The sequence below is a fragment of the Anabrus simplex genome, chromosome 2 (assembly GCF_040414725.1).
Source record: "Anabrus simplex isolate iqAnaSimp1 chromosome 2, ASM4041472v1, whole genome shotgun sequence".
Taxonomy (NCBI): domain Eukaryota; kingdom Metazoa; phylum Arthropoda; class Insecta; order Orthoptera; family Tettigoniidae; genus Anabrus; species Anabrus simplex.
In genome coordinates, this window is record NC_090266.1 from 176,454,236 (window position 1) to 176,526,324 (window position 72,089).

Consider the following 72,089-nt stretch of genomic DNA (forward strand, 5'->3'; position numbering starts at 1 on the left):
TCAGGGCTGCCGACAGTGGGGTTCGAACCCACTATCTGCCGAATACTGGATACTGGCCGCACTTAAGCGACTGCAGCTATCAAGCTCGGTGTTATCACTTGTAAAGTTAAGCTAATAGTAAGCTCAACCTATAGTACTGTAAGCCGTAATATTAAACACTGGATATACTTAAGAACGTTAAACTAGTAGTATTTGTTGCAATACTTTCTTTCCATGGATTTGCTTGTTGTTTTTTTGTTGGTGTATTTTTGTTTTGTAGTTTTGTTGTTGTTGGTTAAATATGTTTTAACTTTACCTTACTATTACACTACTGTAAGGGACCATTGCCACTGGGAAATTTCCCAATTGCGATATATGCGTTAATAATAATAATAGTAATACAAGGCTATGGCTGTCGTATGATGCTCCAAACAGGTTCATACCCATCTTCAGTCCCTGGATATTAATCCAATTGATTATTTTGGAGACAAGGATACGGAAAATGCAAATTACGAGCAAGGCTACCATGGCAACGGCTTTGCAAGATTTGCAACGAGGTAACGAAAAAACACCTCGAAACAATGCCACGGCGACTTCAAGCTGTCATTAAAGCGAAGGGAAACCCAACATGGTATTGAAAACCTGGAGATAGACTGCATTCAGTTCGTTCACGACAAATAGAGCATGTGTACGAATACTTTTACACGATGGCTTTTTATGCTTCTTGATATTATTTCTTTAATACGAGAGATTGTATACACGTTTTGTTCGAATCTTAGACGTATTTGTTTTGTAATAGCATCAGTCCTCTTATTCTAGCCCCAACCACTATCGTATAGCAGCTGACTCAATGCTACACACCGTTCGTCAGCAGAGGTGTACGGATACTTATGGCGGTTTCTGTACGTGACGCTAACCGCGTAGCCACTTGCTGCTGTTCGGTTTTACGTTTCTAGGAACACGAGTACGTATATAAAATATATTCATTTACAGAATTACGAAATATACTGAAACGTAAAAACGAACAGCAGTAGTTACGATATTGCATCCATTGAGTTTGTATTATGTCATAAGCGCCGATCGAACGGCAGAGCAGTCCAAATTTATAATAGTGGACGGTTTGTGCTGTATTCTCTTCCTGCTCTGCTTCCTTGCTCGCCTTGGCATGCGCCTATTTTTCACTCGATACCTATTATTTTTAAAATACAGGCACTCGAAATTGATTCCGGTTGATATGGTTTTCACTTAAGCAATGCACATTTTCTCCGCTGCCCCTCTACCGAGTTTCATTAAGATCAGAATGTTTCTTAAACAAATTTTTATTTTGTTTTACGTCGGACCGACTCAGATAGGTCTTATTATTATTATTATTATTATTATTATTATTATTATTATTATTATTATTATTATTATTATTATTATTATTATTATTATTATTATTATTATTATTATTATTGTACCGGGTGGTACACCTCCACGTCGCTAATTCGAACTTTGCGCCAGTTGAAACTCCTTTACTGGAGGAAGTCTGAACTTTATCTACTGTGTTAATTTTCTAGTTTCTCAGAAGATGTCACTACTTGTAAATTTTGAAGTTTCTGAACTGGGTCGTTTTCGATGTATTTTTGTTTCGCCTGTAGTAAGAAGTGTGGACATTCTCTTCCAGACGGCACTACTGAAGAAATACAATTATGCACCCTAGTGCGAAGTGAATGAACTATGTTTTTGAAGACATTTTGTGTTCATAAGTTTGTTCTTTGTTAAATTTCTTTCAGTTATTGTTTATGTTGGCAATATTAAACCCTTCCTTCCGCCAGGTTTGAATTTAGCCAATCCCGAATTTCTTTAATTTAATTTATGACCAATCAGGTGTATCTTCTTCAACTTGGATATGTTGCTTAACCCTAGCCAATAAAATTCTTGTGGGAGGGTGTTCTCATTCCTGAAACGCCTCGAACTTTCCGCGAGGGTATATAAACTGCTGATTTTCGGGTCTCCGCGCCACTTAAGTAACATCTTTCAGTGTGTAAAGTACGTAGCGGGGGGCGGGAAGCGCCTCTTCGGGCAGCAGTTCATCCACAAGGTAATGGCCGTTTAATAACTTCTTTTCTTGCTAGCTCAGCAGTTTAACTCTCGGGGCAGGTCCGAAGCCTTTTACCATGTAACTTTCCCTTAAAATGTAAAGACAATCGGTATCAATTCTATCTGTTTAAACTATAAATTGGGATAGAGAGTGCTTAACCCTCTCTAGCTCCCACTCATATTGCTTTGAGGTGAACTTATTTTCTCAACCGTTTCTTCCATTCTAGCGTAATGTAAATTGTCTTCTCATATAAGTCACCTCTTTAGTATGGGATTAGCCCTTGCATTAACGGCCTAGTGCCAAGTAGGTTTTAAACAAAATGTATTAGGAGTGCAGCTTCGCCTCCTCTCAAGTTGGTATTTTAGAGGCCAGGTAATTATCCTGTTTCTTTACTTAGTAGGCCTCAGTAGGTTGGGTATTTTACCCCTGTTTTCATGTCCTGGGAGGACAACTTGAAAGTGGAGTTTGGCGTGATCTTTGATAGGCTGGATCTTAAGAGCGGGTTGCTCTTTCTAAAATTGTGTTTTCTGCGCGCCTCGAGGAGGCTTTACTGTGTAATTGGGAGCAAGTGCTCCTGGGCATGATTGGGGTCTTCTGCCCCTTTGTTGAATTCTGTATATCGTAAGGTTGGGCTTATAGCTCAAGAATTAGGTGTCTGGCTCTCGGAGCCCAAATCCTGTAATCATTGTAATTGTACATTTTCGAATTGTGTTTCGGCTACTGAGTACCTGTTCTATTTGTTATTTCTTAATCTTTAAAAGAAAATATAACCTTGTTAAATTTTATCTTAACTTTAATTTTGTATTTTGGGACCTGTTCACCCCCGCACCTTCTTTCACCTCTGCACATCCACGATACTCCATAACAATTATTATTATTATTATTATTATTATTATTATTATTATTATTATTATTATTATTATTATTATTATTATTATTTTCGTTTCAGCCACCTATGGGGTGCGATTACGCAACTTCCATTGCTTTCTCAAATTCTTTCTCCTTCTTCTTTCGCCAGTATTCCTTCATCCGTTCGCTTGCTCGTGCTCGTTCTTCTGCCGAGAATACTCTATTCTTCCTCGTTTTCTCATCAGCCAGGTCCTTCACCTTCGCAACTCTCTGCCTGAAGATTTTTCTGTTTGTTATATCTTCTGCCATGATCCCACATTTTTCTAATTCTCGGTGGACTTCTTTTACCCATGGGACTCGTGTCTTCCTGTTCTCCTGGAAGGTGAGGATCCTGTTGGCGAGTCTCTCTGATCCCATCCTTTTAATATATCCGTAGAACGTCAATATCCTCTTTTTCATCGTGGTGGTGATGTTTTCAAATTGTTGGTATAGTTCTTGGTTTGGTATCATGCGAAACGTAAACTTGTCTGATGATTTTCTGGGTCAGAGAATCTTTCTAAAGAACCTCCTTTCTTTCTTTTCCAAATCTGAGAGTCCCTTCCTGGCTATTGTCTCAGCTGCGTATAAACATTCAGGTTTGATTATCGTGCTGTAGTGCTTGAATTTGGCCTGGTAGCAGAGTGACTTACATTTGTAGGTGTTTTGACATCATCTAAATGCAGATTCCATCTTTCCTGCACGTTCTTATATTGCTGCTTTTTCATTCATATTTGGAGTCAAAATTTCTCCTAGGTACTAGAATTTGGTAGCTCTTTTGATGTCATCGTACTTGGTCCTCATAGTACAGGTTGGGTCAGTGCTATTTATGTTCATGTACTCCGTCTTCTCAAAATATATTTTCAATCCTGTTTTGTCTCCTGTTTCTTTGAGGATTAGTTGTAATTTGCAAATTCTCTGCAAAAAAGGCTATAACATCTGCAAATGCGAGGCATTCAAATTTAAACCCAGTTCTCTTCAGACCTAATCTAATTCCATTTGGAAAGTTGAACTTGCTCATTTCTTTTCGCCATTCACTGATAACTTTCTCTAAAACACAGTTGAACAAAATTGGAGAGAGGCCATCTCCTTGTCTCAAACCTGTTATGATTTCAAAGGGCTCTGGCAGTTCTCCTAAAATTTTTACCTGCGATCGCGTGTTTTTTAGTGTTTGATGAATCAGGGTTGTTGTCTTACTGTCTACCGCAAATTCCTTAAGCACTTCCATTAGTGTGTCCCGGTCTATGAAGACGTATGCTTGTTTGAAATCCACGAATGTCATTATCACTTTCTTATCTGCTGCTAATGTCTTAGTTTTGATTAAGGTCTTGATGGTTAAAAATCTGTTCTGCACATCACCGCCCCTTTCGAAAGCCAGCTTGATATTCTCCTAATTGTTTATCTATATGTTCTTCTATCCTACGCTTGAGTGATATAGAAAGTATTTTGTAGGCTACTGGCAAAAGTGATATCCCTCTTTATAGTTACTGACATTCGTTTTTTCTCCTTTCTTGTGCAGGGGGTGAACGATAGCCTCCCTCCATTCTTCTGGGATCTCTCCTGTGGACCAGATCTGTTGAAAGAGTGCTTCAAGTTGTTCCGGGAAGTTATCCCCTGCATATTTCAGAAGTTCAGCAACAGTTGAGTCCTTGCCAGATGCTTTGTTATTTTTCAAACTCTTGACGACTTTCTTTATTCGTTCTTATCTGGTGGAGTAGATTCATGAAGTGTGCTTTTCTTGGGGTGGATCACAGTTGAGCAGTTCTTTGAAATATTTAGCCAAGTGTTCACAGCTGTGTTTGTTGCTCATAATCAGCTTACCTTGATCATTTTTGAAACAAATGTTGGGTTACGAGTAACCTGGAAGTTTTGTCTTAAATGTCTGGTGTTGTTTTTGTTGAAATTCTCTTCCAGCTCTCTCGGCTGGTCTCTTTCGAACCTTCTTTTGGCATTCTTGAACACCTTTGCTGTCCTTTTCCTTTGGAACTTAAATTCTTCGAAGTTCTGTTTGTTGGAGTTCCACTTGTTCCAAGCTTCTGATCGTCTTCGTAGAGCGTCTTCACACTCATAATTCCACCATGGATGTTTCTTCTTCGTAGCAAGAAAAATTGTTTGTTTCGCTGCTTCCTGCTTCCTGAATCTTTCGAGCCATTTTTGTCCCAGTCATAGGACTACAACGTGTCGAGTTCTTTCTGATACTTCACTACTCTTTCTTCGCTGACTTTGAGTTCTTCAATTCAGTACTTCTGTATTCTGAGGGGTTTCTTTCTCCGGTTACAAGGTGTGGGCTTCAGTTTTATCCTTGTTAGATAGTGGTCGGAATCAAAACTAGCACCTTCCTGCACTCTTACATGTATTATTTCCTTCGGGCTGGTGGTTGCTACATGGTAAATTTGGAATTCTCCTAACATGGAGTTAGGTGATCGCCATCTCATTATCCGCTTGGGAGCTCTCTTGAACTTCAGTATTCTGTACTTTCCAATAGCCGACACTTCATCTGAAATACATTTTGTTTCTTGGACCGCTAGAACTTTGATCAGTTCCTTTTGTTTACCAACTTTCAAAAGGGTGTTCACATTGAGTCTGCCAAAGAAATGCTTCTCCTTCGTTCTGAGTTTGCGGGGTGATGGACCCTCCGGCTGATCCAAACATGATGGTGTAGGGCCCCCAGAGTCCTTTGCCCTACTTGAACCAGAACTCTGGCCCCGGATTAAACCGGCCGGGGTACTAGATTTCGTACGTTTTGCCATCTTTGTAGTCGCGTGGTTTCAGGTTTGGAGGATAGGGTAGAACCCCATCCAAAGGTAAAACCAAGTTGGTGAGACCTGGAATTATAGAACAGCCGTCCCTAACATGGAATCCGACGCTGACCAGGAAGCCGCCCGATTCGGGAACAGTCGCGCCTGGGTTTCAAGTTGCTTTTCTTTTCGGGGTGTGCTCCCTTAGGTTCTTCCGCTCTCTGTGCCGTTGGGAAATAGGTAGATTCCTCTTCCGCCGCCGAGACCGTTGACCAGTTTCGCCTAGTAACCCTAGGTAGAGGCCTATAACAGGGTGCTACCATCCTGAGCCAGATGGGCGGGCCCTGGTTTTTTTACGAGGTTCATATTCCTCGCACTCCTCCTTCCTCATCACTTGCAAAATGAGGCCCCGGGCTTGCGACCGGCAAGTATTATTATTATTATTATTATTATTATTAACAAATACATCGCAAATGGGAAGTATCCCGGTGGCAATGGTCACTTATGGGCCAATGACCTTCGATGTTAGGCCCCTTAAAACAACAAGCATCAATGGTCACTTACAGTAGTGTAATAATAAAGTTAGCATAATTACTCAACAACAAAAACAACAACAACAAACAAATAACAAGAGTACAACAAACAATTCCATGGAGAGGAAATATTACAAGAAATACTACTAGTTTAACATTATAAATCCAGCATCATCATATACAAATTCGCACACAACTTAATTATTTCCAGTGCTTAACACTACGGCTTACATTACTATAGGTTGAACTTACTACTAGCTTAACATTATACTTTGTAAGTGATAATAAAGTGAAGTTAAACCACAACTGCCCTACAACAACAACAACAACAACAACAACAACAACAACAACAACAACAAGGGTACAACAAGCAATTCCTTGGAAAGAAAGTATGACAAGAGATACTACTAGTTTAACTTTCTAAAACCAGCGTCATTAAATACAAATTCACACGCAACTTAAGTATTATTAGTACTTAACACTACGGCTTACAATACTTTTCTTTTTTTTTGCTATTGGCTTTACGTCGCACCGACACAGATAGGTCTTACGGCGACGATGGGACAGGAAATGGCTAGGACTGGGAAGGAAGCGGCCGTGGCCTTAATTAAGGTACAGCCCCAGCATTTGTCTGGTGTGAAAATGGGAAAACACGGAAAACCATCTTCAGGGCTGCCGACAGTGGGGTTCGAACCCAGGCCAGAGTAAAGTGTAGCTTTCACCGAAGTCCCAGTCTCATCCATGGCTGTGACAATATGGAAGCTGCTGGGGTATGGGTGGTGCTGAGTAATGACATTCAGAGCACGACTAGTGCATCTGAGTGTTATGAAAGGTGTTGCTCATAGGGTCAGTCGTGCTGCAATAGCACTTTCTGACCCAGTGAGGAAAGCAATGGCAAACTATCTCACTCCTCGTCTTGCCTAGTACGCCTCATTTTGGTGCTGCCATTGGTTTTTGTTGTTTCCTTATAACCGCATAACCTTTGGTGGTGCTATTTGAGGATCCAACCAGCCTCTGGGCTGATGACCTAACAGACAGACATCTCCCGAATACTGGATACTGGCCGCACTTAAGCGCTTACAATACTATAGGTTGAACTTACTACTAGCTTAACACTACAAGTGATAATAAAGTAAAGTTAAAAACATAACTACCCAACAACTACAACAACACGAGTACAAAAAGCAATTCCATGGAAAAAAATTGCAAGAAATATTACTAGTTTAACATTCTAAATCCAGCATCTTCATATACGGTTTCATACACAACTTAATTATTTCCAGTACACACTATGTCCGACTCGTTGGCTGAATGGTAAGTGTACTGGCCTTCGGTTCAGAGGGTACCGGCTTCGATTCCCGGCCGGGTCGGGGATTTTAACCTTCATTGGTTAATTCCATTGGCTCGGTGTTTGTGCTGTGCCCAACATCCCTGCATCTCACACACCACACATAACACTATCCTCCACCACAATAACACGCAGTTACCTACACATGGCAGATGCCGCCCACCCTCATCGGAGGGTCTGCCTTACAAGGGCTGCACTCGGCTAGAAATAGCCACACGAAATTTAAAAAAGTACACACTATGGCTTTCAAAACTAGCTTACTACTAGCTTGACGTTACAAGTTATAATAAAGTAAGGTTAAAACATAATTACTCAACAACAACAACTACGACTACAACAAGAGTACAACAAGCAATTCCATGGAAAGAAAAAATTACAAGAAATACTACTATTTTAACATTCTAAATCCAGCATTATCATGTGCAGTTTCATACACAACTTATTATTTCCAGTGCTTAAAACTACGGCTTACAAAACTATAGGCTGAGCCTACTACTAGCTTAACATTACAAGTGAAAATAAAGTTAAAAACATTGGTAATTACCCAACAACACCTACAACAACATGAGTACAACAAGCAGTTCCCTGGAAAGAGAATACCACAAGAAAACCTACTAATTTCACAATTTAAACCGAGCAGAAAATCACAAGTTCAGTGTCCGTAATTTACAGCTTTTACTTTTCACTTTACACTAGCATTAATGATCTTCTTAAATGACTTGATACCAGAAGGGAGTGCATCAAAGACTGCTGCAGGTAATTTATTCCAGTCCCTTATGGTCCTGTTTACGAAGGACAACTTGCCCACTTCCGTATGCTGGTTTCTGGCCCGAATTTTATGCTTATGATCATTCACCGATAATTATGAGGGAGGTTCCAACGTTTTTCCTAATACTACTCCAGGCAGCCCTTCCCGTATAGCTCTTACAAATGCCACGAAGGCGAGCTCTAGTTCTTCTAGATTCAAGACTTTCCCAATTAATGGTATTCCTCCTATTCCCGGTTACTAAACGCATCGCTCTTCTTTGCACTTTTTCTACGGATCCCAGCACGCAGATCCGTTATCGAGAATCGGTCTTACCAAACATTTATATGCCTTACTTTTGGCACCAGAATTAGCTTTCTTGAGATTCCGCATAATAAAATGTAACGTTCTCAGGATTTCTTAACTACATTTTCCACTTGCTCTGACCTGACTCCAGGCAAATGCTGGGGCTGTAACTTAATTCAAGCCACGATCGCTTTGTTCCCATTCATAGTCCTGCCCTAGCCCATCATCGAGTTAAGACCTATATTTTTCGTTACGACGTAAAGTCAATTGTAAAAAAATAAGACCAAAATCCAACTTTGTGCAGCCTATGAAGAAAGATTCTTGGAGGAGAAGTAGGTAAGGGCTCCAACTAACTGTAATCTCAGCACTAAGTGTGACAGAGTGTTTAACCCTTTGTCCAGCCGCCTTTGTACCCAGAAATGAATCTACTACTTATGTTTGGTGCAGGCTGAGTGAACCTCAAGGACATGTGCCAGAAGTGCAAATATCTTTTCTAAATTTTTCGACTTGTTGACGAGGAATCGAATACACGTCCTATCGGGTGAACCGAACACACCTTTACCACTTCGGTCAGGCTGCCCATGTTATTAATTACTATTCTGTTATAATTTGAGCCAATAGATTTAGGATTCAGGCACGGTAATACGACCGTGTAGCCTAGAGGTTTAGAGAATAAGATATAATTAGGGATATTTTGAGAATTGGGTAGCGGATATGAGGGACCTAATGATGATGGCATCCCAGTGAGCAGAAGAGAAGGCGATATCTGCATTCCAGTAGCGTCACCCATTGTAATCCCGTTATAAGAGTGCATGTGCTATGTGCCATAAATATTAATGTGGGCAAGCCAAACAAGAAATGTTTACCAAATGACACCAAGGGCGCCAGTCACAACGCCTTGAGCCACATTTAGAATCCTCTGCTTTCACTGTCGACTTCACACACGTACTAGAATCACTGCGTATATTATATTAATTACCTCGTTCTTGCCTATCTCTCTGATTACGTTTAGTTAACTCTTGAACTAGTAGTTGACGATAGCTCATCATGCATGCTCCTATCTTATCGCCGTTATTTATATAACGACAGAACGTCTCTACCAGGATCAAGCGAGTTGGTCGTGCAGTTAGGGGTGCGCAACTGAGAGCTTGCGTTCGGGAGATAGTCGGTTCGAACCTCACTGTCGGCAGCCCTGAAGATGGTTTTCCGTGGTTTCCTATTTTCAAAACAGGTATATTAATTAAGACCACGGCCGCTTCCTTCGCACTCCCAGCCCTTTTCTGTCCCATCGTCGCCATAAGACCTATCTGTGCCGGCACGACGTAAACAAACTATTAAAATAAATAAATAAATAAATAAATAAATAAATAAATAAATAAATAAATAAATAAATAAATAAATACAACCTTAATCAGCAACCAATGCAAGAAAGAATTGCAAATTCTTCTGTTCAATTGCAGCATCATTGAAACACGCTTTGTGTTTGGATTGTTACATGTTATAATGGTAAATACACTCGTTTACATATGCTATCATTGAAAACAGTGAAAATTCGGAGTTGCTATGAATCCGATCGCCGTTTTTGGAGGCAAATGAATGTGTCGATAAACTCCAAATCTGATTTAAATGACAGTTTTTTGGTTGGATTGTTAGGCGTGATGAACTATGCTCAAATGACACAAACCTAAATCCTGAAACCAATGATGTTCTTTTTTAACCAGATATTTTACGTTAAATTAACATACATACATACATACATTATCATTATAGACTGTTATGCCTTTCAGCGTTCAGTCTGCAAGCCTCTGTGAAATTACTAAACGTCGCCACAATCCTCGATTTGCAACTAGTGTTGTGGCTTCATTTATTTCTATACCTCTTATCTTTAAATTGTTAGAAACCGAGTCTAACCATCGTCGTCTTGGTCTCCCTCTACTTCTCTTACCCTCCATAACAGACTCCATTACTCTCCTAGGTAACCTATCCTCCTCCATTCGCCTCACATGACCCCACCACCGAAGCCGGTTTATGCGTACAGCTTCATCCATCGAGTTCATTCCTAAATTAGCCTTTATCTCCTCATTCCGAGTACCCTCTTGCCATGGTTCCCACCAGCTTTTACCAGCAATCATTCTTGCTACTTTCATGTCTGTTACTTCTAACTTATGAATAAGATATCCTGAGTCCACCCAGGTTTCGCTCCCGTAAAGCAAAGTTGGTCTGAAAACTGACCGATGTAAAGATAGTTTCGTCTGGGAGCTGACTTCCTTCTTACAGAATACTGCTGATCGCAACTGCGAGCTCACTGCATTAGCTTTACTACACCTTGATTCAATCTCACTTACTATATTACCATCCTGGGAGAACACACAACCTAAATACTTGAAATTATCGACCTGTTCTAGCTTTGTATCACCAATCTGACATTCAATTCTGTTGAATTTCTTAACTACTGACATCAATTTAGTCTTCGAGAGGCTAATTTTCATACCATGCTCATTGCACCTTAAATTAAAATACAACATAATTTAGAATATTTTATTGGGCGTTTGCTAAGAGGAACTGCACCACCTAGAGACGAGGATACGCATTTACTTTATTAATTATAATGTACTCTCATAAAATCAGCTAATTCTTTATGATATGTCCAAGGCAGTTGCCATTAAATTACGTTGATATGAACCGAACCTTTATTCTGTAGGTTAAAAATCGCAAATCCACTAGTCGTGTAAATTTGCTACCGCTTCGTGGGAAATAAATAAATAAATAGCAGTATTCTCTCAAAATTTAGCCAATGGCCGTAGCCGTGTTGAAACACCGGATCCCGTGAGATCTCCGAAGTTAAGCAACATTGGGCGTGGTCAAGAGTTGGATGGGTTGCAACGCGCTGTTGGTTGGGGGTAAGGGAATGGAGGAGCGGAAAGGAACTGGCCACCCTACCGCACGTAAACTCCGGCTCAGGAACACCTCTGCGGAGGTTCGGACCTGCCTTCGGGCAGAATAACCCTTACCTCTCAAAATTTACATGTTATTTTAAAAATGAATTCTTCTACAAAACTTAGATTTTCAAAAGTTTCAGAAGGGTCAACTAATCATTTTCGTCTGATGACAAGTAACATCAAACTTTAAAGGAGCAGATAATTTTTGGGAAAATAGAAATAATTTATTAAGAAATGTAGTTCATTCTGTCATCATCATCATCATCATCTGTTTACCCTCCAGGTTCGGTTTTCCCTCGGACTCAGCGAGGGATCCCACCTCTACCGCCTCAAGGGCAGTGTCCTGGAGCTTCAGACTCTTGGTCGGGGGATACAACTGGGGAGTATGACCAGTACCTCGCCCAGGCGGCCTCACCTGCTATGCTAAACAGGGGCCTTGTGGAGGGATGGGAAGATTGGAAGGGATAGGCAAGGAAGAGGGAAGGAAGCGGCCGTGGCCTTAAGTTAGGTACCATCCCGGCATTCGCCTGGAGGAGAAGTGGGAAACCACGGAAAACCACTTCCAGGATGGCTGAGGTGGGAATCGAACCCACCTCTACTCAGTTGACCTCCCGAGGCTGAGTGGACCCCGTTCCAGCCCTCGTACCACTTTTCAAATTTCGTGGCAGAGCCGGGAATCGAACCCGGACCTCCGGGGGTGGCAGCTAATCACGCTAACCACTACACCACAGAGGTGGTCATTCTGTACTTATTATACACTACAGTATGTGCAATCCCATGTGTAGGCCTAATACGAATGTCAGTGATATGTCATAGGTACTGTAAATGGGTGACCAGCACGGCTAAATCAACTACCGGCTCCAAAGTTAATAGTATTTTAAGTAAATACAAACATGTACTTGAAGAGAAAATATAGATGAATGTCTTTAAGCCATGGAGGAGGACTGATATCCTCGTATTTATGAAAGCGCACAACCATGTTCAGCAGGAACAACATCGTTAAAAGTAAATTACATTGAAATGCACAGAATAATTCAGAGATTACTCTAGCTTCGCACTGAAGAATTTAAACGAGTTAAGCAAGATGTCGGATGTATTTCTGTGCAAATAATTTTCCTACATCCTGTAATATTGCCCCCCCAAAAGAATTTTTTGAATAAATTATCGACGGCTCACTTCAGTACCTAAGCCAGCCCCGTGGTCTAGGGGTAGCGTGTCTGCATCTTACCCAGAGGCGTCGGGTTCGATTCCTGGCCCGGTCATGCATTTACACCTGGATCTGAGGGCCGGTTCGAGGCCCACTCAGCCTACGTTATTACAATTGAAGAGCTATTGATGGTGAGAACAAAGGGAGGAGAAAATGCTACGTGTATAATTTTACTCCTGCAATAAACATGGTGTCCATAGAAATTAAAGCAAGAGTAGAGGAGGCTCGAACCATATTCTTCAGGATGAAAAATTTTCTGCGGAATAACATCTTAAGTTTAAACTGGAAAAATCAGACTTATCAGGTGTTAATGCTTTCTCCAGCCTCCTTTACCGAGTAGAGAACAGGTTCTTGACAGGCACATATCGAACCCGGGACTCCGGATAAGAGGACACGTTGCCTTTACATCACGGGACTGGCCAATGAAGCTTATATCCTTCATCATTTTATACCTGAGGATAATAATAATAATAATAATAATAATAATAATAATAATAATAATAATAATAATAATAATAATAATAATAACACCGGGCGAGCTGGCCGTGCGTTTAGGGGCGCGCGGCTGTGAGCTTGCATCCGTGAGATAGTGGGTTCGAATTCCACTGTCGGCGGCCCTGAAGATGGTTTTCCGTGGTTTCCCACTTTCACACCACGCAATTGCAGGGACTGTACCTTAATTAAGGCTACGGCTGCTTCCTTCCAACTCCTAGGCCTTTCCTGTCCCATCGTCGCAATAAGACTATCTGTGTCGGTGTGATGTAAAGCCGCTAGCAAAAAAAAATAAGATGATAATAATAATAATAATAATAATAATAATAATAATAATGATAACACTTAACATCTGTTATAACTGCGAACGGTCTCATCAGACGCCAGTGTGTTGGAAGACGTTTTCCGAGATAGCTCCTAAACGTAACAAAAGTTAAGGACATGGAATTGCCGCATTTAATCACCACTAAATACCACCGACCTCCATCGGAAACAAACTCGTTACCCTGTATACAGAGAGCCAAATTATAACCCACTGCTCCTCAAAATTGATGTGAATTCCGCATGATCGATAGTGTACTCCTGATGGTGTCATCGCGGAACAGTCGGAGATAACTCTTCATAAATAGAAACGTCATGTTATACAGTGCTAAGCGATTGGCTTCCTGCGCTGTAAGACTGATGATTTATAAATTAACTGTTGAAAAGCGCATTTTGGTGTACTGTAGATATCTAAGTATTAACAATAAAGGAGTTGTTATGATCGCGTAGCTTTGAACCTGGGAGATGGTGGGTTCGAACTCCAACGTCGGCTGTCCTGAAGATACTTTTCTGTGATTTCCCTTTTTCACACCAATCAAATGCTGGAGCTGTACCTTAATTAGGGGAACTGATGTTATATTCTCAATCATAGCCCTTTCCCATCCTTGCGTCGCTTTAAACCTTCGATGTATTAGTGGGACGTTAAATCACTAGCAAGTAAACAATAACAAGCAAAACAAAGAAACAAAAAGGCAATCTGCTGGAAAATTTCTAATGAAGCTTCCCTGGAAATAACGAGCTATGCATGAATTCAAATCCCATGCAATCCACTGCTAAATAGGAACACAGAGAAACAACCACCCAATTAAAAGATAAAATGCTTCAGGGAAATGTCCGATTAATTTCCGATTTTTAAAAACAATTTAGGAAAATACTAGGTAAGCAACTGATAGAGAATCTGCCTCCTTTGCGACAGCCATAAGTGCAGATCAATGACGACTGAATTCAGCCAATAATTTTTGAGAGACTAAGACGATTTCCCAGAAAACCTGTACTTAAACATCTTCAGCAAATTAATGTTTCTTATAAATCTGTACAGAAGGCAATCAAAAAGAAAAATTAAATCAGAAATTTAAATCTGATAAAGTAACTGAAACATAGGTTTTAAACCCAAGGGATTACCGCGAAATTACGTCCGTGGAATTTGATCCCTTCAGTCGGTGAACAGTGATGGATTAAATCCTCAGTTAGTGACTTTTCACTCAGGTGGTTTCTTTTAAATTGCATGGGTGGGAAAAATTACAAAACAATCTACTTTGGTCATGTACGAATAAAAAATATATTCACGAAATTCCACTTCAGAACCCGAAAATTGGTGCATGGTGCATTATTGTAGCAACACGAATTATACGGCCAGATTTCTTCCAACACGCCGTTAATTTCGACCATTGAATGGAATTAATTCTTAACGAGTTTACGCCATTAATGAATGAAGAGGAAACAACACTCAAATATTTCTAAATATTCGAACTTAGGTTTCATGTTATTCCCCTGCTTCTTCCGATTTTCCCTAATCCTGACATGTGGATTTACGATGGGTGACCTTCCTATGTGAGGAATGTATTCACTGTTGCGTGTTTCTATGGTACTGTATGTAATAGTGGTTTTGTGTGGCTGTTGCTAGCCTACTGCAACCCATATAAAACAGACCCTCCGACGAGTGTGGGTGGTATCTGCCGTGAATGAGGAAACTGCGTGCTTTTGTGATGGAGGATAGTCTTGCGTACGGCACATGAATGTAATCAAGTCCCCGTAACTGAAAAGTAGTTTTTCACTTAGTCCCTGCTGATTTTTGCTCTGAATATGGAGATAATTTTATTTGTAGTGTTTTAAAGTCGCTGAACACATCAAAGGTGTTCCGTGACCCACGGGTAGGAGAGGGCTAGGATTCGGAATTTAGCGGCCGTGGTCTTATTTAGGGTACAGCACCAGTATTTGCCTGGTGTGAAAATGGGCAACCACGGAAAACCATCTTCAGGGCTGCCGACGGTAGGATTCGAACTCACCATCTCCCAAATGAAAGCTCACAGCTACGCAATCCTGAACGCACGGCCAACTCGCTTGGTCCACTTTAGAGCATTCATGCTTATGAGGAAATCTTTCTTAGATAACTATTACTCTAAATGACGACCTATGCCAATTCTAGTGAAAAAAACGACATCTGTTATTAGACAGTGCTAAACAAACACGTGGTAAGTGACAGTGCTGTGAGACTAGCGTTTTAAAGTCGCATCGATTCAGTTAGGCCTTTTGGCGACGATAGGAAAGGGCTTGTGCTAGGAAGGAAAAGTCCGTGGCCTTAATTAAGGTACAACACCAGCATTTGCTTGGTGGGAAAATGGGGAAACCATTTGAATCTACGCGTCTCCCGAATGCAGAGCTTCGCTCCTTTGCCGTAGCTCGTTAACACAAATAATAATAATAATAATAATAATAATAATAATAATAATAATAATAATAATAATAATAATAATAATAATAATAATAATATTCCGCTTTTCCCTCAGCTGTGGGTGTGAACTGTGTCACACATATATGTATGTATGTATGTATGTATGTATGTATGTATGTATGTATGTATGTATGTATGTATTGTACCAGTAAAAGAGCCCGACTCTCAGATTAAATTTGATAGTGGCATGAAATAGAGATCTCAGGGCAAAACTGGATTAATTGTAGCTAGGGCTCGGTACAGGAGGTAGGGTCCTATCTACAGAAAAACTTTGACTCTGATTGTATAAGAGTTTATTCAAATAAGTCATGAGTTTGCACATCACCTCTAAGTAGAAATGGACTGTCTTCCTCGTATTCCAATAGTATGGCTTGGGTTCTCCAGCTCACCAAGCCAAGCTGGTTGAAGCACGTTCCAGAAGACTCCAGGGGTTCCAGGGACTCGAGATACTCCAGACAGAGGCAGCTGGACTGTCTGGATTGACGGCGAGTAGAGATGTCTCGAACTCTGAGGCCCGGGTTGAACCCCGATGATCCAGGCGATGTTGTAGATAGTCACGTACTACCTCAGCCCAATGAGACTGAGAGGATTGATGTTCCCAAGGTCACTAGTAGCACTGAGTCCATGAACACCTTGGATGATCAACTTATAAGCAGAGATCTTGATAATTGTACATCAAGACTTCCAACACTCCTAAAATGATATGAGTGGTAATAATAATTTTAGAGTTCATCACTAGGAAGATCCCCTTCCCTGTATAACTTTTGGCAACGAAAAATACAAGTCCCTTCTTGTGAAATTATAGTTAAACTCAAAGTTCATTACTGGCGTAGGTGCAAGTCTTTGCCTAAACTCGAACGAAAAAAACACAAGTCCATTCACTTGGAATTCTGAATATATTCAAAGTTAATCACTGGTGAAATTCATAAAGTCTTTGAGTGACCGCTGACGAAAACACAAGTCCATTCATATAAATAAATTCACTGACGAAATTTATAAGTCCTTTAAACCAACACTGGCAAATGTACAAGTCTTTGAGTAAATGCAAGTGAAATCATGACTTTGTTTAGAGTCGTCGGAAATTTAAAGTTCATCACTGGCAATGTTAATCAATCACTGTCTATTAGAAGAATGAGTTTCTCAACAGTTGCAAACATTCCACGTAAAAACACAAGTCCATTTTACGAACACTTAGAAAAGTTCCAATCTCGTTTACGCGTAAATAATACAAGTCCTTTCAGTGAACATTTACAAAAATTCCAGCTTCGAAGACACATGAAAATAATACAAGTCCATTCAGTGAACACTTAGAAAATTCCAGCTTCGAAAACGCGTAAATAACACAAGTCCATTTAGTGAACACTTAGGAAAATTCCAACTTCGAAGACGCGTAAATAATGCAAGTCCATTCAATTAACACTTAGAAAAATTCCAACTTCAAAGACACGTAAATAATACAAGTCCCTTCAATGAACACTTGTAAATATTCCAAGTTCAATTACGAAGACTTAGAAAAATTTCTACAACACTCGAAGTCTTATGAGTCCACTTAATAAAGCTTGGAAGAATCGTCTTCCCACACTTGTATAATGACAAAGTTCCACGATGATAGTAGCAGCAAGAGTGTCCTCGCTGACTACTCAGCTGAGACTGTGTGAATAGGCTACAGTAGGTCCCCTTTTTATTCAATCCGGGATGTCTACGTCATAATACGGTTTGATTGAATATCTCCCGAATCCCTCGATGGATTTGCTTGAAACTCGAGCATTGGGACGTTTAGGTGATCCCAAACAAGATGACATATCGCTCGACTCGCTAGCACAATTATTATAGAAATTTCCAAATTTTCTCCATCGAACTCACTAGAACAAGTGACGTGGAATCCAGAAAATACCAGTCAAGGCTGGTAACACGTGTTGAGACGAGCGGGCGGCCTAGCTAGCCCCTGTGGCTACGTCACAGCTCACAGTCGTCATACACTTCGCTAGCTGGTCCTCGCTGCTGGTAAACAAACCAGATGCTCTCGGAACATTACGCGTGGTAAATAAACGTAACTTATGCTCAAAAATACTTATGTACAGGTCGTACCGGTACAGTATGTATGTATGTATGTATGTATGTATGTATGTATGTATGTATGTATGTATGTATGTATGTATGTATGTATGTATGTATGTATGTATAATTGGCCCTGTTTTACGGCCGGTTGCCCTTACTGACGCTTACCCTATATGGAGGGATGCAATCACTATTGCGTGTTTCTGTGGTGGTTGATAGCGTGTGTTGTCTGAATATGAAGAGGGAAGTGTTGGGAAACGCACTTATACCCTGTCCTCGAGACAGTAGGTTTAAAATCCCCGTCCCGGCCGAAATCGAACCCGGGACCCTCTGAACCGAAGAGCTGAACGCAGACCATTCAGCCAAGGAGTCGGTTAATAATAATAATAATAATAATAATAATAATAATAATAATAATAATAATAATAATAATAATAATAATAATAATAATAATAACAACAACAACAATTGTACTTTCCAGCGTGTTATCAAAAACAGTTCTCCACAGTAAGGATTCTACCTTCCAGTAATGAACTGAACAAGTGAAGTTAAAACATTCCTTTCCTAAAAGTTTAATGCAATTATACATTTTTTCAAACATTTAACTGTTGTAGAAATATGTGCAAAAATGCTTAGGATTCCTTTGTATACTCAGTGTATACTTAGGAATATTGTAATAATATTTCGTTCCAGTATACCGTCACTAATATATCAGCTTTCATGTTAATCACTCCAGAAAATTCTGTATGGTACTTCAGTAATCGATAAACATGAAGCATAACATGGAATTGTTAATTATATACGCCTCGTTCAAGCGATACATAGCACATTAACTTCGCATGGTTTATGTTGTTGTTGATAGCCGCCATCATTCCACATATTGCACCAAACATGTTAGGCGTAGACATCTCAGTTGTGCACTCTGCAGTCGGCCTCGCTCTTATTGGCATGATCAGTCTAGCTCAGAATTGCCCAGCGTCGGTTATTCAGTTTATAATGGCAGACGGTGTTACTTGAGCAAATATTTACTCTCGCGTAAAGGATGAGTATGGAAATGAGTGTGTATCGCGCTCTACAATTTTCAGATGGTATTGAGAAATTCATCATGGACGAGTAAGACCGGGCGAAAACCAAGTCAGGTACGGTGGGCGGCTTGGTACAAAAACAACAAAAACGCAACAAAAATCAACCCAAGTTGCAAGTAATGCTGAGTCCGAGACGCCATTGAAGAATGGTTCCGCCGAAGACCACGGCGCACGGGGTATCCGTGGACGCTGGGGCATTTGCTTCAACCAACAAGTCGACTATATTTCGGCAGGTAAGTCACTCATACATCACTCTTAATTTCCTGTACGTTCTCATATTGTAACAGAAACAAAACAATCTCAGTTTCATTTTGGCAACCCTTATACTTAAACAAATGAACAAAGGAAGAGGAACCGAGCTCGATAGCTGCAGTCGCTTAAGTGCGGCGAGTATCCAGTATTCGGGAGATAGTAGGTTCGAACCCCACTGTCGGCAGCCCTGAAAATGGTTTTCCTTGGTTTCCCAATTTCACACCAGGCAAATGCTGGGGCTGTACCTTAATGAAGGCCACGGCCGCTTCCTTTCCACTCCTAGCCCTTCCCTGTCCCATCGTCGCCATAAGACCTATCTGAGTCGGTGCGACGTAAAGCAACTAGCAAAAAAAAAAAAAAAAAAAAAAGGAAAGAAAAGGAAGAGGAAATGTTTGCGACGAAATTTCAAGACTAATAGCGTATCAAAAACTAATGGCCAACTAAAATGTTCCAGTCTCCGTGTAAATTGCAACCCTCCCGCTTGTAATTGATCTTCTATTTCTTTATCCATTCATCTTAACAATTTCTTTTTATTCTTCTCTGGAGTTTTACTTGCATTCTCTCCCATTTTCACTTCATTTTCCAGTTTCTTCAATAATTTACGTCTGGATGACATTTGCTTTCACTTTCTGCAATATCAAACCTTGAGAACCTCGAACGTCTACATTGTTATATGATAATCTCTACTATTGATCACTATCGATCTAGTATTGACATATGACGGCTACTAATGATCTATATTGCCCCCATTTTTCCCGAGCTAAGCCCAGCCATCGAGCGAGGAATCCCAAGGTGGACCGTTCGATCGTTGGCTATCACTTTCTAGAGGCATTTAAGGGTTGTTAAGGATTGATGACCAAGCAGGATAAAAAGAAATATTAAAACAACACTCTGACATTTATTCACATAAGCAGACAAACAAATGAAATATTCTTGCTAGTTTCTTTTTAATATAACAGAGAACTTTCATAATATTGGACTTCTTCCTCGATTTAGAGTGACACGTGTTCATATCTCCAGCCTTACTGTGCTGTAATGAAACCAAAGAAGTAATTAGGCCACTTGCCTTTTCAAACCAAACATTTGATTGAAAGAATTAAATGAATTAACATGTGTTCAAAGCTTTACCCATTTAAAGTAGTCTCAACACGTGGTTTTAAGATGTACACAACTGAATTTGTCATTTACAGCATTTAATGTTAGTCAATGACACCAACATGAACTTCAGTAGAAAATGAAATTTTTTTCAAAATTCTCAAAATTAATTAATTATTATTTTGATTATTATTATTGTTATTATTTTCTTATCATTCAATTAACCTGTTTCATTGTCACACGATCGTGTTCTTATTAATTTTCCACTGCATCATTTACCTAATGATCATCATTAGCACTTCAGAGTAATTATTTTTAATTAATTATTAATGACTTATTTTCACAATGTTTCAAAGCAATCATGCGGCTACGAATTCCTACCTCTGATCTTTGCATTTCATTTCTATTCAAATTAATCTTAAAGTATTTCAGATTTTTAGAAATTAACATTACCAACGTGTGGGCTAGTTAAATAAATTCTATTTACAAATCGAGTGCCTTCATAAAGTAACGAGATGATCTTTCCTTTTAAATCTCGCTAATTAAGAAAATAAATCCCTTCCTAGTCTTCCTTGACTTAACTTAATTAAACTTTCCCTTAAGGGCATGAAATTATTTCTTAAGGCGACACACAACGATGAGTGTGATCTGCGTCACAGCAAGTGCGTGACCAGATCAAAATTAAATGAAATCAACATGACACAAGAGAAATATACACATTTACACACACACATTCACACTAGGGAAACACGTTTTTATGTACACTATTTACATCGAATCCTGATTTGGCAAATTTATTCATGATTTTTATTGGTGGTCGGGACGCGTAATGTCTAGCGGAAATAATCCGTGCACTGAAATTCTCCTTCATTACTGGTGGCTAGTGATCGAAGTCATGGGTATCACTTGATAGAAATACATTTCACATATCAACGCAAGTTCATCTAATTCATGAAATTATAATGGAAGATTCTAGTAAAATCCATAAGCACTACCATCATGTGGGCTATAGGTTGAATTTACCGCAAGCGTGAGCCTTACTCGTATTATTTTTACTTCCTACCTGTAAAATACACTCGCAAACACGTGCTCCAATAATTATAATCCATCTTGCGCTCCAAATACACAAGAATAAATCAAATATCTCTACCAATTCATCAATTGCTCAATTATACAACAAATATCCCTCAGGATTGGCCATATTCCAGACCCTTCATGAACAGAGCACATTCCATCTCACATTTAGGAACTCTACAGTAGTTTTATGGCTCACGAGCATTTACTTCTGTTTTACCCGATCTTTAGTCAATATTAGTATAATTTAAGTGATTATTACATCTACTGATCCTCATGGAATATCGTAAAATTAGATGACTTCATCATAAAAACAACAAGTGATCTTAAAAGACACTAGGTTCGACCCTATTCACTCAAAATGTACACGCAAATTTTCCGTCCGGTAACTTTCAATATTACAAGGAAAGTAGATTTATCGTGTGGTCAGTGATTATTAAACATGAAGCTCCTTAAGCATGGGAAATCATTCAAAGACAACCTACATGTCTACTCTAATAGATTCCAAAATTTCATTCACACGTACCTAGTCTACCACGACACCTTAAGAAGTAGGAAAAATGAAATATTTCTAACTACAGTAAACTAACAGATCTACGACTTAAGAAGAAAGACCTCTAGTTGTACAAAAGGTAAGACAGATAAATTAAATTAAAAGGGTACTCAAGTTTTGTGAAGTTCGATTCCCGTCGACAGTCAGTTATTTCAGCATCCTCCGGCCAGTCTCCTTCCAATTACCAGAGACGCCTTACATTTTTACAGCTCCATGGAGGCTCTGCAATAGGTGTTCCTCGATGAAATTGTGTTGCCGGTGGTTGCGGAATTCTTCATCTTGAGATGTTCAATTCTAAGACGTCTTCCGTAGATTGCTGGTCACAAGCTGTAACTGAGATGACAAAATTAAGTATTTTGCACAAGCACACGCAGAATATAAACAGCTCGTCTACACTGTCACACTTAACTTGGCTCCTAGGCGTTTTTATTCCACAGAATTCACTAATTATCAGACTAAATTCTGGTAGAACGGGCGTCGACTTGACTTGAAAATTTTCTTTCCACGTGGTCCGGTAATATGATGTCTCACACAGCGAAGAATATATTCAGAAAGCTTCAGAATAAGCGCATAAAGAGAACAAGCATTAAGAGAACGATTCACTCGAAGCAAGGCCTTTTATCTAATTAGCCAGGGAGGCGTGTTCTTCAGCGAGAACGGTAATTGGCTGATGGTCTCCTTTAATTTGCGCAGACTATTCCAGAAACAAGCTGGGTTGTGCGCGTGCGAAGGCAGTCACGTGGTTTGATCCGACCTTGGCACAGTCTCGGTGACGTATCTCATCCCTCTGAACGACAAAAAAAACTCGTTCTCAGCTCGCCACTACTTCCCAGATGACATGCTTCTGCTTCAAGCAGACAATAAAATTTTTGCTTTCCACTTGTTAAGATATTCGTAATATCGCCAATTTTCACGGGGACAATATCATATACATAAATCTAATTCGACAATGTCCAGTTGCAACTGACGTCACCAAGTTAGAGCTCCAGTCGCTCTGGCCACTGCAGCAACCAATCAGGATCGAGTTAAGCGCGCAAGGCCTGCCGCCCTGCCACCACTCCGTGATCTCACTGCAGGCTTCCCTGACGGCGCGAGAAAGGACTCGAAGGCAAATCCTGAGCTTTAGGATTCCAGACGACTCCAGAGATTTCTACTCTCGCGAAGTATGTGGAGGGGCCAGCCTCCCTATTTAAGGCAAACCGGACGAGCTTTAGTGATTCAGTTCTGCTTGCGATCGAGATGGTTCAGTTCTGTCAGAGGTTCAGTTGAGTTGGAGCAGCTGTGAATAACTGGTTCATTTGGTAGACAGTGAAGACAGAGTGCTTTTGGTGCTGAGTGTGTGAACTGATGGCAAGTGCGGGACAGTGCAGCTGAGCGACGAGGGACACTGAACGAAGATCGTTGTGAGTGTACGGACTGTGTATCACATAGAGAATTGTAAGACTATGTTGCTCGCGTGCAAGCTGTGAACTGTGTGATCATGATAGTGTTCAGGGTGTGTAATTGTTAAATGCCCTATGGTCTAAGAGACAGTTTAGCAGAGTTGTTCTAGTTATGATTTGTGTCAGAGTGAATAGCTATACCTCTAATAACTAAAATTGACGTCTGAAATTTCTTAGAGGGATGTCCGTTTACTGCCTGCCGTGGCGGGATAAAGGGAGTGGGGGTATGGTTGCCATGGAAACGAGGGTGGGACGAATGCGGTTGCCATGGAGATAAATATTCTGGCCAGCTCGTCTTGCTTGGAGTAGCCAAACCTCTCACTTAACTTCTGAGTTAGATCTTGTCGCAAGCAGTTCAGTGTGAGGCCTACTGGGTATACCACAATATTAGAAAACGCGCCAGGTACTCTGCCGCTGGGTGGTGTGGAAAAGAGTACACATGATTTATGAGCCCCCGTCCTCTCCGGGCACCGTTTTCCCCTTGAACTCACTTTTTCTTATTTGTTTTACGTCCTATATTTATGCCAATGGGGTGTTCAGAGACAAAGTATAGGACAAAGGGCACGTTGAAGGATTTGTCAGGCCCCTGTTAAAGAATAATGATGTTAATGATTTTACCTCCTGTAGCACTTTCAAATACCACCGGACTGAGCCAGGATCGAACCTGCTAACTTGGAATCAGAAGGCCAGCGCTCTACTGTCTGAGCTTATCAGGCCGGTCCCTGTTAAAAATAACGGATCATGAGATCAAGTCAGTCACAGTCTGGCCGGTTGTGTCCCATTTGCGATCATAGCAAAATGTGTCCCATTTGTGATCACTCCCATTACAGTGGAAAACAAGAATGTGAAGAAAGACCAATATTCATGTCCCATTTTCGATCACTGTAAAATTATCAGCAGCCTATCAGGATTTTCCAACGTCAATGCAGCAAGTGAACTGCTAATTAGGGCGTACTCCACACAGCTATGTGATAATGATTCTCCCAACCCGTACCCTCACTCTTGAACGTTTATTGAGGTAATATTAGTCTATACCTTTTATTCCAGCTGTAGACATCCATCGTTGACGTAGCTTTTGTTGTTATGCTATCTGTGTACTTGCTTACGACATGCTGGTCAATGAGATGAAGAAGGGAAAGCTTTATGCTTTATATAATGGATACTCTTACAGAAATTTACGGAAAAGTCAGGGATGTTTGGTGACATGGGTTTGTTTTACCGTTGGATCTACGTCGCAACGACACATATAGGTCTTATGGCGACAATGGGATAGGAAAGGGCTTGGAGTGGGAAGGAAACGGCCGTGGCCTTAATTAAGGTACAGGCCCAGCATTTGCCTGTTGTGAAAATAGGAAACCACGGAAAACCATCTTCAGGGCTACCGACAATGGGATTCGAACCCAATATTTTCCGAATGCAATATAATCTTTTCGCGCTATCATTATAGAATTATCATCTTTTCAACTTATTTTACTCCAAACATTTTCTTAACATTAAGTTCTGGAATCTTGTACATCCAATCGGAGCGTACAGACAAAAATTATAAATTTATTTGTATAGGTGAAAGTAGGCTGAGTGGCCGTGCATTTTAACGCGAAATGGCTATGGAACCAAGCTCTGCATTCGGGAAACGCGTGGGTTTGAATCCCACCGTCGGCTGTTCTCAGAATAGTCTTCTGTGGTTTAATATTTTCACTTCCAGGCAAATGCCGGTACAGTTCCTATCCACAGGCCAGAGCTGAGTCCTCGCACCCCTTACCCAATTTCATTCACCATAACTCATTTCGTCTTCATTATCTCCTCAAATGAGGTTGGTGCCAGGAAGGGCATCCGGCCGCAGAAGCAAGGTGTATAAATTTATCTCATCTCATCCCGACCCGGTAACAAGAAACGTGACTGAGGGGTAGACAATCACACAGACAGAGAAAAGTAGGCTGATTATAGTCAAAGCCGCTGCTTACTTAAGGTCTCAGTATGAATATTTGAACAGTTTGTGCATTATGTAAGCATTAATTTAATATTAATATTGTCCCCTATTGTATAAGAAAGTGTAAGTTAACTGTTAAGTATCAGATTAGCTACAATTGCTTCAAAAAGGGTAGCACTGTCGAAGAAGTTAAGTGTTACAGCAAAATTCTTTGTTTTGAAACCGGAAAGTGTTTTAACCAGAAACGGTTTTAATACGCCCATCTTTTGTCTTACTTCTTAAAACTCATTTAACTGCCTTTACACCCACAACCATCTGGTAACTCTAAATAAAAGGTTTATTTGAGTTCTGTTTATTCTCTGTCAGTCCCGATACAAACGCATCAGTCTCAAACGGTAAATATAAGTAATTTGAGTTTCAACATACGATTCGTAAGAGTCCCAGTTTCGCCAGTTACTTGAGGGATGTCTCCTGTTCCAGACCTTCAGTAAGGAATTTCCTCACAGCAACCTGACTGTTTGTACGTCACTGATAAGAGTGATCGCAAATGGGACGACACCGCCTGGCCAGGTAGTCCACAACAGATCACAGCGGTCAGAATGAAGGAGGGAACAAGTGAGCCGGAAGCGAGGGGTAAGAGAAAGGAATGCTGGAATATGGCAATATCGTAAAATGGCACGTGCAATGCTTCTCCCTCCAACCCTAGCTGTCAGACATCAACTTTAGTTATTACAGGTATAGTGTCACTGAATTATCGAGAGCAGTGGGAGACAGAGAGGGAGAGAGACAGAGAGAGAGGGGGGGGGGGGAACTCGTTTAATTGTGTGCCTGTGCAACTGTGTACAAATTACTAGTTTATACATTAATCTCAGAGGAAACACTAAAAGTTGTGTGTTTATTTACCTACCCGCCCTCACGTTATAGTATAAATACATCCGTAAAAGTACAATGCGACAGAAAGAGAAGGATTGAGAGCCATATAGCTAACAAAAGTATGATTTCGCGGCAATCAAGTAGGACATTCATAAAGTGTATTGCAAAGTAGGATGTTTGGTCAACTTGCCATTCGGTGTTACAGAATACAACTTGAACCTACAGCAGTTAGAAGATACGTGGTTTACTACACTCACACTAACCATTTGGCTACGTTTGTCTGTGCCGAATAATAAATAATAAAGGAAGGAGAAATAACAACCTACCGTCTTCCCTAACATCCACCACACGAAAAGGAACTGCTACCCTGTCAATAAATGCACATTCCACAGGCATACTAAAACAATAGATCATATTTATGCGACGTTATGAACAATCTTTTCAATTTCAACCAACAAAACAAAACTAGAAGTAGAGACGCCAGTTTCTTTGTCTCAAAATATGGTCTGCCTGTCAAGATATAGAGAAAAATACAGTAAGAGATTAGAATGCTACGAAACGGCAAAAAAAAAAAAAAAAAAAAAAAAAAAAAAAAAAGGCATAGCACCCTGTAACCCACGGCTCCAAAACTTTGCAGGTTTTTCGATTGTTCATCCCCTTAGGTGGCGAAGGTTTCAAAAATATTTTTTGGCGTTTATTAATGATCTAACAAGAAACTTTATCCCAAACAATGGGCCATGAGGTGTCGCGATGAGGGAGTAAGTAAGTGCTATATCGCATTTATATAGATATCAAACTACACAGGTGAATTTCAATGCAGATCACGTTAAAACTCGCCTGTTTACAGCAGGATACGTACATAATGATCGATTACGTCACGGGACTATTAAATGAGTTCTCTCTCTCGGCTAATCCCAGGTATGATAGCATCGTTGTGCTATAATGTCTTCTGCGAACGACAGTTGCAGGTTGTCGTACTGGAAGCGGAATACGGAGCAAGGAATAGCGAAGTTTTATAACACGAGAGGGCAGCGAATGTTATTACTAGGGCTCGGAAGTACAAAATCTAAAATGTTCCTAATAAAGACCTATAAAATACCTAAAATATCCAAAAATAAGGACGTAAAAACTGGCAAAAATGGACGTACAAATACGATCCGAAATCATTTGTTAATTTTAGTTTTAATGACATATTTCATGAAGAAATATAGTGTTTAAAACTGCATAATTCTTGTGGTATGCAACATACAGTGCAAAAATACCCCTCCCATGGCACCACAGCACTGGAAGGGCTTTGACCTACCAAGCTACCGCTGCTCAGACCGAAGGCCTGCAGATTACGAGGTGTCGTGTGGTCAGCACGACGAATCCTCTCAGCCGTTACCTCACCGTCAGATAGTTCCTCAATTGTAATCATGTAGGCTGAGTGGACATCGAACCAGCCCTCATCTCCAGGTAAAGTTCCCTGGCCTGGCCGGGAATCGAACCCGGGACCTCCGTATAAGGGGCAGGCGCGCTACCCCTACACCACGGGGCCGGTGACACTGCCAAAATATATGAGTGAAATACTTCTTTCAGACAGTAGGCTATGATATTTTTAGATTGCCATAATTAAAAAAAGGAATTCCTTGCTTGTTAAAAGAAAACTTGCTGAATTAGAAAGAAATATTTTTTCCACCCAAAATGCATTCAGCGAACCCCAAAATGGACATCCTGGAGAAAGAAATTTAAATTAATAAAACTCGAATCATATTTCGCTTAACCACACTAGGGCTACAGAAATTGGATTTCGGAAACCTTAGCCCAGTTGGCTTTGCAGTGTATCACAATAGTCACGTCCAGGTTCTTCCGTGAAAAGGATCGTCTGTTTAGAAGTAGCAAGTTGCGAAACATCGAGAAACTTCTCTCCACATGAACGGATGTTCGGGGTTCATACTTGAAGCAAATGAGATTTTCCTCTTCAAAAACACTCACATCAAAACTTTCTCCTTTCAGTATTCCACTTATTTTGCACATGACTTGATATCCCCGGTTTTTCCAAGCACCATTTCATTTCATTTCATTTCATTTCATTTCATTTCATTTTCTCTCTTTTCAGATGTGGTTCAAATGATTTTTAAGAGAGGTGATGGACGAACTAATGATGATTCAAATTGAGAATGGGCAGTAAGAATGTAGTCGGGAGGAAGTGAAGTTGCAAAAAAAATGCGTTAAGACCTAAACAGGCTAAAAGAAGACCAATAAGCAAAAAAGAAACACGCCCAGAAAAGGCGAAAAAGGGACAAACAAAACCCACCATTTTCTGGAAAATGATTCAAAATGTACGTATATTATGTTGGGCCTTATCTTCGACACTCGAGAAAAAACATTTCTCCTCAGCTTTCGAGCCCTAGTTATTACAATTCTGGAAAGCGTTTCCTTACACAGAGAAGCGTTGCAAAAATATCTAAATACAAAGAAAAGAAGCTCCGAATTTTCAAGGAGATCGGATTTGCTCACTAGAGCTAGTAATAAATTTTGTGGGGAGCGGGGCAGAGTAGGGGACAGAAGGACAGACTTCTCATAAGACATACATTCAAGAATGAAATTAGGTAAGCTTATGTCACAATTTGAGTTAACTGCTTTAGGTCGTGTCCCAAGATTTGAGAAAGTAATTGCGATCTTGGGCCTGACCTCATCCACACCTGTAAATGTGCCTTGCGGAAAATAGAGTAAACTGGTTATGTATCTAATAAGAACAATTGAATTATAATAAATACAGTTTATCCGAAAACAATAACCAAGATAATATACAATACGGTGACTCGGAAAGGCGCCTAGTTCCTTCACAGATGCTTGCCGACTGAATCAATATTAGGGTTCACCAGACCAGCCTACGGAGTATTATCCCAACGATAATAATAATAATAATAATAATAATAATAGGAGAAAAACCAGAGAAGAGGTGGATGAATTCTGGGACCTCCTGGATTAAACAGTGACAAATATAAATAAAAATCATACCAAAATTTTAATAGGCGACTTCAGTGCACAATTAGGTAAAAAAAGAGATACAGAGACATAATAGGAAAATGGCCAGCACAAAAACAGACCAATAAAAATGGCATAAGATTGATAGACGTTTGTAGAAACCATAATACACTGACTGACAGTGACAATGCAACACCAAGGAGGAGTGGTTCGAAAGGGATGAAAGTTGGGGAAAAAACAGAGACGGCATGGATGAATAATTGATGTTTATTTCAAACCGATATGCAGGTTACACAATGCGCACGGCATCGACTCAGTAGGATGTAGGACCACCGCGAGCGGCGATGCACGCAGAAACACGTCGAGGTACAGAGTCAATAAGAGTGCGGATGGTGTCCTGAGGGATGGTTCTCCATTCTCTGTCAACCATTTGCCACAGTTGGTCGTCCGTACGAGGCTGGGGCAGAGTTTGCAAACGGCGTCCAATGAGATCCCACACGTGTTGGATTGGTGAGAGATCCGGAGAGTACGCTGGCCACGGAAACATCTGTACACCTCGTAGAGCCTGTTGGGAGATGCGAGCAGTGTGTGGGCGGGCATTATCCTGCTGAAACAGAGCATTGGGCAGCCCCTGAAGGTACGGGAGTGCCACCGGCCGCAGCACATGCTGCACGTAGGGGTGGGCATTTAACGTGCCTTGAATACGCACTAGAGGTGATGTGGAATCATACGCAATAGCGCCCCAAACCATGATGCCGCGTTGTCTAGCGGTAGGGCGCTCCACAGTTACTGCCGGATTTGACCTTTCTCCACGCCGACGCCACACTCGTCTGCGGTGACTATCACTGACAGAACAGAAGCGTGACTCATCGGAGAACACGACGTTCCGCCATTCCCTCATCCAAATCGCTCTAGCCCGGCACCATGCCAGGCGTGCACGTCTATGCTGTGGAGTCAATGGTAGTCTTCTGAGAGGACGCCGGGAGTGCAGGCCTCCTTCAACCAATAGACGGGAAATTGTTCTGGTCATATTGGAACAGCCAGGGTGTCTTGCACATGCTGAAGAATGGCGGTTGACGTGGCGTGCAGGGCTGCCACCGCTTGGCGGCGGATGCGCCGATCCTCGCGTGCTGACGTCACTCGGGCTGCGCCTGGACCCCTCGCACGTGCCACATGTCCCTGCGCCAACCATCTTCGCCACAGGCGCTGCACCGTCGACACATCCCTATGGGTATCGGCTGCGATTTGACGAAGCGACCAACCTGCCCTTCTCAGCCCGATCACCATACCCCTCGTAAAGTCGTCTGTCTGCTGGAAATGCCTCCGTTGACGGCGGCCTGGCATTCTTAGCTATACACGTGTCCTGTGGCACACGACAACACGTTCTACAATGACTGTCGGCTGAGAAATCACGGTACGAAGTGGGCCATTCGCCAACGCCGTGTCCCATTTATCATTCGCTACGTGCGCAGCACAGTGGCGCATTTCACATCATGAGCATACCTCAGTGACGTCAGTCTACCCTGCAATTGGCATGAAGTTCTGACCACTCCTTCTTGGTGTTGCATTTGCTCTGTCAGTCAGTGTATGATATCAAAATCTACGTTTTTTATGAGAAAACCTAATAAACTTGAGACATGGAAACACCCAGATTGGAGAAAAGGAGAATGGCAATTAGATCATGTTTGTATGGAAAAGAATTATCATAAAGAAATCCAAAATGTTAAAGTACTTAGAGGAAAAGACATAGGGTCTGACCATTACATGGTAAAAATCAAAATTAAATTCACACCAGTAAAGAAACCAAAATAAAAATGTAAACTGAGAAAAGTTTATGATCCCCATAAACTAATAAACAATGAAAAGTATAAAGAACTAACTCGAGACATTGATAAAACAGATAAATTAGAAGAGATCATCCCGAAACTAAAAGACATAGCTGAGAAAATAGCCTTGCCAAGTCCAAGGAAAAAGCATCAATGGTGGAACGAGGTATGCGATAAAGCATTTGAAAGTGGACATCAGGCATGGTTAAATCATCGAAGTCAGAACACAGAGACATCGTATGAAGAATTAACCAAGCAAAGAAAATTAACCCAAAATAACCATCAGAAATATTAGAAGACAACATCAAAAAGCATTATTCAACAAACAGAAATAGACCATAAAAAGACCAATTCTAGGGATTACTATAAAATATTTAGTAAACATCTTAAAAAATATGAACCACTAACACTTATGCTAAATGATAAGAACAGAGAGATGGCACATAATAATAAAGATAATACACAAATTCTAGCAGACACATTCAATAAATTATTGAATTGTGAAGAACCAAAAGAACTACTTGATATAAACACATACATGCCCATTAAAACTCCAGCAGAAAATATCGATCCACCCAGCTATGATGAAGTTAATCAAGTCATTAAAGAACTGAAAAATTATAAAGCTTGTGGGGAAGACCAAACATTTGCCGATTGCGGAAAAATGCAGCGGAATCAATTAGAGAATCACTTCACCAACGTTTGATTAAAATTTGGAATGATGAAAAACTACCGGACCATTGGACAACTGCAGTAATCCACCCTTTACACAAAAAAGGAGATAGAACAAATCCTGATAACTATAGAGGAATATCACTCCTGGATTGTACTTATAAATATTCTCGAGAATAATTTATAATCGGTGCAAATATCAACTGGAAAAAGAATTAGGGGAGTACCACGGAGGATTTCGACCATGGCGTAGTTGTCCAGATCAAATCATAACACTATTAATGGACATCTACAAAATAAGACAGAAACAAATGATTATCATTTTCGTAGACTTTCGGAAAGCTTATGATTGCATTCACCGACCTTCAGTACTAAAAATTTTACGAAATTTTGGATTACATCCTAAATTAGTTAAAACCATAAGCTTAACGTTAACAAATACTAAATCAAAGGTGAAGTTTAGAGGAGAATTATCTGCAGCATTCACAATCAGAACCGGACTAAGACAAGGTGATGTACTATCACCACTTTTGTTTAATTGTACTCTGGAATACTTGATGAGAGAATGGTATAAAGACAATAACAAAAATATAAAAATTGGATACACTAAAGATGAAATTAACCTAAATTGCTTAGGATTTGCAGATGATGTGGCACTACTAGCTAATAACCTTCATGAAGCTCGCAATCAAATCACAAGTTTCCAAACTATTTCTGGAAAAATAGGATTAAAAATTTCATTTGAAAAAAACTAAAATAATGGCAATATATCCCCGTTTAATAAGCAGTGTTCTGATATGTCGGAAAGAAATAGAAATTGTAAAACAGTTTAAATACCTTGGAGAAACTATAACATACAATTTAAATGAAAAAAATTCTTGGACAGATAGGACGAATAAATTATTTAACTTATGGAAGTGAAACATTATTTAAACTAAAGCAAAAGAATAACATAGACAAAATTTTAAAATTAGAATGAAGAATAGTAAGAACATGCATTAATAAGAAGTACCAAAAAGAAGGAGAATGGCGCAGCAGTATATCAGGAAATAGAACCTATAACGGATTTCATGAGAAAGAAGAGAATATCATTCTTTGGTCATCTGTTGAGAACACCTCAAGACAGGTTAATACGCAGAATTTTGGAAAAGCTTTGGAAACGAAAGCAACAACCTGTCTGGATAAAAGAAATGAAAGAAGACATGAAAGAATTAGACATAACACTGAAGGATTTAAAGAATAAATCAAACAAAGTAAATAAATTGAAGGATAGTAAAGTTAGATTCCTACCAAAATGTGATAAAAGAGAAACAACTAAAAGGGTATGTTCAGAAGAAGAACGACAACGAAGATCAGATAGAATGAAGAAATACTGGAAGATCAGAAAAGAAAAAAAAACATAAAATATCATAGAAGACCGGACAGAAATTGACTACAGTGATCCAGTGCGGCCGTAAAAGCATAATAATAATAATAATAATAATAATAATAATAATAATAATAATAACAACAACAAGAAGAAGAAGAATCATAGTAGTCGGGTGGCTCAGACGGTTGAAGCGCTGACCTCCTGACCCCAACTTGGCAGGTTCGATCCTGGCTCAGTCCGGTAGTATCTGAAGGCACTCAAATATGTCAGCCTCGCGCCGGTAGATTTACTGGCACGTAGAAGAACTGAGGGGACAAAATTCCGGTACCTCAACGTCTCCGAAAATCGTAAAAGTGGCACGTTAAGCCATAAACATTAATAATAATAATAATGATAATACATACATACATAGATATTCATTATAGACTGTTATGCCTGTCAGCGTTCAGTCTGCAAGCCTCTGTGAATTTATGAATCGTTTCCACAATCCTCTATTTGTAACTAGTAACGTGGCCTCGTTTAGTTCCATATCTCTTACCATTAAATAGTCAGAAACTGAGTCTAACCATCGTCGTCTTGGCCTCCGTGTACTCCTCTTAACCTCCATTAGAGTCCATTACTCTCCTATGTAAACTATCCTCCTCCATTCACCTCACATGACCCTCCACCGAAGGCGAAATAATAATAATAATAATAATAATAATAATAATATATATGTATGTATATATAATTCGCTGGGGCCATCAAGGACCACATTAAGTCTTGTTGGATTTGACACTGAACTTGGCCTTCTTTAGAGCCCAAATTTCCCTCATTCTTTGTGAGTGGGCCTGCTTACGCTCCTCTGTCCAAGGGGCACCGTGTCTTCTCTTCGGTTGCTCGTCTCGGTTTAGCCCGTTCGTCAATATTTTCTTGCGGAAGAGATCTCTGTTAAGGGCGTCTTCAGCTGAGATATGTAGCATTTGCAGGTCTTCTTTGGTATTTCTAAACCAGGGAATTGTGGTTTTGGGGTTTGAATAAAAAAAGTGAAAGATTTCTTTAGTTAACTTTCTTCCGTCCATTCTTTTCAGATGACCGTAAAATCGTGCCCGTCTTTTTCTGATTGTGTCGGTAATTTTCTCTATTTTGTTGTAGACTTCCTTGTTGGATCTCTTTTGATGGATTCCATTTCTGTACTTTGATCCCAAGATTCCTCTCACAATTTTGCGTTCTCTTTTCTCCAGTTCTTCAAGGAGTCCTTTATTGGCATTTAGAGACAGGGTTTCGGCTGCATATAGAACTACTGGCTTCAGAACTGTTTCATAGTGACGTATCTTTGTGTTTTGGGAAAGGCATTTTTTGTTGTACATTGTGCGGGATGTTTGGTAGGCTATTTCCAGTTTGCGTACTCGATCCTGAAGTGCTTCTTTGTCCAGTCCATTTTTCATGATGATCTCACCCAGTTATTTGAATTTGTCTACTCGGGTGATGTCCCCGTACTTTGTATGGCGTTTTGGTGGAGCCTCTTTGATGTTAGTCATTACTTCTGTTTTCTCAAACGATATCTGCAAACCAGTTTGTTCGGCAATTTCCTTTAAAATTTCAACTTGAGCTCTAGCGGTTTCTATGTCGTTTGAGAGAACAGCAATATCATCGGCAAATGCTAAGCAGTCTGTTGCGATCCCCTTGGATTTGGTTCCTATTCTCAATGGACTGTAGTTGGTTTCCTGTAATCTCACCCGCCAGGTTCTGATGTTCTTTTCAAGAACACAGTTGAAGAGTATCGGGGATAGCCCATCACCTTGTCGGACTCCTGTTTTGATGTCAAAGGAATGCGAGAGACATCCGTGGAACTTCACCTTGGATTTTGTATCGGTCAGGGTGGCTCTAATTAATGCCAGCAGCTTCAAATCAACTCCAAATTCATTTAAGATGTTTAGCAGGACTTCCCGGTCAATGGAGTCGTACGCTTTCTTAAAGTCCACTAAGACAGACACATACTGCTTGGACCTTAGTGTACAATATCTGATGATCGTTTTGAGATTTTGGATCTGTTCAGCTGTTGAGCGACCTTTTCTGAACCCTCCTTGGTATTCACCTATTTGATGCTCGACTTGTGCTTCCAAACGCTCCAGGATGATAAGTGATAGAATTTTATAAGTCACGGGTAGCAAAGAAATTCCTCTGTAGTTGTTGATGTTCTTCATGCTGCCTTTTGTGTGTAATGGATGGATAAAAGTTATTTTCCAATCTTCGGGTAGGGTCTCCTTGTTCCAAATTTCTTCTATTTGCTTTTGCAAGATATCAAGTGATTCCTCTGGGGCATATTTCCATAGTTCTGCTACTACTGAGTCTTCCCCAGGCGCTTTGTTATTTTTGAGACGGGCAATGTGGCGCTTGATTTCATCTCTGTCGGGTGGTCTGGAATCTGGGTACCTGAGTAAGGGTTCCTTGGTCTCAATGGCGCTTTGCGGTTTAGAGCAATTAAGTAAATTCTTGAAGTAATCTGCCAGAATGCTGCAATTTTCTTCATTTGACGTCGCCAGTGTGCCGTCCTTTCGCTCAAAGCATAGAGATGGTGGTTTATAGCCAGTGAGTTTGCGTTTGAAGGCTCTGTAGTACTCTCTGCTTTCATTCTTCCTAAAGTTTTGTTCTATCTTTTCAATGAGAGAATTTTCGTATTTACGTTTCTCAGTTCTGAACACCCTAGCTGCTTGGGCACGTTGGGTTTTGTAGGTTTCGCAATCATTTTCTGATTTCGTAGAGTAGTACTGTTTCCACGCATTGAGTCTTTCTTGGAGGACTGATTCGCAGGTACTATTCCACCAGGCATGCTTTTTGCTTCTCTTGATTTCTGCAACGTCTTTGGCGGCCTCAACAAGGAGACTTTTGGCGTTGTTAAAGTCACAGTCATTTGGTCTAGCCTTCCCCTGGAACTCCTCGACCCTTTGCCGAAGTTTATCATTGTCGAAGTGTGTAATCTGTTTAGTTGTCTTCATTGTGTTTGCGGGAATAATAATAATAATAATAATAATAATAATAATAATAATAATAATAATAATAATAATAATAATAATAATTAAATGAATATCACAATTGACGTGTCTTGGTGAAACAATTCAGTACAATAGTCTCGAAACAAATACCAATGAAATTAGACGCCAAAAGATGGAAACTGCATATCGGCTAACCCAAAATACCTATAACGAAAAATGGATATTCAAGCACACAAAACTAAGACATAACAATACAGTCATCAAAGCACAATGTCTGTATCGATCAGAGACGATAATTTTGAACAGGAAAGCGGAAGTTGAAAACACTGAGAAAAAGCGTTCATAAAAAAAAATCTAGGCCCAAGACTCACCGACGGACAATACCAACTTAGAAGTAAAGCAAAGCAAAGTCGTCTCTGTACAGGCCATGAAGGCCCTTGGAGGTGTGGACGGTAGAGGCTTCCACTATCCGTAACCTCGGCACTTGATGGGGTAGAGTGGTTAGCTCTACGTCCGGCCGCCTTTGCACCCAGGAATTAACCTGCTACTCATTTTTGGTGTAGGCTGAGTGAACCTCAGGGCTATATGCACCTCAGGAAGTGGAAATCTCATTTCTTAAATTTTACTACTTTCTGACGGGGATTCGAACCCACGTCCTTCCGGGCGAACCGAGAACGCCTTTACCGCATCGGCCAGGCAGCCCCAATACCAACTTAGAGGCAGACAGCAAATCAAACAATACAAAAAATATCACAGTGATATTATAAAACGCAGGCTAGGATTCTATGGACATATTAAAAGAATGCATCCAGACATACTTCATCATCATCATCATCTGTTTACCCTCCAGGTTCGGCTTTTCCCTCGGACTCAGCGAGGGATCCCACCTCTACCGCCTCAAGGTCAGTGTCCTGGAGCTTCAGACTCTTGGTCGGGGGATACAACTGGGGAGAATGACCAGTACCTCGCCCAGGCGGCCTCACCTGCTATGCTGAACAGGGGCCTTGTGGAGGGATGGGAAGATTGGAAGGGATAAACAAGGAAGAGGGAAGGAAGCGGCCGTGGCCGTAAGTTAGGTACCATCCCGGCATTCGCTTGGAGGAGAAGTGGGAAACCACGGAAAACCACTTCGAGGATGGCTGAGGTGGAAATCGAACCACCTCTGCTCAGTTGACCTCCCGAGGCTGAGTGGACCCCGTTCCAGCCCTCGTACCACTTTTCAAATTTTCGTGGCAGAACCGGGAATCGAACCCGGACCTCCGGGGGTGGCAGCTAATCACGCTAACCACTACACCACAGAGGCGGACATCCAGACATACTTACCGAACAAATAGTCCAGTTCTATGAAAACAGGAGAGTAAAGCTAAATTCCAAACCGATTTGAAACAGGCAGGAATTACATCAGCAGATGTCCAAAACAGGATAATCTTCAGATACAAAATTCACAATTGGCAAGTTGGCCAAGAGGAAGGACAAAATATGAAGACAGAAACAACTTGGTCTGAAGACAGAAAGGCAACGCACAGTAAAAGAATGAAAGAAATATGGGCACAGAGGAAGGCATGCCTCTAAGTACTTTGCGCAGTCTTAATGGGCTTATTCGCATATATTTCATAATAAAACGTACAGCTTCGTTTAGATTTGTATGCCTTTCAGCGTTCAGTCTGCAAGCCTCTGTGAATTAACGTAGCGCTTCCACAATACTCCATTTGCAAGTGACTCAATACTTATTTTGTTCTACATCTCTTATTATTCAATCAAAAAGTGAGTCTAAACTCCGCCACTTTGGTCTCCCTCCACTTCCCTTATTCTCCGTGGCCGAGTGTTGGTGGTGGTGATTCTTGTTTTAAGAGGAAAATACAGCTGAGCAAGTATTCTCTACGAATATTAATCAGACGGATAATGGAAGACCGGTCTAGAAAGCCAAGAATAACGACCGAGAGGATTCGTCGTGCTGACCACACGACACCTCGTAATCTGCAGGCCTTCGGGCTGAGCAGCGGTCGCTTGGTAGGCCAAGGCCCTTCAAGGGCTGTAGTGCCATGGGGTTTGGTTTTGGTTTTGGATAATGGAAGAGGCCCGATGCTTTGAAGAATGGACAAAGTGGGCAAAAGAAAGTGAAGGACTACCAAAGGCGTGAGAATGAAAGACTACTTAGGTCTGGAAAGAAGAAGAGTTGACCAAGAGAGGTCACATAGGAAAGATGAAAGCGGTGGTAACCTGTCCTCCGCCATTCGTCTGACATGATCCCATCACCAAAGCTGGTTCATGCATACAGTTTCATCATTCGACTTTATTCCTTATGTAGCCTTTATTCCCTCAGTTCTTTGAAATATTGTTAGGAAAAGCTAGATGAAGAACTGATAGGGAATCTGCCACCTGGGCGACAGCCCGAAATGCACATCAGTGGTGTGTGATCAGATGTTCGAATAACGTTTCGAGAAACACTTGTGAAATTGGTAGCAACATATCATGTTAGCAACACACCCCCGTGTTGCCAACAGAAATGTTGTTATCCACAAAAAGTCGGCGAAGATCAAAGAATGTCAGCAACATTTCTTACAACACATGTTAAGCCACTCCACTCCACCAGAGGTGTCCAAAAAGGCCCGTAGCATTCACATGAGACACTTCGCCACTCTCGCCAACAGCAGGCTGCTGTCAACCGGCCTGAAGTGTCCTCCACTCTGGGCGACCGGAAGCTTACTAAATCAGATTAGCTCGTTCAGACGGTCAACATTGTGTGCGCCACAAGTTCGAAGATTTCGTTTCAAAAAATATCGGTTCCATTCATAGATACTGAAAAGTTAATAATAGAAATACAAAATCATCCTTGTCTGTGGGATTTAAGAACGATAGACTACTCAAATAAAATTAAAAGCTTCAAATGTGGAATGAAGTTTCCCATGAAGTGATTCAAATTTTGTCGAAATGGACGACTCCAAAGAGAGAGAAGTTGATAACTACAGTGATATGCTGTATGTGTTATATGTTAACTATTTATTCAATACTAGCAAGATACCCGTGCTTCGCTACGGTATTATACTGAAATTTATAATTGAATGTTGTTTTAGATATATAATCAGCCGAAATTCGCGATCTGAATCGTTTTCTGCGAGAATCCGCCAAAATTCGCGATCTGACTCGTTTTCTAATAGATTATGGCAAGTTTCCTCCCATTTTTCAATCTTTATTTCCAGCAATCGATTTCGTACTTCCCAGGCTAGGTCCAGGTATTCCACCCTGTCAGTTGGGTCCCTAAATCTTTGCCATCTTTTCTTATAAGCATTTTTAATATGGAACAAATCCTTCAGGAGATCCGGCGTGGTGTCGTCTTGGGTGCCTGACGACGGTCCAGAACATTATTATTATTATTATTATTATTATTATTATTATTATTATTATTATTATTATTATTATTATTATTATAGATGTTCTGGACCCCACAGCAAGATGCAAGACCGCTACTTGGCGGTAAATTACATCTGCTGCCATTGTTATTGTTGAGAATGTGACCAGCACCAATGTCGCGCGTAGGCAAGTGTACGGGATTTCTGGTGATACGAATGACATACTTCCGTGCATTATTGACCTTATTATAGAGGTGAACAATTGGACGGTCAATCTCATTCCTATCGTTTATTTCAAATGTGTTTAAATTTATATTCATATGCCAGGAGAATCTACTGTAATATAAGAACGTCCTCCGAAGGAAAAGTTGGCTGTTGAAAACGAACCCAGGAAAGATTAAAAAGATCGGTTTATGATCAGAATAAGTACATCGAAAATATACAGCCTGTTTCCAGTCATTCGACAGGGTCAGGAAGGGAATGAATAAAGCCCCATCTAGCGGCTACAGTAGGAATTGCTAGTTGCTTTACGTCGCACCGACACAGATAGGTCTTACCGCGACGATGGGACAGGGAAGGGCTAGGAGTGGGAAGGAAGCGGCCGTGGCCTTAATTAAGGTACAGCCCCAGCATTTGCCTGGTGTGAAAATGGGAAACCACGGAAAACCATTTTCAGGGCTGCCGACAGTGGGGTTCGAACCTACTATCTCCCGAATACTGGATACTGGCCGCAATTAAGCGACTGCAGCTATCGAGCTCGGTAGTAGGAATTGTGCCGGCTGCCGAAGCACTCCTCTGGGGCAATGATCGATGAATGACAAATGAAATGAAATATTGGACAGTGTTGCTGGAATGAATGATGACAGGGAAAAGCGAAGTATCCGGAGAAAAACCTGTCCCGCCTCCGTTTTGTCCAGCACGAATGTCACATGGAGTGACCGGGATTTGGACCACGGAACCCAGCTGTGAGAGGCCGGCGCGCTGCCGCCTGAGCAACGGAGGCTCCTTATAAGTACATTATGAACAGCAAAATCAATTGGTCTCACCTCCTTTTACACCCCACCGCCGTTAAGTTTATTTACCCCCCCCCCCAAAAAAAAAATTAAAAGAAGGAGTGTTTCTTTATGTTTAAAGGAGATTCCAAACCCCAATGTTCACGTCTATTACCTTGAGTTTTGAGATATAAGTATCCCCATAAAAATAATTCGCTTTTTTTACTTCCTTTCACACTTCCCCCCCCCCCCTTAAGTGAATTTTCCGGCAAAAAATACTTGTTTCTTTAATAGTAAAGGATCTTCTAAATAGCAATTATCACGACTCTAACTTCTTCAGTTTTTGATTTATGTGTCCTCATGAAAGGAATTCAACTCCTTTCCACTCCCGCCCCCCAAGATGGTTTCCCCCACAAAACGCGTATTTCTTTGTTTTTAAAGGAGATCAAAATACCAATTTTCACGTCCGTAACAACTTTAGTTTTTATTGTATGTATGTATTCTCATACAATTAAGTCAATTAATTTTAGAATTCTTTCCCCCCCCTCCCCCCTTTCATTGGATTTTCCGAGAATACGCGTTTCTTTATTTTTAAAGGAGATCCCATATACAAATTTTTAGTTCTGTAATATATTCAGTTTCTGAGATATATGTAACCTCATTAAAGGCATTCAACCCACTATTCACCCTTTTACACCCCTCCTATTGGGATTTACAGAAAACGAAAAAATACTTATTCCTTTACTTTTAAAGGAGATTCTAAATACCAATTTTTACATCTGTAAACTTTTAAAGTTTTAAGATATAGATACAATCATTTTAAAAATTCACCCCCCTTTTCACCCCCCATTATCCGGATTTTTCAAAAACGAAAATATACGTGTTTCCTTATTTTTAAAGTGGATCCCCAATACCAATTTTCAGGTCTGTAATATCTTCAGGTTCTGAAATATAAGTAGCCTCGTTAAAGGCATTCAACCTCTTTTTCACCCTTTTCCACCCTTCCTATCGGGATTTTCCGAAAACAAAAAAAAAAGTGTTTCTTTATTTTTAAAGGAGATTCTAAATACCATATTTTACATCTATAAACTTTAAACGTTTTGAGATATAGATACACTCATTTTAAAAATTCACCCCCCTTTTCACCCCCATTATTTGGATTTTCCAAAAACAAAAATATACGTGTTTCTTTATTTTTAAAAGAGATCAAAGGTTCTAATTTTCAGGTCTGTAATATCTTCAGTTTCTGAGATATAAGTATCCTCATTAAAGGCATTCAATCCATTTTCACCCCTTTTCACCCCTCCTATTGGGATTTTCCGAAAACAAAAAAATACGTGTTTCTTTATTTTTAATGAAGATTCTAAATACCTATTTTTACATCTGTAAACTTTAAAAGTTTTGAGATATAGATGCACTGTTTTTAAAACTTCACCCCCCTTTTCACCCTCCCATTAATTGGATTTTTCAAAAACAAAAAAATACGTGTTTCTTTATTTTTAAAAGAGATCAAAAGTACCAATTTTCAGGTCTGTAATATCTTCAGTTTCTGAGATATAAGTACCGGTATTCTGATTAAAGGCATCCAACCCCCTTTTTTTTTTACCGTTTTTCACCCCTCCTATTGGGATTTTCTGAAAACAAAAAAATACGTATTTCCTTATTTTTAAGGGAGATTCTAAATACCAATTTTTACATCTGTAAACTTTCAAAGTTTTGAGATATAGATACACTCATTTTAAAATTCCAACCCCCTTTTCACCCCCTTAGCGAAGGAATATCCAAAAATCCTTTCTTAGCGAGCACCTACATCTTAATATGAATCTATGCCCAAAATTTCATTTCTTTATGTCCAGTAGTTTTGGCTCGGCGATGATGAATCAGTCAGTCAGTCAGTCAGTCAGTCAGGACAAGCTATTTTATATATATAGATTACAATAACGTAGGTCATTGAAAAGTGTTAATCAAGGTTTTTTTAGCAGTCTTTATTTCATAAAAATTGCTTCCCATTAAATTACATAATAACATATTCTTATTCGTGAGAACTACCAGTGTCTTATTTACAGAAGTTAGGTGTAGGTACCAAAGCCATACTGGTAGCTCACTAAATCAGTCGTTCAGACGGTCAACATTGTGTGCGTCACAATTTCGAAGTTTCTGTCTCAAAATATCGGTGAAATACATTTTATCATGTTGGTGTCCTGATGCTGTAAACTTGCTTCAAGGACTGACAACAATTCATCAAACAAATTCCCACTCATACGACAGTAATTAAAGAATATTATTGGATCACTGGTACGTTCATCTAGAAGAACGATGAGCTCATCGTTCTAGGTGATATGAATTCAATGGATGAACCCAATGAACCTTAGTACTCTTCTTTCGCCTCAAACTTCTTTTCGTAAGAATATAAATCTCAAGGATAACGTTCGCGTCCATGGACCAGATTCAAACCGGGACGCATAATATGTGGTGGGGACTAGAAGTTGCCGGCAAGTTGACGGAAGTGGACAGCAGAGATAAACAGAGTGTCTGAGAAGTGGAGTGGAGTGACGTGGTGTGGCGTGGATAGCAAGTGGACCGTGTGAAAGGAGCCTTACACAGAATGGTACCCACACACTTCGGAAGGAACGATTCTCTCGCACTCGCTGGCCGGCTGTCACTGCCGTGTGATCAGTGAGTGGCGGTGGGCATGAGGGGGGGGGGGGGTGCGCAAAATGTTGCTAAGATCGAAAATAAAAGTCACTGTGGTATTCTGTTGCCAACATCTGTTACTAAAACGTATTGACAATAAAAAGTTACAAACATTTGTTGTAACATTGGGCTTAAGTAAGATAATTGTGGTTTTTGGATAATTAATAAAACTGTATAATAGAACAAGACACTCATTTGAATAAGTGAAAACTATATGCACAAACTTTGGCTCAAGCTTTGTTGACTCCACGTATGCTTTTAATATTTTAATAAACATAGCCACGACAGATATGTTTGAAGTTGAGGTAATTGAAAAAAAAAAAAAGAGAAGTCTATACGGGTATTTCAGTTGAAAAGACCTCTAAGTCCTCTTTACCTTTAGAATAAGAACAATGTTAAGCAAACTTGTTACAAAGTAAGCGGGTCAAATGGCCAACATTTAAAAATGTGTTGTTGGCACTACTAGGCAGAGATTCTTACTGGTACTCAAGGGAATTATATGTCACGCATCAGATTTGGCTAAAATCCCTTTAAAATGCGTGCGGCTGCAAATTGGAACAAGTGACTGCTGGCTCAGAGTGAAGAACGGGCCAACTGCACAGCTGTTGCAAATCGGGCTATGTTCGCGTCAGAACATGGCCACAGGAAAGGTGTGTGGGTACAAAACGGACTATCTTTCCATCATATAGTTGAGGTCCTCTTTTCAGAAAATAAAATTCAAATGTGAACGCTGTGATTGTAGAAGTTGTCAAACAAGAAGGCATGCCTTTCGCAGGGAGAGCCATTCTACAATTTTGAATGCGGAGAGCCCAAACTCTTCTCAAAAGAGGCAAAGGTTTCCAGAAAGATGTCATTCTTGATCTGATACCGAAGGGGGTCAAACTGAAAACGGCTAAAATAAAGGACATCAACAAGCTCCCAGAATAGCACCCGGGGGAATCATGGTCCCAACTGAAGAAGTTGGAATTCTTCAAAGAAATGTTTCTGTAGCAAGAAAGCTTGCAGTTATACGTAACACCAAACGAGAAAACAGACGCTGAAGATCTTGATTTTGAACTTATGGGTGATAACGATACAGGAAGTGTTGCTTGGAACTACTTCTATTTGTAAACACATTCGTTTTGTTATTGATTCTCAGATATTGACTTCGTGCGTATATTTTTTAACATTTAATTACGATAATTTTTCCTGGTAGCAAAGTATATTAGTGATTTTGCTTTGCGAAATTATTGCGCATTCCTAAAGTGACTCTTATTTTAACATGGAAATTCACTATACTATGTGCTTGCGACTGTGTCAGAATAAAATAAAAACAGAAATAAAAGTCTCAGTCAATAACATTCTATTGTAAAATTTATTTTAGTTAGTGCATTTTCCTCATATACTTCCGTTACAGACTGTAACGTTCCTGACATGGCCGGTTTCGCATCCGATTACTCACTCATTATGGCCATTCAGGCGTTTTCAAAGCGGGCTAACTCCATTCTTCGGCTGCAAAACGGACTAAATGCATTAAAAAAAGCTAACCCTTGACCACAGATATAACAGCTTCAACAATTTAAACCGCTTATTAGTTAACTATTTTTAAAGAAAAAATTACGACTTTAGGTTACCTGTGAGAATAGAAATAAGTTTTTATTCATTTACCAACATTATGTTAAAATAGACTTGGCCCAATTTGCAAATGGGGACTCAAATGTTGTCACGAACTTTTAGGCATAAAATATGCCGGGAGGTATACAGTATGCACTAAGATTTTAAATTTAAGGTAACATATGCAGAAAAAATATCTTGGTGTTCTTGAGAAATATATGCCAGCATATTCCTTAAATCATCCTCCTTTTTAGCAGACAGATCAAATCTTACGTTAAGATCTTGATTGTACATCCTGGCATTGTCTTCCGTTGTGATCCCTGGTTTCAGAAATTCTTAGCTCCTGAAATCAACTATTTCATTGAAACTTTCTTTGACTTTCACATCTGATATTGAGTTTTGAACCTCTGTCCATGCAGACTTAGAGATTTTCAGTTTGGACGTATTGATTCATAAGGATGTTGCTTGTTCTGTGTCTAGGAGTTTTTCTCCTATTTTTAGTATCTTGAATGATATGGATGATCTCGCTTCTTCAGTGACAACACCGACATGGTTCAGAACTTGATTCTTTTTGTACTGTTCCAATGTCATTCAATTCAGGCAAAATCATGATCTGCGGGACCAGTATTAGCCTGGTGTGAAAATGGGAAGCCACGGAAAAGCATCTTCAGGGCTGCCGACAGTGGGGCTCGAACCCATTATCTCCTGGATGCAAGCTCACAGCTGCGCGCCCCTATCCGCATGGCCAACTCGCCCGGTTATTCTTTATTTACCACACCAGTTATATCCCCATCCGTTATTGTTATTATGAAATGAAATGACGTATGGCTTTTAGTGCCGGGAGTGTCCGAGGACATGCTTGGCTCGCCAGGTGCAGGTCTTTTGATTTGACTCCCGCAGGCGACCTGCGTGTCTTCATGAGGAAGAAATGATGATGAATACAACACATACACCTAGCCCCCGCGCCAGAGAAATTAACAATGATGGTTAAAATTCGCGACCCTACCGGGAATCGAACCCGGGACCCCTGTGGCCAAAGGCCAGCACGCTAACCATTTAGCCATGGAACCGGACATTGCTATTATCAATGACACAAAATAATTTTAGTGGCTCGTAACTAATTCTTTCGGGAGGGATTACCAAATAATGACATAAATTACACAGCTGAAAATTCTCGACGTACTCGGAGCAATTTATATGAAAAATATTGAGACAGACGTTCCATCTAATCCGTTTCCAGTAGGAAATTTCTCAACTTTATACATGCGTGCGTAACGCATTGAAACAATTGTTGTTAAACGACTTGCATGGATCTGATAGTTGTTACCCGGTGATCACTAATTGTAATAATAATAATGTTATTTGCTTTACGTCCCACTAACTACTTTTACGGTCTTCGGACACGCCGAGGTGCCGGAATTTAGTCCCGCAGGAGTTTTTTTACGTGCCAGTAAATCTACTGACACGAGGCTGACGTATTTGAGCACCTTTAAATACTACCGGACTGAGCCTGGATCGAACCTGCCAAGTTGGGGTCAGAAAGCCAGTACCTCAACCGTCTGAGCCACTCGGCCCGGCGATCACTAATTGTAGTAGGTACGTACTGGACTCTCAGGCGGTTGCAAGTACAATAACGACAGATACCAGGAAACTGTCTTAGCGCGGAAAATAAACAAAACCACGGACGCAGTGTCTCATGGCCTCCTCGCCGTAGTATTATGGTGGACTGTGTCGAACCGGTCCAACGATTCATTACGCCCTTCGAACACATTTATGTAATTCGTCCGTACTTTTCGTATCCGCCTCTGTGGTGTAGTGGTTAGTGTGATTAGCTGCCACCCCCAAAGGCCCGGCTTCGATTCCCGGCTCTGCCACGGAATTTGAAAAGTGGTACGAGGGCTGGAACGGGGTCCACTCAGCCTAGCGAGGTCAACTGAGTAGAGGGGGGGGGGGGTTCGATTCCCTACTCAGCCATCCTGGAAGTGGTTTTCCGTGGTTTCTCACTTCTCCTCCAGGCAAATGCCGGGATGGTACCTAACTTAAGTCCACGGCCGCATCCTTCCCTCTTCCTTGTCTATCCCTTCCAAACTTCCCATCCGCCCATAAGGCCCCTGTTCAGCATAGCAGGTGAGGCCACCTGGGTGAGGTACTGGTCATCCTCCCCAGTTGTATCCCCAGTCCCAGAGTCTGAAGCTCCAGGACACTGCCCTTGAGGCGGTAGAGGTGGGATCCCTCGCTGAGTCCGAGGGAAAAACCGACCCTGGAGGGAAAACCTATTACGAACGAACGAACTTTTCGTTGGTATGTACGATAGTGTACGAAATATTGCAAAGTAATTTATACAAAAGTTTTTAGTTTTGTATGAGGAATACGAAAACGGAATATAAACTGTAGGTTCTCGTTTAAGAAACGTCGCGTGTCCCTCAAATGCCCATCCAAATGCTCTCCAAATAAAACACGACAAATAGCATGTTCTTTCCCCATTAATTTCAAGCAACTTTTATTCCAGACAGTTCTTTGTACAACGCTTAGTTTTTGAGATATTGTGCAGTCTCAGATGACGTGGTCAACCCCGTATATTGAGGAATTCTCTCCAATATTTCATACGTTGATCTTATTTTACGGAGACGAGCTGCTCGACTGAGTGGGATGTTCAGTGCTGTCACTGGAGAAATGGGGTGGAATGATATTAGTAGACGAAAGAGCTTGAGTAGCGCTTTTAAAGGTAGATAATATCATAATATGAAGATAAAGTTAGAATTCAAGAGGACAAGTTGGGGCAAATCTTCAATATTATAGGAAGAGGAATTAGAGAATGGAATAATTTTTCAGTTGAAATGTTCGATAAATTTCCAAGTTCCAAGGAATATAGAATGAGGAAAGAAATTGTTGGTGTATAGAACCACGCCAGCGTTTTATTGGCGCTTCATTTGGTCCCTCCCAGTCATAGATAATCTATCCCTGCTCATAGTCTGACCTTTCTAGGTCAACAGCTTCGCTTCATTCTCGTCTCTTTTAGTGAGAATTTGCCTATCCTAGTACACATTCAATTTTCTCATCTCTTATAGCGAATATACACTGACTGACAGAGCAAATGCAACACCAAGAAGGAGTGGTCAGAACTTTATGCCAATTGCAGGGTAGACTGACGTCACTGAGGTATGCTCATGATGTGAAATGCGCCGCTGTGCTGCGCACGTAGCGAACGATAAATGGGACACGGCGTTGGCGAATGGCCCACTTCGTACCGTGATTTCTCAGCCGACAGTCATTGTAGAACGTGTTGTCGTGTGCCACAGGACACGTGTATAGCTAAGAATGCCAGGCCGCCGTCAACGGAGGCATTTCCAGCAGACAGACGACTTTACGAGGGGTATGGTGATCGGGCTGAGAAGGGCAGGTTGGTCGCTTCGTCAAATCGCAGCCGATACCCATAGGGATGTGTCCACGGTGCAGCGCCTGTGGCGAAGATGGTTGGCGCAGGGACATGTGGCACGTGGGAGGGGTCCAGGCGCAGCCTGAGTGACGTCAGCACGCGAGGATCGGCGCATCCGCGGCCAAGCGGTAGCAGCCCCGCACGCCACGTCAACCGCCATTCTTCAGCATGTGCAAGACACCCTGGCTGTTCCAATATCGACCAGAACAATTTCCCGTCGATTGGTTGAAGGAGGCCTGCACTCCCGGCGTCCGCTCAGAAGACTACCATTGACTCCACAGCATAGACGTGCACGCCTGGCATGGTGCCGGGCTAGAGCGACTTGGATGAGGGAATGGCGGAACGTTGTGTTCTCCGATGAGTCACGCTTCTGTTCTGTCAGTGATAGTCACCGCAGACGAGTGTGGCGTCGGCGTGGAGAAAGGTCAAATCCGGCAGTAACTGTAGAGCGCCCTACCGCTAGACAACGCGGCATCATGGTTTGGGGCGCTATTGCGTATGATTCCACGTCACCTCTAGTGCGTATTCAAGGCACGTTAAATGCCCACCGCTACGTGCAGCATGTGCTGCGGCCGGTGGCACTCCCGTACCTTCAGGGGCTGCCCAATGCTCTGTTTCAGCAGGATAATGCCCGCCCACACACTGCTCGCATCTCCCAACAGGCTCTACGAGGTGTACAGATGCTTCCGTGGCCAGCGTACTCTCCGGATCTCTCACCAATCGAACACGTGTGGGATCTCATTGGACGCCGTTTGCAAACTCTGCCCCAGCCTCGTACGGACGACCAACTGTGGCAAATGGTTGACAGAGAATGGAGAACCATCCCTCAGGACACCATCCGCACTCTTATTGACTCTGTACCTCGACGTGTTTCTGCGTGCATCGCCGCTCGCGGTGGTCCTACATCCTACTGAGTCGATGCCGTGCGCATTGTGTAACCTGCATATCGGTTTGAAATAAACATCAATTATTCTTCCGTGCCGACTCTGTTTTTTCCCCAACTTTCATCCCTTTCGAACCACTCCTCCTTGGTGTTGCATTTGCTCTGTCAGTCAGTGTATTTATATGATATAGTATTAGTTTTACGTCCTACTAACGAATTTTACGGTTTTAGGAGACGCCGAGATGCCGGAATTTTGTCCCGCAGGTGTTCATTTGCGTGCCGTTAAATCTACCGACACGAGCCTGACGTATCTGAGCACCTTCAAATGCCGCCGAACTTAGTATTAGTTTTACGTCCTACTAACAAATTTTACGGTTTTGGTAGACGTCAAGATGCCGGAATTTTGTCCCGCAGGAGTTAATTTGCGTGCCGTTAAATCTACCAACACAAGCTTGACGTATTTGAGCACTTTCAAATGCCGCCGGACTGAGACGGAATCGATTCCACCAACCTGAGCTCAGAAGGCCATCGCTCTACCTCCTGAGCTACTCAGCCCCGCACGAGAGGTTGTCTTATAGCAGCTATAGAGAGAGTAGCTGACACTGGATGCGGCACGTCCAGGCTTGAAGCTGGTGGGCCTAGAAGTGTTCTTCGTGCAGAGGACTGCATATTAGAACTTACTGTAGAGGACCTCAGCAGGAATACTCCCCAAATTGCGGCAGAGTTCGGAGGGTCCCATTGAACCATCGTGCGAACATTACGGGAAGACCGACAACATCTCTACCATTGCAGCTTATTCAGCACCTATAGGTATAGCCCTGCGTGGATATCCACGAAGATAGTGTCTTGGCGGATACAGATTTTATGGCAGTGCGGATAATTTTGCTGATAATATCTAAATAATGAAGTTTATTGACTTTCATTCAGATATACTCTTAATTTTGCTTGTAGTTAGGCGACCCTTGACATTGGCATGGAATAATGGAGATGTATAAAGAGCCTTGAGACTATAAAGCCGTAAATCTGACCTAAGCCTAACTGACTCCTGCCCGAAATTAGTGCAGGGAAGAAACAATGGTTCCGAAAGGGAACCGCTCAATATATTTCTCATAAACCTGTGACTGTAGGGTATCTGGTTTCAGGTATCAGGATTGTTGTATTGTTAACGGATCAATACCTTGGATGTACTATAGTTAGACATTTAAAATAAGCGCGGATAACCATTCGCGGATGCGGGTGCGATGAAGGAAGTGCGGATCCGGAGCGCGTGTATTATAGTATTTTGTATATCCGCGCAGGGAGATAGGAGAGAGATTATGTTTCGCGCACGGCCTTCTGTAATTGGGTCCATCGTCAAGTTCAATTATTTGTGAATCATATTTTGTTCAAAGACGTGGCCATGTTTACGAGGAGTGGCCTCTTCAGTTTTCACAACATGCATGTGTGGCCGGAGAATACTCTCCGTGCTATGAGACGTTCCCACCACCAGGTTAGGTTTTTCATTAATGTTTGGACAGGGATGTTGCGAGGCATTAGTATAGCACCTGTGGTATTACCTCATGATTGGCTGGCGTATCTTATCTACATTTTCTGGAAGGCACTCTGGCACTACTACCGAAGGATGTTCCACTCCATACCCGACGGCACATGTGGTTCCAAATCTTTATCACCAAGAATCTGCAGGTCTCCGGGGACCTCTGTATGTAAACCCACCATATGCTTCTGTTCTTCAATATGCAGGTGGCACTCCCAGAAAAGACAAATGGATCGAGCGAGTTGGCTGTGAGCTCACATTCGGGAGATCGAGGAACCGAACCCCCACTGTCAGCAACCATTCCCCATTTTCACACCAGGAAATTAGGGAGGCTGTACCTTAAGACCACGGTCGCTTCCTTCCCAGTACTCTGCCCTGTCCTATCGCCGCCATTATACCTCTCTAAATTAGCGCGACGTAAAACCAACAGCAGAAGGAAAAGTGTCATGGGAACACAGAATATCACTTTGATGTAGGCTGATTTAACCACTTAATCATGTGTATCTCCCGAGGTGAGAATCTCGCTTCAGAATTTCTCGACTTTCTTCATTTTTTTGCTATTTGCCTTACGTCGCACCGACACAGATAAGTCTTATGGCGACGATTGGACAGGAAAGGCCTAGGAACGGAAAGGAAGAGGCCGTAGCCTTAATTAGATACAGCCCCAGCATTTACGAGGTGTGAAAATGGGAAAGCACAGAAAACCATCTTCAGGGCTGCCGACAGTGGGGTTCGAACCCACTACCTCCCGGATGTGAGCTCACAGCTAAGCGCCCCTAACCGCACGGCCAACTCGTCCGGTCTCGACTTTCTAACTGGGAACACCAGCTAACCCTCAAAATTTCAGAAATTGGGATTTCTGCGCCCTCTGTTAGTCACTTCGGAGTACTACATATCCCCATCATGACTTACTTATTATGTTCATACTTCCACATTATGACTGTCTTATTATACAACAAATATAATGAATGCATTATTGGTTTACCTTACATTGTTGTCTAATAAACATTACTACAATACTCTACCCTGCAACAGTGCTACAGGTTACAAATGGGACAAACCATATTATTATTGAGTTAGAGGAGAGTAAATCAAACGCAAAAACATTAACAGTATTAGTATGAAGAAAGTTCGTCACAAGAAGATGGGTGCAGACCGTCTGGATCAAAATCAACAAAGAAAGAGAAGGCATTAGGAACAATGAGGGACGTGATGTAAAAGCTGCGTGCTTCAACATTCGAAACAGGACCGGACTGTAAATGTGTTTTCGGAACATTTCTCCAGATATGAGGTCAGTTCAATCAACTAGGTGACGTGAATTAGCATTCAGCGCATCTTGCCGGTCTCATGACGATTATTCCGATGAAACGAAGATACTGTAAGGGACCTGAAAATGAGGCTAATTTCTGTGACTGCTCGTTTCACTACAGAGTTAGAGTGAGACAAGGGGATGGATACGAAGAGGTAGAGGTGTGCAGGAAGGGCTTCATAAGTTTACATGGCATTGCAAAGGCGAAAGTGTTCACTATTCAAACTTCACTGAAGGCAACGGGTTCAGCACCAGAAGACCAAAAGGGGAAAACACAATAAGAGACCTAAGAAGATGACAGACCATGCAAAAAAGGCAATACTTGATCATATAGCCTCTTTTAAGGGTCGTAAGGGCCATTACAGTTTAAATAAGTCTTCGAAAATCTATCTACCTGAAGACCTCAGCGTACAGAAAATGTGTGACATGTTCCGTAAACTACACCCTGAAATCAAGATCTCGTATGATAAATACAGACTGATTTTCAATACTGAATTCAATTTAGCCTTTGGCTACCCAAGGTCTGATACATGTTCTACCTGTGCCAAACATACATCTGAAGTTGAAGCACTAAATGAACGACTAGTGGATGGTAGTCTGACTACAGAAGAAAGGAACGGTATTTCAACACAGCTAAAATCCCTTAAAATATTGCAGGAGCTTCACTTGAGGCGAGCAAAGACATTCTATTCAAGAAAGCGCGCTGCAAGAAAGGCAAGTCAGAAGGATGTTATGAAGGAAGCTGTATGCATTGATTACCAACGAAATCTCCCATTACCTAACATCACAACGAATGACGTTTATTACAGAAGACAGTTGTCGTACTACACCTTCAATATACACGAACTTTCTACAGGCAGATCATTTTGGTTTGGATACAGTGAAGAAGTTGCTAAGAAAGGCTCCAATGAATTCATGAGCTTTCTCCATTACTACATTACAAACTTCCTAGATCCCCGAGTAAAACATCTCGCTGTGTTCTGTGATTCCTGTACTGGACAAAATAAGAAATACAATGCATTTTGCTATCTTCACTATGTGGTTCATGTTCTCAAGAGGTTAGAAATGGTGTGCATCACATTCTCTGTGAGAGGTCACTCCTGTTTGGAGTGCGATAAGAACTTGGGTCTAGTAGACACCAAGAAAAGAGTTGAAGTACCTTGTGAATGGGCCGAAGCGATATCTGCAGCCAGAAGCAAAACCAGAAACTTTTGTGGTAGTGCAGGTAGACCAAAGCATCGTGAGGAACTGGTCGTCTTTCTTTGAGGACCCAGGTGCCTGCCGCTGTGTAAGACGAAGTCCTTTCCCGACGCGTTCCATCAAAGAGGCGAGAATCACCAATGATCATCCTCGCTTTATTCAGCACAGGGCCATCTACAACGCAGCGTGGAATTCGTCTGTACTGAAAATTTCAGAGAAGAGAATTTATCAGAGGCCTACACAGCAAACAAACGAGTTCCTCTTCCCAGACAGAGCATATAGTGGTAAGAGTGCATTCGTTGGGGCTTTGGAATTTTCTAATATTTTATCTTTTTTCCCGCCTTCTTATGTTAATGTTTCATAAGCACACTTTCATATATTCTTATTTTATTTCAGATACACTCCCAATATCTGAGGAAAAGTTTAGAGAGCTTCAGCATCTGAAGACTTTCTGTAGTGACAAAGCCAAGGTATACTTCGACAGGCTCAAATATACGAAGACCGCAAAGAAATGAAGCTCGACATGATTCATTGTGAAACTTTGTAGTGATTCTAATGGGTGCAGTAACTCGGAAAGGACTCCTGCAATATACGGAAGTAACGTACATTGTATGAAGTTTTAATGTTTACCAAGGAAAGTTAAGTTTCTCTCTTGTATACTTGCCGATTAGCCTGTTTTTCCTTAGGATACCTTGTATCTAAAGCACAGTAATTTTTTTTCTAAGTGCAAAAAAACAACTTTTAGGTTAATTCCATCCTTAACGTCCTCCAAACATTCATAGTGAAGTGCTAAATTACTCTTCATTAAGAAATTGTTGAAACCGATATAGTTATAACGTTTTTAACTTTCAAATGGCTTTCCTGAATATTTAAATGCTATTGGGTTAGCTGGTTTTTCGTTTGGAATCTTCATATGTCCTCTCAAGTGAACCAAGCATGCCTTTAACTCCTCGGTTAGGCAGGCTCTTTACTATCTAAAGCTACACATGTCGCATGATTTATGTCCGGCTTCATGGCTAATTGGTTAGCACGCTGGCTGTTGATCGAAGGGATCCTGGGTTCGATTCGCGGCCGGATCGGAGATTTTAACCGTCATTGGTTAATTCCTCTGGTTCAAGGGTGTGTGTTTGTGCCGTCTTTAACGTTAGGATTCGTCTTAGGGACCCATCCTCACGGACAGGAAGGTCGTCTGTGGGGCGTCAACTTCAAATGATCTGCACCAGGTCTCTCCGGGGGCCACACACCATTATTACTTGATCACTTAATTGGAGCAATTCGCAAGTACAGTATAGTCCCTTTAACATGTATTTTATGGATCTCTCACTCACACGTTAATGAATCTATGTCGTACTCTTAGCTACCGAAATTAGGTTATGACAGCATAATCTACTACAACGGTAAGAGAAACATTCATAAACTGGACAAACTTCAGGTATTGCTGTTGATGAAGATGTACCGGGTGAATCACATAATACGGGTCAGTGTGTTGGGTTGCCTAATGCGTTGGCGTTTCAGAATTGCACTTCTGTGAGTAAACATCTGAAGCGGTACATCTGAAATATCTAATTTATGATTGTGCTGATCAACGTATTACGGAAAAGGACAAACCTAACAACGCGAATTTCTATTAAGTATTAAAACAAACTGCGAGGAAGTTTTCATGACCTGAATACACTGACTGACAGAGCAAATGCAACACCAAGAAGGAGTGGTTCGAAAGGGATGAAAGTTGGGGAAAAAACAGAGACGGCACGGACGAATAATTGATGTTTATTTCAAACCGATATGCAGGTTACACAATGCGCACGGTATCGACTCAGTACGATGTAGGACCACCGCGAGCGGCGATGCACGCAGAAACACGTCGAGGTACAGAGTCAATAAGAGTGCGGATGGTGTCCTGAGGGATGGTTCTCCATTCTCTGTCAACCATTTGCCACAGTTGGTCGTCCGTACGAGGCTGGGACAGAGATTGCAAACGGCGTCCAATGAGATCCCACACGTGTTCGATTGGTGAGAGATCCGGAGAGTACGCTGGCCACGGAAGCATCTGTACACCTCGTAGAGCCTGTTGGGAGATACGAGCAGTGTGTGGGCGGGCATTATCCTGCTGAAACAGAGCATTGGGCAGCCCCTGAAGGTACGGGAGTGCCACCGGCCGCAGCACATGCTGCACGTAGCGGTGGGCATTTAACGTGCCTTGAATACGCACTAGAGGTGACGTGGAATCATACGCAATAGCGCCCCAAACCATGATGCCGCGTTGTCTAGCGGTAGGGCGCTCCACAGTTACTGCCGGATTTGACCTTTCTCCACGCCGACGCCACACTCGTCTGCGGTGACTATCACTGACAGAACAGAAGCGTGACTCATCGGAGAACACAACGTTCCGCCATTCCCTCATCCAAGTCGCTGTAGCCCGGCACCATGCCAGGCGTGCACGTCTATGCTGTGGAGTCAATGGTAGTCTTCTGAGCGGACGCCGGGAGTGCAGGCCTCCTTCAACCAATCGACGGGAAATTGTTCTGGTCGATATTGGAACAGCCAGGGTGTCTTGCACATGCTGAAGAATGGCGGTTGACGTGGCGTGCGGGGCTGCCACCGCTTGGCGGCGGATGCGCCGATCCTCGCGTGCTGACGTCACTCGGGCTGCGCCTGGGCCCCTCGCACGTGTCACATGTCCCTGCGCCAACCATCTTCGCCACAGGCGCTGCACCGTGGACACATCCCTATGGGTATCGGCTGCGATTTGACGAAGAGACCAACCTGCCCTTCTCAGCCCGATCACCATACCCCTCGTAAAGTCGTCTGTCTGCTGGAAATGCCTCCGTTGACGGCGGCCTGGCATTCTTAGCTATACACGTGTCCTGTGGCACACAACAACATGTTCTACAATGACTGTCGGCTGAGAAATCACGGTACGAAGTGGGCCATTCGCCAACGCCGTGTCCCATTTATCGTTCGCTACGTGCGCAGCACAGCGGCGCATTTCACATCATGAGCATACCTCAGTGACGTCAGTCTACCCTGCAATTGGCATAAAGTTCTGACCACTCCTTCTTGGTGTTGCATTTGCTCTGTCAGTCAGTGTATCTCCTATCGGTCGGGTGTTTCACATGCTATCCTAGTTTTGTGTACTGACATCATTTCTTCCGCTATGAACGCCAGTAGGACGAAGACGCATATTACTGTTATGAATTTGTTTACATCTCTTTATTGAAGACGAGTATTGCTGTTATGATATTGTTTACGTTTCTCTACCTATCCAACTGAGTTCGTAAGGAAGACGTCATTGCAATGGAGAGGCATAGGTATTCGGATGCGGAACTTACAGGCATGATCCTAATTTATGGTGAATGTCGTTGTAATCAAAGACAAGCAACACAGTTATATGCTCGACGCTTTCTCGGTAGGATACATCCACGTGATGGATATATACGAGTAGTACGAATACTGGCAATTTACACAATAGAACTAGACAGTGTCGGAAAAGCCGAAGATCACCTTTGCAAGTGGCGGCTGCTCGGGAAGCGTTAGAAGAAAACCCACATACGAGCAAGAGACATATTGCAACACAGACAGATCTTTCGCAGTCGAAGGTACGTGGAATAATTAAACAGACGCTGTAGTTGCATCCCTACAAACTTCATACCACACAACGTCTGAATCCTGGAGATCCACCCCATCGCCTGGTATTCTGTGATTGGATATTCGGTCATGTCGGTGTAAATAACGTGGAAAATTGCCCCGTTTCTCAAGAACATACTTTTGACGGACGAGTGCACTTTTCATAGTGGTGCATAAATCGACAGAATTAACACCATTATGCACCACATAATCCACATTGCAGGAAAGAAGTGCATGCCCAGAACGCGTTTACAATGAACGTGTGGGGTGGTATTAAAGGAAATCGGGTACTAGGCTCCAAGATCATCAAAGTAAATGTCACTGGACACTTTTATGCTCGCTTTCTTCATCATCATCGTCGTCCCCAATAAGGGCCGCTGCTCTTAAGAAAGTAATATAGAGATGATTATCAACAATAGCGCCTACCCGATGGATATATGCTGGTAGGCTCGTTGAAGTTGTGTCCTCTCTCTATACAGATCTCCTTGAATTCTTCAGAGAAATGAAAGATAACGCAGACGAATGGGACGGTGGAGCGAGAATTCAAGCTAAAGGGTACTATGTTACCGTGCAAGACTTTGATTTATATTTGCTGAAGTGCTTCCTCAATGTGATGTTCCATATCAGATCCTTCAGAAAAAAATATGTGATATTGCCTTCTACTCCAAAGAGATCCAGCAATTTAAACCGTTTTTGCAGACAACCAGAAATAATTTTGAAACTATGTGGTCAAAGTTGCAAGACAATGAAAGGAGGCAAGATTACCCTCAAAAGCGCCAGAGAATTGATTTTATAGAAACTAAGAAACATCTTATCTCTGATTGTATTTAGAAATAATTGAAATCTTATCTGTGCAACTATCAGATAGATTTTCTGATATTAACAAGCTGGAGTTCCGTCAGTTAATTGATTTTGACCAGTTTAATAATTTCACAAAGGAGTTCCCAAACAGTGCCTATCAGTCGTTAGTGAAGACCTATGGCAAAATTTTGACTGCATAAAATTTAAAAGCGAACTGTCTGTCCTCTACATCAAATCAAAATAAAAAATCTCTTTATTTGCAAGTGAGGTGTCTACCTCGGTGGCAAATGGTACACTAAAATACATTATTGTCAAGCACTAAATATTAAATTAACAAGAGAAGAAAATTTTCCTATAATACAATATTATACAATTTACGCTAACAATTTTTTCTATTAAAAACACAGCTCATCCTTAATAAAGTTATATTGTTTACAAAATTCTACTAATAATATCTCCTGTACTACTTACAAATATAGTCAACTGATATAAAGTATGTGGAATTACTTCAAATGATATTGTACAACTGGTATAAGATTAAAATTTGCATTGCATTTATTTACTTTTCATTTTCCCATTATGGAACCTAAGTAGCATAACGACCTGCTGCGTCTTAACCAGAGCCCCTTTTGCCACCACTTTTCAGAGTTGCTGAAGGGCCTTCACAGCTACCGTAGCGGTGCCAGTGCCCTCGAAGTCCCCACTGTATTTCACCCCTACAGACAGTCCCCTACTTTGGCTGTCCAACTCCTTAGACCAGGGGATGGAATTAATTTATTCACACACATTTTTTATTGATATTAACCTGCACTGGTCGAATGCCCTCTAACATTTCATTTATTTTCTCTGTTGCTGTTTATTCTCTTCTTGAATATCTGTACAGATTTCTTGAAGAGAGGCTCCCTGTTCTGTAGGAAGTGGTTCCATTGGCACACGGCTTAATTTGTGGTACAGTACCAACAGGTTGGACACTCTGTACACACAACTCTTGTTGCCCACGCAGCTCTCAGTCGCAGGTATGAAGATAGATGGATTGGTCTCCATGGTCCACAAGAATGACCTCCGCAATCTTCTGATATTACTCCATTGAACTTCTTCTTGTGGGATTATATACGTGATCATGTTTATTAAGATATTCCAGTGGACAGAAATGATCTGATTCAGAGAATTAGAATTGCACTTGATTTAATAACTCCTGAAACGCTTTCTCGAGTGCATTAATTCTTCGTGAGACGGATAATGATATGTACTGAGTGCCAAGGTGGCTGTTTTGAACATTCAATATAATTAAAAAATAAAGTGAAGTCCACCGTACCGGTACTACCACATTACCGTAGATAATAATAATAATTTATATTTTTCTTCTTATTATTATTAGTTATAACCTTGATACTTCGTGTAATAAAGATGTTCCAAATAACGAACATTTGACCTTGATTCCGAGTGTTCGCTTAAAACAAGTAGACTCGTCACAACTTCTGCATGATTGAAACTATTTGGAAAAAACAAAACATTTTGAGTGATTGGTATGGGGAACAGCACAATTTCCTGCATTTCAGGGTCTAACTGTTTGAGGAAAATAGTATGAAGATGTTTCAGACAACCTGAACCGGTTTCTCTCATTCAGTGGGGCTTACACCATAGTCGTAGAAATGAAATTCTCACACGCCCCAGCCATTAGGCTACCCGACATACTGACCAGTATGTAAGTGATTCACCCTGTACAAAAAGGGAGCTATGACATCGACCCTCACAAATACTCTACCACTTAAATGTGGAGGAATTCCAGTGGATAATTCACAAATACCTCTTCAAGTACATCGACAGTTTCGATTCTACTATTCGGCTAGAACTCGTATACCTTCGACAGTTGATCGAGTACCATATCAAATCAGGAATATGTCCGCCATGCAAACATATATTTCTTGTAGGAAAACCACAACAAGAGGGGGAGATTACCACCTGCAGTCTTTCCTTTCGGTGAGGTAAGGCATTGAAAATGGAACGTGATTATTATCAAACTCGTAGTCTGTGCAAAGCATTTCCTGTGAACACATTAATTAGCCTTTTGTGACATAAATCTATACAGATGGTTTCGAAACTTCTTCTATTACCAGTGTAGGGAGTATATTTAACAGTCCATCGACACATGTAACACTTATTTACTCTTCTCTTGGATACATCTATTTACTTCGCACCCTTAAACATGTCAAACTAATTCAAATGCTATAACTAGTTTTACAAACTCCTCATATTAAAACGATTAATATTATCTAATTAACTGCTTATTTATTAAAGCACGAGTAACCTATCTATTTTGTGTTGATTACCTCTTATCAAAGTATTTAGGGTAATAGAAATAGAAATAAAAATAGAAATAAACATAGGAATAGAAATATATTTATTTAAAGTTAATTACAAGTAGGACCAGAGGTCCCTTTGGCTGTAACTAACTGCCACTTTAACTTAAATGTACCAACTAATATACACCATCTAATAAAAAGAATACATAAAAAGCGTAAGATACATCTTCCTACTGAGGATATAAGAAAAAGATTAAAAACTGAACACCTAAGAGATTACAATAATACTTTTACCATTTCATAAACATAGACTATACTAACAAGGAAGAGAAGACACAAGAGAAACCTAAAGATTTTAATGCCAAGGATGAATTAAGAATAATACTGAGCATCTAAAATGTATCTAGGGGATTACGATATTTCGTACTATTTAATTAATTGGTGAACATTCACTTACATGGCTTAATAAGTAGAAAGGTAGCGGTATTTAAGACATTTTTTTCAGAGTTCCGACACTACTTTGCAGTATTTCATATCGTTTAAGATCATTGTCTAAGTGAGACGCAGGGACAATGAACGACTTATTACACTTTACCGTACGATGCTGTGGAACCTGAAGGGTGTTAGCTGTAGTCCTATTGTCCCGATCATGCACTTGACTCATCTGAACAAAGGACTTGGTTAAATATGAGGGAGCATTCGATTTCAAAATTCTCAGCAGTAAACAACCACTGAGTTTCAACCACTCTGCGGCTTTGTAGTAAGATGTTACGTGACAATCTTAACGAATACTGAAGACGAAAAGCACACGAGCATTATGAATACGCTGGAGTTTGCTATTATATTTCTCTGAGATATCGCTGTAAACTACAGCGCCGTAATCTAAAATAGGAAATACCATGAATTCATGGACCCACTTCCGAGGAAGTCAGCGCACGAAAATCGGACAGACAGCATTGCACTCAAGAAGCTATTACTCTACGATTCAACAACCCCCCACCAACCAACTCTTGGTTTTCAAAATAGTGCGATATTGGAAGATTTATAACACCTATTACAGTTATGTTTTTCATTTGTGAGAGATTTCCAAGTGATTTCTTTTGTGTAAGTACAATGAATTCTTCGTACTGAATATGCGATGGGGCCACTATAACTTGTTCTTCGTTTGCATCAGCAGTTACTGAAATAGCTAGGGATGCGAGTGAGACTGTTCCCCGATTTTCTTCGTATCACTGCGAACCGAATTTGTTTTGGACCCGCATTAAAAGCTGTGTTACTAGAAACAAAAGAAAGAACGTTTCACAGACGATTTCAGGTCCGTCTCTTTGCTGTAGTGGTTAGTGTGATTAGCTGTCAACCCCGGAGGCCCGGGTTGGATTCCCGGCTCCCCCACGAAATTTTAAAAATGGTGCGAGGACTAGAACGGGGTCCACTCAGCCTCAAGAGGTCAACTGAGTAGAAAAGAGCTCGATTCCCACCTCAGCCATCCTCGAAGTGGTTTTCCGTGTTTTCCCAATTCTTGCACGGGCCAATGCACTGATGGTGCCTAACTTAACGGCCACGGCCGCTTCCTTCCCTCTTCCTTGCCTATCCTTTCCAATCATCCCAACCCCACAAGTGCCCTGTTCAGCAAAGCAGACGAGGCCGCCTGGGCGAGGCACTGGTCCACCTAACCAGTTGTATCCCCAACCAAATATCTTACGCTCCAGGATACTGCCCTTGCGGCGGTAGAAGTGGGATCGCTCGCTGAGTCCGAGGGGTAAACCAACCCTGGAGTGTAAACAGATTAAGAAGAAGAAGAAGAAGAAGAAGAAAAAGAAGAAGATGAAGAAGCTTTCCGACCAGAAAGCTCTGGAAGAAGCAAACGATAGGTAGCTCCCGACTAATGGAACAAGCGTGTAGTCTGTGCCATGTAGTGGACAAGGTTGAAAGTTAAATATGAATAGGCCTAATAGATAACAGTACAGAGGAACAGGATGAATATTTAGTTGTGAACCTTAACGAAGACAGGAGCCACACTTCGCGCGCACGGCATTTCGGGCATATTCGCATTTAGCGACAAGTATCTCATTAACATCCTTGTAATAATAATAATAATAATAATAATAATAATAATAATAATAATAATAATAATAATAATAATAATAATAATAATAATAATAATAATTTGGTCTCAGCTACCGTGTGATGCCATTTTAATTTAACGCCATTTAGGCTGCTTGCTTGTTAATTTTTACGTTCCGTTTCACTCTACCAGATGGAAGAGCAAATCAGATCTCTGTTGGGTGATCTACTATTTTGTTCGGTAAACACCACATGTGTCACAAGAGATCTTTTACGTGCCGACAGTGGACGATATGAGGTGTCGATGGAACTTCTTACCACCCTTCAAAGTATCCTCTGTCGGGATTGAACACACGATGTTAGTATCTAGAGCCAAAAATCCACCATTGGTCCTCAGCGGGAAGTGCAAATACAGAAGGCGATGACATTGTTCTCGCGAACACAGCTTAATATACTGGGCCTCTTCTGGAGGAATTATTTGACTCTCGCGCTGATCGACCACTAATGCGACACAGGCTGTGTAGTGTAGTTGGTTAGGTGCTCAGTTTGTACATTTCAGGATGAGAAATGGACGAATGATGTTGTCGGTTGATATATAATAGTGTCTACTATAGATACGAAAGACCTGTGTTGGTTGATTTATTGGCATATTTGAGTCGGAATCGCTAAATATTATTTTTAACGGGCATTTGTTTACATGTTTATATCTCGAGTCAGAGGGTTCGTATTTTCAGCGGACTATTGATTTGTAATAACAGACTGGGAGGTACTTGACATTTGGCGTGGTCGTTGGCGATTAAACAAATGAGGGTAGAAGGCTAAAGTAGAACTGGCTATCGAGAATTTTAGGCACTGTGCGAAATATTCCAATCCGTGTACATTTCTTGTAGATTAATTATACACGTGAACAAATAACTACCTCAATAAAATTCAGGTGATGAAATGAAATGAAATGGCGTATGGCGTTTAGTGCCGGCAGTGTCCGAGGCAAGTTCGGATCGACAGATGCAGGTCTTTTGAACTAACTCCCGTAGACGACCTGCGCGTCATGATGAGGCTGAAATGATGATGAAGACGACACATACACCCAGCCCTCGTGTGAAATTAACCAATTATGGTTAAAATTCCCGACCCGGCCGGGAATCGAACCCGGGACTCCCGTGGCCAAAGGCCAGCACGCTAACAATTTAGCCATGGAGCCGGATATTCAGGTGATATTATTATTATTATTATTATTATTATTATTATTATTATTATTATTATTATTATTATTATTATTATTATTATTATTAATGGTTCATCGTGTGGGTTACTGTAGTCACGTCCCAGTTCGTGAACCATGGGCAACTGCTGAGTGGCCTAGTAAGTGGACCTGAGAGTCGGGATACCAGTTGCTGTGGAATGGGAGTGGGCATCTCGGACATATTTCGTGTCATGGCCCTACTTGTGTCCAGGTGGCTAGGACTATACAATCCACCGGTGATCCCTAACCCATTTGAGAAGAGATCCTCACTTGGACTATGTTCAAGTAGGGTAGCATCCTGCTTCATGAATTTACCGAGCTCAGAACATTTTAAGCAAGCCTCGGACCTATGGGAGTAACGGAGTCCCACTCCCATTTGATAGGCGAGAGACTCCTTGGATTGGCGAACGAAATGGAATTCGGTGGGGAGATATGCATATTAATGGGGCTTATGAAGGAAGAAAGTAGAACTGGCTGAGTCAGCAAAGAGGATGCATCTGGATGTGCCAGATGTAAGTGATATTCGGGTAAGGGGAGATAACGAGGAAGAGATAGGAGATTATAACGTGTACTTGACAGGTGTTAAAAAGGGAAGAGCGGAGTATGGGGTAGGGCTGTTCATCAGGAATACTATTACACGCAACGTAGTTTCTGTTAGGCACGTAAATGAGCGAATAATGTGGGTAGATTTGGCAGTTGGAGGAATTAGGACGAGAATTGTCTAAGTGTATTCATCATGTGAGGGTGCAGATGAGGATGAAGTTGATAAGTTTTATGAAGCACTGAGTGACATCGTAGCCAGGGTCAATAGCAAGGATAGAATAGTGCTAATGGGCGACTTCATTGCGAGAGTTGAAAATAGAACTGAAGGATACGAAAGGGTGATTGGTAAATGTGGGGAAAGTATGCAAACTAATGCGAGTGGGAAGCGTTTGCTGGACTCCGGTGCTAGTATGTGTTAGCAGTTACGAATACATTCTTCAAGGATAAGGCTATTCACCGTTACACATGGGAGGCTAGAGGTACCAGATCCATAATAGACTATATGTTAACCGACTTTGAATTCAGGAATTCGGTTAGGAATGTACGAGTTTTCCGGGGATTTTTCGATGATACAGACCACTATCTGATCTGTATTGAACTAAGTATCTCTAGGCCTAAGGGTAGAGAAAGTGAAATCTGTCTGCAAACGAATAAGGTTAGAAAATCTCCAGGATGAGGAAATTAGACAGACGTACATGGATAGGGTGAGAAGTATCGAATAGTGGGCTGTAAGCAGGTTCAGGGTATAGAAAGAGAATGGGTGGCATACAGGGAAGCTGTAGTAGAAACAGCAAGGGAATGCCTAGGAACAACTGTGTGTAAAGATGGGGAAAGGCGAACATCTTGGTGGAATAATGAAGTGAGAGCGGCTTATAGAGGTAAAAAGAAGGTTTATCAGAAATGGATCCAAACAAGGGCCGATGTGGACAGGGAATTGTACGTAGATGAAAGAAACAGAGCGAAACAAATAGTTGTTGAATCAAAAAAGAAGTCATGGGAAGATTTTGGTAATAACCTGGAAAGACTGGCTTAAGCATCAGGGAAACCTTTCTGGACAGTAATAAATAATCTTAGGAAGGGAGGGAAAAAGGAAATGAACAGTTCCCAGGGAATCACTGGACAGGTGGAGGGAATATTTTGAAAACCTTCCCAATGTAAAAGGAAATTTTCCTGGTGTTGTCGTGAACTACCAAGCTCATGGAGGGGGGAGGAAACTGATGTTGGTTTAAATTACGCTTGAGGAAGTGGAAAGGATGGTAGATGAACTCCATTGTCATGAAGCAGCAGGAATAGATGAAGTTAGACCTGAAATGGTGAAGTCTAGTGGGAAGGCTTCATAGAGTAGTAAGATTAGCATGGAGTGATGACAAGGTACCTGCAGATTTGATAAAAGCAGTAAATGCGCCTATCTATAAGCAAGGGAACAGGAAGGATTGCAACAACTACCGTGCTGTCTCATTGATTAGTATACCAGCCAAAGTATTCACTGGCACTTTGGAAGGGAGGGTGCGATCAGTGGTTGAGAGGAAGTTGGGTGAAAACTAGTGTGGTTTCAGACCACAGAGGGGCTGTCAGGATCAGATTTTCAGTATGAACCAGGTAGTTGAAAAATGAGGAATAGACAGTTATGTTTATGTTTCGTAGATCTAGAGAAAGCATATGGCAGGCTACCGAGGGAAAAGATGTTCGCAATGCTGGGGGACTATGGGATTACGGGTAGATTATTAAAATCAATCAAGGGCATTTATGTTGACAATTGGGATTCAGAGATAATTGATGGTAAAATGAGTTCTTGGTTCAGGATACTTACATGGTTACACGTTTTCTGTTCATAGATAACATGGATCATCTGCTGAAAGGTATAAAGTGGCAGGTAGGGATTCAGTTAGCTTTAAATTTAGGAAGCAGTCTGGCCCATGCTGACGACTTGGTCTTAATGGCATATTGTACCGAAAGCCTGCAGTCTAATATCTTGGAACTTGAAAATAGGTGCAACGAGTATGGTATGAAAGTAGCCTTTCGAAGACTAAACTGATGTCTGTAGGTAAGAAATTCAACAGAACTGAATGTCAGGTTGGTGATACAAAGCTGGAACAGGTAGATAATTTCAAGTATTTAGGTTGTGTGTTCCCCCAGGATGGTAATATAGTAAGTGAGATTGAATCAAGGTGTCGTAAAGCTAATGCAGTGAGCTCGCAGTTGCGATCAACAGTGTTCTGTAAGAAGGAAGTCAGCTCCCGGACGAAACTATCTCTACATCGATCTGTTTTCAGACCAACTTTGCTTTACGGGAGCGAAAGCTGGGTGGACTCAGGATATCTTATTAATATGTTAGAAGTAACAGACATGAACATAGCGAGAATGGTTGCTGGTACAAACAGGTGGGAACAATGGCAGGAGGGTAATCGGAATGCGGAAATAAAGGCTAAGTTAGGAATTAACTCGATGGCTGAAGCTGTACGCATAAACCGGCTTCGGTGGTGGGGTCATGTGAGGCGAATGGAGGAGGATAGGTTACCTAAGAGAATAATGGAGTCTGTTATGGAGAGTAAGAGGAGAAGAAGGAGACCAATATGACGTAGATTAGACTCAGTTTCTAACGATCTAAAGATAAGAGGTAGAGAAGTAAATGAGGCCACAGCACTAGTTGAGAACAGAGGATTTTGGCGACGTTTAATAAATTCACAGAGGCTTGCAGATTGAACGCTGAAAGGCATAACAGTCTATAATGATAATGTATGTGTGTATGTTATTATTACCCCTCTACAAAGTTGACCTCCCTAGGCTGTGTGTACCCCGTTCCAGAACTCATGCCATTCTTTAAATTTCATGGAAGGGCCGGGAATCGAACCCGGACCGCCGGGGGTGGCAGCTAATCACTCTAACCACTATATCACAGAGGCGTACCACACGATGAAATGCGTGGATGGAAACAGAATTTGTACCTTAGCGAATTAATGCCTAGAATACGGTAGTCGGGAGTAGGCTCATAACTTAAAATTGAGAAAGCAACTTGATTCGTAATTACACTGACTGACAGAGCAAATGCAACACCAAGAAGGAGTGGTTCGAAAGGGATGAAAGTTGGGGAAAAAAACAGAGACGGCACGGACGAATAATTGATGTTTATTTCAAACCGATATGCAGGTTACACAATGCGCACGGCATCGACTCAGTAGGATGTAGGACCACCGCGAGCGGCGATGCACGCAGAAACACGTCGAGGTACAGAGTCAATAAGAGTGCGGATGGTGTCCTGAGGGATGGTTCTCCATTCTCTGTCAACCATTTGCCACAGTTGGTCGTCCGTACGAGGCTGGGACAGAGTTTGCAAACGGCGTCCAATGAGATCCCACACGTGTTCGATTGGTGAGAGATCCGGAGAGTACGCTGGCCACGGAAGCATCTGTACACCTCGTAGAGCCTGTTGGGAGATGCGAGCAGTGTGTGGGCGGGCATTATCCTGCTGAAACAGAGCATTGGGCAGCCCCTGAAGGTACGGGAGTGCCACCGGCCGCAGCACATGCTGCACGTAGCGGTGGGCATTTAACGTGCCTTGAATACGCACTAGAGGTGACGTGGAATCATACGCAATAGCGCCCCAAACCATGATGCCGCGTTGTCTAGCGGTAGGGCGCTCCACAGTTACTGCCGGATTTGACCTTTCTCCACGCCGACGCCACACTCGTCTGCGGTGACTATCACTGACAGAACAGAAGCGTGACTCATCGGAGAACACGACGTTCCGCCATTCCCTCATCCAAGTCGCTCTAGCCCGGCAACATGCCAGGCGTGCACGTCTATGCTGTGGAGTCAATGGTAGTCTTCTGAGCGGACGCCGGGAGTGCAGGCCTCCTTCAACCAATCGACGGGAAATTGTTCTGGTCGATATTGGAACAGCCAGGGTGTCTTGCACATGCTGAAGAATGGCGGTTGACGTGGCGTGCGGGGCTGCCACCGCTTGGCGGCGGATGCGCCGATCCTCGCGTGCTGACGTCACTCGGGCTGCGCCTGGACCCCTCGCACGTGCCACATGTCCCTGCGCCAACCATCTTCGCCACAGGCGCTGCACCGTGGTCACATCCCTATGGGTATCGGCTGCGATTTGACGAAGCGACCAACTTGCCCTTCTCAGCCCGATCACCATACCCCTCGTAAAGTCGTCTGTCTGCTGGAAATGCCTCCGTTGACGGCGGCCTGGCATTCTTAGCTATACACGTGTCCTGTGGCACACGACAACACGTTCTACAATGACTGTCGGCTGAGAAATCACGGTACGAAGTGGGCCATTCGCCAACGCCGTGTCCCATTTATCGTTCGCTACGTGCGCAGCACAGCGGCGCATTTCACATCATGAGCATACCTCAGTGACGTCAGTCTACCCTGCAATTGGCATAAAGTTCTGACCACTCCTTCTTGGTGTTGCATTTGCTCTGTCAGTCAGTGTATTTTAACCGTGGTGGATCAATATTTTCCTGTATTACGTATATGTTGTTGATGAATAGTTTCTCACTTCATTTAAGCAAAACATCACGATTTGATCCGTCAAAGTTTCGAACGTGGGCCTCGAGCTGTAAATAGCGTGTGTTTCACGTAGTATTTTAGTCAAACGAAACTCTTCTATTTTTTCTATACATTCCAGTACATTTTGTTACTGTTTTTGACCTTGCCTTGAATTGAACGAGTTTCATTCTCTTGAGTAGTTTCTAACAAACGAGTAGCGTAACGACCCATCAGTAGGCCTATACTGTCTCTTACTCAGTATTGCATAGGATCGGATTTCTTGGTTTCTTGTTTAGTATTTCGTAATTATTTCCTTGCCTGGTTGTAGATATACCTATCACAGTATCAGGTGAAGTAGTTGCAGTGTACAGTATACTTAGAAAACATATTTCCTAAATTAATTCTCATTTCAGAAGGGTTATAATTCCCCGAATTTGGATTTCCGCTGTGTACTTCTAATGTCGCAAAAGCAATTGCGAAAACTCTGGAACTCTTACTCTTTTGCTGGATTTCTTCATAAATAATTCGAGCTGGAGATGAGCTCAGAGCTGGCAGACGTAATACATGTTCTAGTGAAATCCTTCTCAGATATAATCTGTTATAAACATAACGGCATGACCATCAATATACGTACTTATTCAGTGCGTGGTATCTGAGTTGGACTTCCCTTAAGAATTTGAATGTTAGGCTGATGACACACGGAGCGGGTTTTGCCGAGTCGGCAGCCGCGTCGGCCGCCGCCTGTGATTGATACACAGAGCGGTTTTTGCCGACTGTGACGAAACCACTGCCTGCTCGGTCTGCACCTAAAATGACTGCTTATAAGCAGTCATCGGGTGCGGATTGAGCTGGCAGTGGACAAAACACATTAGCGAGCGCGACGTTAGGTGAGGAAGTTAGCTAACATTATATCAAAATAAATTATTGTTCTTATTCCAACAGTCTACTTACTCTATATGTCCTTTTACGTGTATATTATTGAATTTTAAAGATACTTCATGATTTCTAATACAGGAATACCTACCAATGATGCAATCGCCGCGTAAATTCAGCCACGGCCGACTGGATCTATCGCTAGAGCGCGCACAAAGTCTTCAAAACGCTCGCTGCACCGCCAGCTAAACGACAGGCCGAGTCGGCAAATCTGCCGCCTGTCGGCGAGCACCGCTGTGTGTGTTTAATCCCATCTGATACAATAGAAACATGCGGCGACTCGGCGGCCGATGTCGGCTGCCGAGTCGGCAAAAACCGCTCCGTGTGTCATCGGCCTAAGGTTCATTCACCGGCGTGAAAAATGTCCTCGTCAAGAGAATTTAGCTTAGAGAATGAAAACCACAAAGCACCAACCTTCAGTATTTTACTCTTAAGTACTTAATCCCAACTACAGAGGATAAAGATTACAGCTAAGAACTCAATTTAGGTAAATACTGTGTAACATAAAGAATGAAAATTGCAAAGCATCAACCTTCAATTCTGTTCGTATTACGTATGCAATAAGAACTGCAATGAATGTGAATAACAGCCATGAACTTAATCGACGTCAATAAGGCAATTGGAATGAGTAGCACAGGGACGAAGTTGCTCGCTTCTGCCACCTGACAGGGAAGGGCACTTGCATTAGCTTTTTAAGACAAAGAAGAGTGAGATGGCGAGATAATGCGCTTGCGTGCGGAATTCCAGATTTCAGCTCTCTTTCTCTTGTTTTCGGTCATTCTGCGGGATGGGCTTATCCCCTAAGTGTTTGGGCAGTTGTGCCCCAGTGGAATGCTTCTCATGTAAAGTGTGCTTAGTGGGATTTGCTTGACGTTCACTTTGAATCCTTTACATGAATCCTGATATTTTCTAAACTTAATACCTTATGGGTACCTTCACTTCCTGATTGGGAGCATTTAGCATTTGGATGACAGTGTCATGTTTTATTGTTATACATTCTAGATTTTATGTGATTTGCTAGTGTCGAACCTACCCATGTGAAATTGGTCAGTTATACCCTAGTAGGTTATTTCTGTTGACATGAGCAGGGTATTTCTGTTGAATGTCATTACCTTTGTTTTGTATGGGGACCTAACAATAATTTAATTTAACTTATTTTGGAGTTTTTGATTGATAACTCGATAGTATACGAATAAGTACTACTTTCATGGTTTTCAGAGGCGGAATTTGGTCCTGCAGGAGTTCTTTTATGTCCCAGTAAATCTATGGACACGAGGCTGAAGTATTTGAGCACATTCTAATATCATCAGACTGAGCCAGGTTCTAACCTGCCAAATTGGGCTCAGAAGTCCATCGCACTACCGTCTGAGCTACTTATCCCAGTCGCGATATTATAGGATTAGCCTCTGTCGCAGGAATAAACTAAGAAACTGCCTCCTACAAGATTCAGTTTTAACACCACTCCTCTTCAATCTTCACATTCACGACTTGCCGTCAACTAGAGCATCCAATTCCACATACGGTTACGACAGCTCTGGTGGCACAAAGCAGAGATTTTGAAGATAGAGAGAATTTGCTCTCAGCAGGCAGAAAATGTCAACTTTCTTTAAATATTGTGGCTGATTCCTAGCACAAATAAGACTAAAGTCCCCTGCTTCCACTCCACTAATTTCCTGGAAAATAGTTTTATTTGGAGGATAAAACCTCAGGTACAATCCCTTTCCAACATATTATGGAGTCACCGTTGACAGAACCCTAAGCTACAAAGAACAAGGCCGCTTTCATACGAGGCAGCTAGTGGCGGTGATCGGTGGAGGCAGCTGATCGCCTGTAACAGGTCTTAAACTCTATTTCTAAAATGGTATCTACGAGTGACGAACTGCTTCTGTTTGTTTTGTTCATCCGAAAGAACAAGAGAAATAAACGCAGGGCAAGAGTAATGCAGGTGCATCCCCCACCACAGAGGTCGTACACAAGATTTGATGAGCCAATGCCCTTTGTATTTGTAGCTGATGAGGGATTTGGCCTTTCCCGTCATATACTGCGACCATATGCGGGCACTTGCTTTTGGAAAATCCACTCAAGGGGGGGGGGGAGATGAGTGACAAAGGGGTTGAATGATTAAAATGAGCATATCTACAGTATATCTCAAAAAGTAACATGTTCCAGACGTGAAAATTGGTATTCGGAATCTCCTATAAAAGAAAAGCAACACAGATCTTCTGTTTTCGGAAAATCCACTTAAAGGGAAGTGAAAAAGGGGGGGTGAATTTTTAAAATGGGCATATTTATTGTATATCTAAAAATACACCGTTACAGACGTGAAAATTGGCACTTGTAGTCTTTTAAAATAAAGAAACACGTATTTTTCTGTTTTTGCAAAATCCACTTAGTGGGTGTGGGGGGGGGGGCCTGAAAGAATTGAAAAATTAGTTGAATTCTGCCTATGAGGATATTTATATTTCAAAAGGTAAAGACGTTACAGACGTAGATATTGGTATTTGGGATCTCCTTAAAATTAATGAAACATGAAATTTCCTTGTTTTTGAAAAACCCACCTAACGGGATGGTGGTGGTGGAAAGAACTGAGAAATGGATTGAATTCATTTTATGAAGATACATGTATCACAAAGACTGATGATGTTAAAGTCATGAAAAATTGGTATTTGGAAGCTACTTTATTAATAAAGAAACATATTTATTGCTTTCACAAAATCCACTTAACGGGCGGGGAGTGTTAAATAAATGAAAAATATCTTTTTTTAATGATGATACGTATTTGTCAAAACTGAAAGTTACAGATGTTAGTAGTATAATTGGACAGTTCGGCCGCCTCCTCCCGCGGAAAATTTGAATTCTGGCGGGAAATTTGAATTCTGGCG